We start from the raw sequence: 72,089 nt of genomic DNA on the forward strand, positions 1-72,089 counted from the left end.
CTTGCTCACTTTAAGAGCTAAATGCTGACAGATCTACCCTGAAACCTCAGCCAAGGGACTTATCATCACAGCAACACTAACAATTATTATCAGATGTATGAAAACATTTTCTAAACTTTCACTTTTCCTAATGTAAACCAAATGTTATTCTCCTTACTAGTGGGATAAATAATGTGCTGTTTTTCCTTTGGATCAGGACTGTTAGGTCTATAGTTTATGATATTCATAATGCAGAAAAACTTTTTTTGAAAAATCTTTTCCTTCATGAAATCAATGAAAAATATAACTGCAGAAATTGCACAAAATGGTGTTTTGTGAATAGCTCAGAGATGTGAGCCGAGTAAACAGGAAAACACAACCTCTCACAAAATTTTTCCAAGCCAAAACCATTTTGGAAGCAGGTTTTCAAACATGGCTCTTGTAGCAGCCTATAAATTAGTCAACATTTCTCATGCATTGATATGTCTAATTTCTCTTTTTCTCTCCAAACTTTGGCCAGCTCTCTAAGTGCCATTCCTCTTTACTGCTACCACCCCAATATGTTTGACTTCTATGATGGTTCTTTTTTTTAAAAATCACTAGTTCCAGGTATTAACTGAAAGTTTTTGTAAGAGAGGTTTTAAAAAGCATTGGGAGAGAGGGGACAATCAATCACAACTTCAAGAGGACATTAATTTCTTTGTCTATATTTATTTCTTCCACAGTTCTGAGGCTATGGGTACTCTGTTTATTTTAATTTCGTTAACTGGAGGGTGTCCCTGACCCTGGCAGGGCGGTTGGAACTAGATGATCTTTAAGGTCACTTCCAACACAAACCATTCTATGATTCTGTGAATTATGTGCTTACCAAAGATTTATATGTCTCTTGAATGATCTTGATGTCACATTGACTTTCCAGTGATGCCCCAGAGAATGCTACTGAGATGGCTTCCTGTCCTGGTTTCAGCTGAGATGATAGAGTTAGTTTTCTCCATAGCAGCTGGTATGGGGCTGTGGTTTGGATTTATGCTGAAAACAGTGTTGATAACACAGAGATGTTCTTGTTACTGCTGAGCAGTGCTTACACAGAGCCAAGGCCTTCTCTGCTCCTCACACCACCCCACCAGCGAGGAGGCTGGGGGTGCACAAGGAGTTGGGAGGGGACACAGCTGGGACAGCTGACCCCAACTGACCACGAGGATTCCATACCAAATGATGTCATGCTCAGTATATAAGGGGCTTGGGGAAGAAAGAAGAGGGGGCAGCAGTGTTCGGAGTGATGGCGTTTGTCTTCCTAAGTCACCGCTACATGTGTGGGACCCCTGCTTTCCTGGAGATGGCTGAACACCTGCCTGCCCATGGGAAGTGGGGAATGAATTCCTTGTCTTGCTTTGCTTGTGCATGTGGCTTTTGCTTTACCTATTAAATTGTCTTTACCTCAACCCAGGAGTTTTCTCACTTTCACTCTTCTGATTCTCTCCCCCATCCCACTGGGGTGGAGTGAACGAGCAGCTGTGTGGGGTTGAGCTGCTGGCTGGGGTAAAACCATGACACTTCCTAAACCTCCAGCTTCCTTCTGCTCTTTGAAGTGCTCTCTTTTTCCACATGGGAAAACCTATACCCAGAAAAAACGTGCACATGTAGAAAACCCAAGATACCTGGAAGCATAAAAAGTGGAAACTACAGAGGTCTCAATGCTGCTTCCAGAGCTGAGATAGTCTGAGTCAAACTCTAAAATCTTTTGTCAGCTCTGCTGACTTTCTGTTAGTCTGATCTTTAAGGGATGCTTAAAACTCAGCAGCAGCTGAGTTTCTGAATTGCTTGGATTAAAATATGTCAGTATTGACTGTTTCTTTACTTGCCTACTTTCTTTGTGAAATTTAATTATCTGGTAATTTAATATCAGTATGAATCCAGCCATGTAGTGACTCAGTTCTAATCATCACCAGAATTTGAAAAATGTGGTGTGTCATTCCCATTTTAGTAGAAGGTCACAGCAGCCAGTGTTAGCACTAAGTCTGACTAAGTCCAGACTTGTTTGTTTTTTCAATTTGCAGTGAAACATGAAATGACAACAGCATGGCTTTTTCTCTCAGCTTCTTATCTCAGGTTAGTTCTGAGATTTCAAAAGTGAAAGTCTTTTGGCAAATATACACGCACTCAACATGTTGTCTCTGGTCCCAGTTTTAAACTTGGTTTCTCGGTTCTTTAGCATAGACACTTTGTTTATACTACCCAATTTGCCTTGTTGTCTTAATATTTATAAAAAGGGCAATGAACCATTGAATAGGAAAAAGAATTTTATGATCTTGTTAAGAGAATTGCATAATGAGGTGATTTCCTCAGAATATACCTATGACACATTCATATTTATTTTCAGTGAATCATGTTGTAGAGCAAAAATCATTGTCCACAGAACTGGGTAGAAGTGCTCTAGTATACATAGCAATTAAAAAAAAAAAAAAAAGGTCAATGTGCTGGTGCTATGATAACACACCTTTGTGGGGGAGGTCCAGGCAGACAGCTTGCTGGAATAGCAGCTGGCCACCTGAACACACATCTGGACACTGTAAGCCATCAGTTAACACAAAATAGTTTTCACCAGCTAAGAAAAGGGTACTGATAGGGTTAAAAAGATACTTGAATATTGGATATGAGCAGGTCAGGATCTGAGGTATGGGGCCTATGTTCACAATAATCTACTGCAGAAACTGTAAGTGAAAAATAAATCAACCAATCACAACATACTCAAATTAACTCATACAGTGAATGAAGGAAATGCTTACTTGCCTCGGAGAGACTATTTCTCAGCACCAAAGCATGACATCTCTGATCTCTCAGTCCTCATTCTGAAGGGAAACCTATAAGATACATTCAGACGAGGAGCCTGCAAGCTTGAACTGTGTTTACGTGGCAAGGTTTTGGTAGTGGGGGGCTGCAGGGGTGGCCTCTGTTAAGAAGACACCAGAAACTTCCCCATGTCCTATAGAACCAATGATGGCACCTCTGTGATAACTTATTTAAGAAAGGCCAAAAAAAAGCTGTGCAACAGCAGCTGTGAGAGAGCAGTGAGAATATGTGGGAGGAACAACTCTGCAGACATGAAGGTCAGTGAAGAATGAGTGAGAAGAGGTGCTCCCGGCACCGGAGCAGAGATTCCCCTGCAGCCTGTGGAGAAGACCATGGTGAGGCAGGCTGACCCCCTGCAGCCCATGGAGGACCAAGGTACAACAGATATTTCTCCTCCTGATGCTGTTAAGGAGTGGAAGTGAAAAAGCAGCTTGGTGAGCACCTGGTGGACAGCCAAGGTCAACCCACCACAAAACTAAAATTAGTAACTCTACCGGATGGTAACAGTCATTGACTAAGATGGGATTTTTTTGCCACATCGCAATTTTTTTTTTTAATTTGCTGGTGTAAACATCTGATGTGCAGGTGTCCACTTACCCTAATTCTTATTTTACTCCCATTTGCTGGATCCCACCCACAGATTTGTGTTAGTGTTGAATAATTCCAAGTCCTAATGTATTTACTCAGAGTGGCTGGCTGCCAGCCCCTCAAGAACTACAGCTTGATCATGCATTAAACTCCCACTCAACTGGTCTACAGGGTTACTGACTTTATTTCGTGGTTGGTTACGAAAGGTCTTATCAGAATTACCATAAGTGCACTAAGACCTCCTCTAGCTTCAGAAAAGTGCTGCTTTGATATCATCTGCCAGAACAGATCCCGAGCACAGCAGACCTGCAGGTCCTGCAGCAGCAGCCACAAAATACCTAGTGCCAGTCATGTACCTATCTTGTCGGTCCCATTTCTCATGTGTGTGCAATTGTAATGATTTCCAGAAGGTTGCAGGCCAGACAATGAGTACAAAGCTGGTCTTGTAATGTATTTTTATGCGGAGTCCTTAGGAGTGAGCTCTAACAGGTACACTCCTGTGGCTTTGCCTCTTCCTGTTTGGCACAGTACAGGCAGGGAAAGCCTCACTCTTAGAAATTACAAAATGTTTAGACTTGTGGGCAAGGTTAGATGACAAAATGCTAACATTTAAACAGACAAAAGAGTTTCTCTATGCTAACAGTCCTGCCTGTCAAACGCTCAAAATTGAAGTTTTGTCCTTTATTCTTTCCCTTGAAGAATGTATCATCCTAAACTCACCAGATACTAAACCCTGTCAGTCTCCAAATATATATTTATACATTTTTCTATTAATTATTAATTATTTTTGTATTTTATATTTTTTTATATATTGTGTATAATTTTATAGTATGTAGGTTTTTCATTAGAAAAACTTCCAAGCTGATACTGTAATAAAATCAGGAAAATTTAAAAAAAAAATTTTTAGTGAAAAAGAGACATTTTAATCTAAAAAAATATACCCAAAGTACAATTTTTTATCAGCTTTTACAGCAATTATTTTGAAATGGTCTCAAGTAGCTTTGCTGATTCATTAGCAAAAACAGACTTTAGCAAAACAGTCAGATCCCTTACATAGAAGAAAAATTATTTCTGTCTTAAATGTCTATTTCTATTTGGTGACAACTTATAGATCTGAACATACGTAGATCATTTGAATCTAGCATGGGTTGTAAAATGTGAGCCAGATGATGAGAACATCACCTGTACATAGAAGAGTCCATTAAAAGTAATTTTGATTGATTAATTTAATTCATCTAGAATTAGCATCAACTTTTTCATAATTAAAATTCTGAATAATCACCAAGAACAGAGTGGAATTTCAGATTGCTTTCCGAACAGTTTCACGAATTGCCTGAAATAATCTTTTCTCAAAGACATCAGAAGTTGGAGAGGTAGATGTGTCTGTTAATATTTGCTCTGTCTCAGGAAAATTTGTGTCTTTGTTTCATTTGGAAAATTCCTGGTTTTAACCTTGACTTTGGAGAACTCCAGCAAACACTTTGCAAGGTTTCTTCCAGCATTTCTTACCTTTGAACAGAGCTCTCCTCTGCAGTATTTATTAGAATGACTGCTTTTGTCAGATTTCATTTTTTCAGAAATGGAACAAAGATAAATCTATTTCTGGTTTAGTACCACTAAATATATAAACTAGAAATAAAATTCCCCATAGATGTCACCATCTCAAGTGTTCCACTTCTTTTTCTGAGTGGCTTAATTCAAATCCTAGCCCTAATGGGTCTTAATTATAATTGTGTTCTTTAAAGACCCATGATGTTGCCAGTGGCCTGAGTCTAAAGAAGAAACAAGTCTTTAGGAAATAATTAAGAAGCAAAATGTTCTTAGTTCTTACCTCTTTTTACACTGAGAGTTTTTCCAGAAGGATTATCTATCCACTTGAAAAGGCACACAGGAACATATTTTATGTAATAAAGGATTTGTCATAGCTACATAGTTTGGGGTGGGGTTTTTAGTAACTTTTTTTCCTTTCAGTTCTTCCAAATCACAGGAAGTGATGTGAGCAAATAGAGCAAATTAAGAATGGTTGAAATGTTAGAGTAAAATAAAAAAGGGCTTCTGAAGTTCTGGCTCAATATCTATGATGTTGCAATTCAAAACAATTACAAAAGCTTTCCCAAAATAACCAAACAGCTATGTTATGAATGCCAAAACAAAACTTCACATTGCCTGTGTGACACACCATGAGATTGGGAAGTGTTTGTTGTCAGCTATTCAATAATAAATCTAAAGATTGTTTATGGGCAAAACCTGATGATTAACATTAGCAGATGGCAAGGCTATCAGCCAAGAGAGTAGAATTTTGAATTTATTTCTTACCAACTGTGCCTTATTTACTCTGTGTAAACTCATATTATGCTTGTTTATTGCATAACATATGCCATTTGCAATTACACTTAAAATTGTTCCAAATTCTTAAGAAAAAAATCTAGGAGTCAACCGGAGAGGAATAACAAAATTTATCAGATGTCTAGGTAAGAAATGTCTCACCTTGCAGAGAGGAAAGTGAGACACGAGAACTGCACTCTGTGAAAGGCAACTGAAATAGAACGAGCTCTGCCTGCACATCGTCTGCAGGCAGCGGGGCAAGTGCTGGGCTGCAGTCCCAGGAGGGAGCTCGGGGTCAGACCTCAGGAACCCCTTGCAGAAACTGCAAGGCATGGGAGGTGAAAGGGGGCTGCCCGGGGAGGATGGTAGCACCTCTGCCACTGCCGAGGTCATAAGAAACACACTTTGATAGCTCTGCATGATCCTGTCCTGGGGCAAAGGGGGATCTCGTGACAATGCTGCTTCTGTAGGTCAGTGCCATATTGATGTTTACCAGTAGTCTGAGAAGAGAATCACACAGTATACAATTTGTCTCAAAAGCATTGCAGTGGCAGGCAGGGGATTTTTGCAGTTACAGAGGGGCAACTCTCAGAAAAGTTGCAGCTACAAAAGCACAATCTATTCTTCACAGGGTGAGGCTCAAGTAGTGCTAACACTTCTGTAGCAATATAATCGCATGCTCTAAATATTAGATGGAGGTTGTAGTGCTTTAACTGTACCAGGACCTTAAAACCAAACTCACCTCTGTGAATTACATTATAGACCCTATAGATAAATATCCCTGATTTGTTTCCCACACCCAACTATGCACTTAATGTTTACAACTGGTTGTCATCCACATTTAAATATCTAAGTGTCCCTCAATATCTAAGGCACATTTTTTTGCTTGTAAGTCTTTTGCTAAGCCTGACATGTTGCACTTCTAACTCATGGCTTAACTCCCCCTTGCTAACAGCTCCCACGTCTTACCTGCTACCCAGTGGTCGTACTTAGTCATGCCCCAACCATGATCCAGCCATCACAAGAAGGTGGAACCAACACTTATGAACATGCAGTGAAGTTCAGGGGCCTCAGTAACAGCTGGGTCTCTACACTTCTCCATCTTGTGCCTTGGCTAGCAAAAAGCAGAGTGAAGAGCAGCATGAAGTAGTGGAAAAGGAAGACACCCCATGGTACCACCTGTAAATGCAGTTAACGGGCAACTGGCACAGCAGATAAGCTTTGGGGTTGTGAAGCCAGCATGGGTTTAGGAGGTTACGGCTGCTGTGGGCAGCTGGAGAATGGCTGAGTGTCTCTCTGTGTGAGGGTAAGGACTGCATTTGAGAGTGGAAGAGCGCTGGCAAGATGGGAAAAGGTCTGGGACAGGACTTGTTTGCACACCAAAGTGTTTGCCCTGACAAGATCACTTTACCATGTTGTTTAGGGAAGAGCACTCAGAGGACACTACCCATAGACCAGCCTCTCAAGCCTCACAGGCAGGGCTTGCTTCCTACAGTTCAGATGCTGCTCAGGAACTCAACAGTCTTGCCTGGGACAGGTTTGCTCCTGCTCATGTAACTGGCATCATGACCTGCCAGCACATATCACTGTAAGCAGATGGCCACTGGTTTCTTTGAGAGCATGGCTAGCCATCAGCTGGTATCAGCTAGGACATTGGCTCCAGGAGCCTTTGGAAGGTTATTGCTGCCCTATGTGAATATGCCAGAATATGCCAGAATATGCCATATGCGTGGGTTGATCGGTATTGTATCCTGTTTTAACCAGAAATAAGACTAGATAGGTGGGCTGAGGAAAGCTAATGTGTCTTCCTCAACAAGACAACTCTTGTTGCTCGAAGGCAAGATTCTTAGTGTATTGTTGGGGAAATGCAGAGGCAGCAGCACCACAGCATTGATTTGAATAACCCCCATGGATGGAACTGGCTGGCAAGAGCTAATAGACTAAGACAAATTTTCCCTTTGTTGATTCACATAGTCTTTGCAAATTATCTGGAGTTTTGCTTCTCTGCCCCATGAAGATACCCAGTCAGGCTGCTTGCTGTGTGATTCTCTTCCACTTCTTTAGCTCAACTTTTCTTTGGTATCCTGTAACACTCAAGAAGCTTCTCTCTGCTCAAAGTGCAAGAATACCAAGGTTTATACATCCATTATTTATCTGTGTCTCTCTCTCTTCCACCATATACATAGTTTGTTTTACAGTGATTTCCTTCTGTCATACCACTAGTTTTATCTGCGATATCACTCACAGTAATTTTCAGAGGTTCAGCACATTAGAAGACAAAAAATCCCCAAGACCCACCCCCCAAGCCTATTCAGTGAAATGAAACCCAAGTAGTACTGATACTTGATGGAAAGAGAAGAAACTGAAAATGAGTAGAATATTGCAGCTGTGAGTTATATCACTCTTCTGATTTTATATTGATCTCACAGTTTACACAGAAAACAGATCAGGCTCAGCTAGACACCACAAGCACAAACATGTAACGCTGACAAAAAGTGACTTCTAAAGGACACATAATGACTTCATGAGAAGTTTTAATTAAGGAGAAGGGATCAAAATATCCCTAAAGAAGCCCCAAATTGTTACCTCTTACACTTCAAAGAAAGCTGAAAGGTTTATTTAGAAGGTTTTCAAAACAGATTGGTGAACAAATAGGTGCAGACATCTCAGATAAATCCTACATAAGATTAATTTGCTAGATGACGCATTATTTTAAAAATAATCTCTTGTGTTGTTGAAACAATGTTGTGCAAGTTAGCAAAATAGAACTTTAAACACTGAATTGCCTTCTATCATTTGAACTATTTACATTTTATTGTTTTCACATGGAAGATGCATCAGTTTTAAGTGTTGTTCACAACAGTGGGAGCACAGAGCATTCACTTTTTGAAAGGAAGTGGCATAGCTTACACTTGGTGTTTGATCCAAAACCCCATTCACACCATAAACAAACTTCATCATCTCTTTCCTGAGTAACTAGTAAGTTTAATAAGGTATGTAACTTTAAGAAAACAAACTTTCTCACTAGATATCTTGGAGAGAAGAGATGTATCAAACCTGAAACAAAACATGCTTAGCAGCTACTGCAATTGCTTTATGTAAATGCAATATGGGAGGAGGGAAGGAGGGGAAAAGAAAGAGACAGAAATAGCTGCACCCTGGCTCACATAAACCTTTGGAAGTCTGCAGAGGTTTGTAAGAAAAATGTAAATATTTTCTGTATTTTCTTAACCTTTTAGTTCTTTCATCTTTCCCTAACACATACTCTTTGTACAGCCTGATCCAAAAGTTCATCTGACATCAGTAGGAAAAAAATTACAATTTGTGTAAGTTTGGCTCAGACTCTGTGAACAGAACACAAGGGAGGATGATTAATATAACCTGTGTACAAAGCTGTCAGAAGAACAGATTTATAAACCTAGTTTTACCTCTCAATTTATTTATCAATGACCTGGATGCAGGAGTTGCATGCACCATTAGCAAATTTGCTGATGATACCAAACTGGGAGGTGCTCTTGACTCTCTGAAGCAACAAGAGGCCTTGCAGATGGATCTAGATAGATTGGAGCATTGGGCAATGATTAATGGGATGAAATTTAACAACTCCAAGTGCCAAACTCTGCACCTAGGATAGAGTAACACTGGGCACAATTATAAATGGGGAGAGGAATGGCTGGAGAGCAGCCCTGCAGAAAGGGATCTGGGGGTGCAGGTCGACAGCAGCTCACTATCAGCCAGCAGTGTGCCCTGGCAGACAAAAGGGCAAACCCCATCCTGGGGGGCATCAAACATGGCATAGCCAGCCGGTCAAAGGAGGGGATTGTCCCGCTGATTCAGCATTGGTGCAGCCTCACCTCAAGTGCTGTGTGCAGTTCTGGGCCCCACCATTTAAGAACGATGTGAAGGTCCTTCAATGCGTCCAGATGACAACACAGATGGTGGAAGGGCTGGACGGCATGTCCTGTGAGGAGCAGCTGAGGACTTTGGGTTTGTCTAGTTTGGAGGAGACAAGGCTGAGGGGTGACCTCATTGCTCTCTACAGCTTCCTGAGGAGGGAAGTGGAGAGGGAGGTGCTGAGCTCTTCTCCCTGGGATCCAGTGACAGGATGCATGGGAATGGTTCCAAGCTGTGCCAGGGGAGGTTCAGACTTGACATTAGGAAACATTTCTTTACCGAGAAGGTGGTCAAATGCTGGAACTGGCTTCCTAGTGAGGTGGTCAATGCCCCAAGCCTGTCAGTGTTTAAGAGGCATTTGGACAATGCTCTTAATAACATGCTTTAACTTTTGATCAGCCCTGAAGTGGTCAAGCAGTTGGACTAGATGGTCATTATCAGTCTCTTCCAAGTGAAATCTAATCAATTCTGTTCTATTCCACTCATATGCTATACTCTATATTCCATTCCATTCTCATAACATGGCCAGCAGAAGCACTCTTGATATATCATACTTCTGGCCCTTAAATTTCAGAGACAGTACATCTTTGTGAAAGGTAACTGGCCTTCAGTTAAAGACTTCATATAGTATAAAATTCACATCTACATCACAGAACACTAATTAATTACCCTGATTCTTGGAAGAAAATTTGTCCAGCTGCAGCCCATAGACCCTGGGTCATGTGATGAACATATCTGGCCGGTTAAAGAACCATCATCTCTTAGAAAGCTCTCCTTTTTTTCCTATTTGAGATTTCTGGGTGATGACTGTCATATCTAAACCTCTGAGCAGACCCATTCAACACAACAAAGTCTCATAAGTCTCTCACCAACAAGTGGGCAAAGCTCATCGCGAAGCCATGATGTGCAAAATCTACTCAACCTCCCAGCTTTGTGCTTCTTGCTAACCCACTGATGGGTTCCCTGTATTTGCCCTGATGCTGTAGTTGGGCTTACAGTCTCTTAGTTACTTATTCTTACCCCCAAGGTCTATATGGCATGGCACTGTTCTTGTCTTGCAAATGGCATGGATATTTACCCTTAGGCAACTTTTTTTTCCTACTATATTCAAGCAGAAATTGTTGAAAGGAGACCATCTTCCCACACAAAGTAGTCATATGCAGATTTCTGAGTGCTTAACAGTCCTTTAACATCCTAAAAATGTTGCTGGTATGATTTAACACATTTACCCAGGATTTTGCTAAAAATGTGGAACAGCTTTGGCCAGTTTTAAATTTTTTTTCTTTTTACTTTTTTAAACATTTTTTACTTTTTTTCACTTTTTCACACTTTTTTTTTTAACATTTTTTATGGTGAGTTTCAGGGTGATTACAGCCTCTAATTTTTTTTTTTAATATAATCTGCATCAGTCAATATGGTGCTAACTCAATAAGTCTTTTAGAATAGTGGGGGAAGGGAGTAGTGGGGAATACATCAACTGTCTTTCTTAGAAATTCAACGTCATACTGATGATTTCTGTAGCATCTACATTTGAAATTTTGCCTTAGGAATCATATGAATTTCACGAAGAAACTCACAAAATCACATTGCCTTAACATCAATCAATCCGCTATTAACTGTTTGCCATACTAATTTTTTCATCAGCTTATTTAGGAACATTAAAATAGTTTGACTATAGTTTAACACACTACTGAGTTATTAGCTTTTCCAAGGTAGAAAAAAGTTATCTCACAGAAATTTTTTCCTGGAAATCTTGGACTATGTTGTCCAAGACAGAGAACACAGTCAAATAGAACTAGATAGAACCACTTTGATAAATTAGAAAGATTTTTTTTTTTTTAAATGTACAGTTGAAAAATGAATCAAACTTGTAGAATTTCTAGTAGGTATTGGTGGATTTTCTTTTAAAAACTCCTCTTGCAAGTCATTTCTACGTGTTTTGACTGAGAAGTTCTTGCAAGCAGTATGCTTTGCCAGTGTATGGGCCAGGAAAAAAAATATGCTACAAAGTAAGAAAAACTTGATAAAAGTAAAAAAGAAGACAATGTGATCAAATGGCACAGTAAAGGTAAAAGGTAAAGGAAATCGTTAAATTTCCTTTTGAAACCTTTTGAAAACCTTTTGAAAGCCTTTTGAAAAACTCTAGTACCATTGAAAGAGGAATAGATAGCATCATAAACAGAGACAGGAAAATGTGAAACACACAGTAAGACTAGGGAGATACAGAAATATCTCACAGGGGTGTAAGAAACCAATAATCAGCCATTACCCCAATACACCAGGAATAGGAAGCCTGTCAGAGAATATATAGCACCAACAGGTCATCAGGATGTAAAAATGGTAGCAGAAAACATGGCCTTATCAGAACAGAGGTAAGTTTTCTGTGTGTATGTTCACTGTGGAAAGGCTTGCAGCATTTTCAGAAAGAAACTCTTCTCTGTGGGGGGATATATCAGAAGTGCTATCTCAAACTGAGGTAGCAGCAAAAGAGCTTACAGAACAAGCAAACAAAACAAGCAGCAGCAACTGCCACACTGTTAAGCCTGAGAGCTTTAAAAAAACCTCACGCAATGAAAAAATTGAATTAAGTGGCTTCAGTACAACACCATGCAAAAAAATTCTTTGGTACGGAAGATTAGAAAGTGGCAAAAGTGACACTAACACACTTTTCAAGAGTCCTTTAGGAGAGATCCAGGAAACTACAGATCAGTAAGGATGACATCTATTCTAGACAAAATAATAAAAACCCAGTAAAGAATAGAGGTAGTGGTCTTGACTTTTGCAAATTTTATTAACCATTTAAATGACAAAGCCTAGTCCATCGCAATCTCTGGAGCATTGACAGGTGTGTGTATATATATATATATATATATATATATATAGCTTTCTCAGAGATTGCTAGTTGGTGGGTTGCAATGTCACCACACAGAAAGCTAGAAGACAGGCTCCCTCTGTAGCAGTGATTAAATGATGCCCTTGCATAGAGAAAAGGCAGTGGCTATACAATATCAGTATAATAGACAATCACGTTGCCTATTCCTCTGCAAAGAAGGGAGAAGCACATAGTTGTGCTAAGCACAGTGTTAGAGCTGTTTTTCAGGAAACGTAGGAAGAACCCGCCTGACTGATGCTCTTCCCTTACATATTTGGGAAATGACATGCAAGGAAAGTTTAATGCTTGTACTGGTCTGGAAGGACAGAGGGGTCAGAAGACTGCAGGAGTTACTAGTTTGATTTGTTTCACAATGCCTTCTCCAGACATATAGAATAGTATTTTCCATACCTACAAGAGTGGAAAGATAAAATATTGAACCATTAATCTGGTCTGGGCACTTTGAGGAGCAGATCATGGAAGTATTTATCCTGATCTCAGAGAGGAAACTTATTGCAAAAGTAGAGAGGCAGGATGCAAAGCCACCTCTGGGTTAGTCTGCTACTACTCTCAGATAAAAGCAAATGACACTGCTATTCTATTGCATCTGAAACTGCACTTCCCTCACTTCCACCCAGACTATCATACTGGTATTTCATGCAGGACATTGCACAACCTGCCTCTCCCCCTGCACCAAAAAGAAAGAAAAAAAAAAATCAGAGCCACTTTTTCTTCTACTGAAACAGCAAATTATGAATGCTACGCATTACCTACCAAGTGGTGAGTATTCCTCTTGGCAGCAGACAATCACCTGTTGTGGAAAAACTCTGTGAATTGCAGATCATTGATCAGCTGCTGCTCCTTATCATGGTAAAGAAGGACCTACACAAATGTTTCTTTCCTGTTACTTGTGTCAGTGTCTCCCTCCTACCAAAGTGCTGGCAGCTCTGCTCTCCAGCTAGCTATTGACTCCGACCATGTTTCCAGAGCAACAAAATAGTCCTTTCCCCAGGGCTGCTGTTGCAGCAGTTCTCATTCATTCTACAGCAAGCCATGGCTATAAATACTTGACTGCCCATCCCTGCTTTAGTATGATTACTGTACCTACCACCAGCATGTTACCTATTTAGTGTACTGCCCACAGATTTGGTCAAGGTGCTAGGTATAAAAAAGGAACAAAAAGATGAAGCTTCCATGCTGCCTCCACTCATTACAAACTTTTGAGTTGGCATGTAACTAGCTAGTATTTCATTTATGGCCATGCTTAGTGGGGAAAAGGCAAAGCCCAGTGAACATATGTTTAAAGGTGTGTTGATAGGTCACAAATTATTTTATGCTGCAAAATGTATCTGTTTTTGACAGAGATGAGAATGCATTGATTTCCTTGGGGAACTTTGGCACCTGGTTCAAGTGGCAGCCTTTGCAGGGCCTTATGCAGGATTGTGCATGGACACATCAGTTGACTCTAAAATTGATCATCAAACACAGTTTGCATCTGCAATAAAATTTTGGGCATAACCCAGGATACACCTATTAGCAGTTACAGGTAAGAATGAATATGAGAACACTGCCTCCTAGACATTGTAGTGAAGACCATGGTGACACAGGTAGTCCCTCTGGAGCCCATAGAGGACAACAGTGGAGCAGATATCCACAACGCAGCCTGTGGAGGACCACACACTGGAGAAGATGGAAATAACCTGAAGGAAGCCATGATGCTGTGGAGAGCCCACACTGGAGCAGGCTCCTGGCAGGACCTGCAGCCTGTAGAGAGAGGAGCCCAGGCAGGAGCAGGTTTGCTGGCAGGACTTGTGACCCCATGGGGGACCCACGCTGGAGCAGTCTGCTCCTGAAGGTCTGCACCCTGTGGGAGGGACCCATGCTGGAGCAGTTGGTGAAGAACTGCAGCCCGTGGGAAGGACTCACGTTGGAGCAGTTGGTGGAGGACTGTCTCCTGTGGGAGGGACCCCAGGCTGGAGCCAGGGCAGAGTGTGAGGAGTCCTCCCCCTGAGGAGGAAGGAGCAGCAGAGACACCGTGTGAGGAACTGACCACAACCCCCATTCCCCATCCCCCTGTGCCGCTGAGGGGGAGGAGGGAGAGAAATGGGAAGTGAAGTTGGGCCTGGGAAGAAGGGAGGGGTAGGGGGAGGGATTTTAAGGTTTGGATTTATTTCTCATTACTTGACTCTGATTTGATTACTAATAAATTAAATTAATTTTCCTGAGTCGAGTCTGGTTTGCCTGTGGCAGTAATTGGTGAGTGATGTCTCCCTGTCCTCATCTTGACCGAGGAGCTTTTCATTGTATTTTTTCCGCCAGCCCGCTGAGCAGGGGCAGTGACAGAGCAGCCTGGTGGGCACCTGGCAGCCAGCCAAGGTCCACTCACCACAGAATGCTACCCTACTGATACACAGTCATCAGTTTTTCAAGCATTTCTATTAAACCTGAAGTCTACACAAGTCTTGCCAGATTTTGATATAATGGTTTAGTTATAAAACACAGAGGCTCAGAAGATTAACAAATAATACTATTTCCAAATCTTCACAATATGCGTGTACCTACCATTCTTCAGTGGAGATTTTTTTTTCTTTTTCAGTGTTACCATTATAGTTCTGGAGATCTTACTTTAACCTTTATCATCTTTGAGCATGCATCTTAGAGCTCAGGAAACATAAAAGGTTGGTGTGTGTTTGTGCAAGTAAAAACCTATTTCCAGTCATGTATCCTCTCCAGTCTTATTTACACGCAGAATTCCAGCAAGGGCTTGTTTTTTGATTTTTTGGGGGTTTTTTTTGGGTTTTTTTGGTTTTTTTTGGTTGTTAAAAATCTGAATGGAAACCAGACATTCTACTGTTCTTTTCATATCTCAAAGAATTACTGGATTTTAGGAACATCTTGAAAAATCAGTGATGTTTTGAACCACTTCAGCAGATTTGTAAAAGAAATTAACAGCTGTGCTTTTGTCTTACTTGTTTCAAGGCTCCCATTCCATATAATCCACAGGAACAGAATAAATGAAAGAGCAGAACAGAAGAGGACTTAGGAAGGTGTATGCACATCTGGAGAAGTGAGCAAGCAGTACCATGGAAGTACTGGATGCAAAGAAAACAACCTGACGTTAACGTCACAAGGCAGAGCAGGAGGAACCTGAAGAGCACAGCATTCTTTTTCCCACAATGCAAAATCACCCTTTGGTATAGTTGTTACATAAATATGGCTCTCTTTTTTGGCTCTTTTTTGTTCTTGAAATGTATTCCATATTACTCAATTTTAGCATTGATAATTTGTTATGTAATCAGTCACCAAGGCTGCATGACTTTTAAACCTAATCACTACCAGCCATTTCATACTTAATCAGAAACAGAGTTGCCCAAACATTATCAGTGTAGCAGCATTATGACCTTGCTCTGCTTGGCCCGGTTAGCTCATTTGATTATACTATTATAGCCCTTCTGGTAATTCTCCAGCAGTGATTTAGCCTGGACAAAGTGCTCTGTTCATGGTGAGATACTGCTTCTGGTGCTTGAAGAGTAGGCAGTTGCAAGGTGCTAAGCCACAACTCCAGTGGGAAAAAATGAAATGGACATGGAGGTGTCATCGTTTAACCCCATCTGGCAACTAAGCTCCATGCAGCTGCCCGCTCACTCCTCCCCTGGTGGGATGCGGGAGAGAATCAGAAGGGTAAGTGAGAAAACTCCTGGGTTGAGATAAAGACAATTTAATAGGTAAAGCAAAAGCCACATGCACAAGCAAAGCAAGACAAGGAATTCATTCCCCACTTCCCATGGGCAGACAGGTGTTCAGCCATCTCCAGGAAAGCAGGGCTCCCACACATGTAGCGGTGACTTGGGAAGACAAACACCATCAATCCGAATGTCCCTCTCTTCCTTGTTCTTCCCCCAGCTTTATATGCTGAGCATGACATCATATGGTGTGGGATACCCCTGTGGTCAGTTGGGGTCAGCTGTCCCAGCTGTGTCCCCTCCCAACTCCTTGTGCACCCCCAGCCTCCTCGCTGGTGGGGTGGTGTGAGGAGCAGCAAAGGCCTTGGCTCTGTGTAAGCACTGCTCAGCAGTAATGAAAACATCTCTGTGTTATCAACACTGTTTTCAGTACAAATCCAAAACACAGCCCCATACCAGCTGCTATGAAGAAAATTAAGCCTATCCCAGCCAAAATCGGCAAAGACAGAAAATTGTGCTTCAGCAAAACCAAGAACACAAGCCACCAGTGACCAGACTGCAAGCAGCAGTAAGCCAAGAGACTCTGTGCTAAATATAGTCATTACAACAATGCCCCCACAAAAAAAGTCACACATACCTCAAAAAGCAACTGGGGACCAAAAAAATACTTAGCATCTGAGCTCCTCTCAATGACATGCTTGTTTTTCACAGATGTAGTCACACGAAAAGTAACTCTCTTCCTTCTATTGATCTTAGGAGTAAAATCTAAGTGCAACAAATTCTGTGAAATGAGAACTTTCACCTCCATCACTGAGGGCACAGTAAATATTTCTTTGCCACAGCCAGATTTTTATAATCCCAGGCATGAATCATAGAATCATAGAATCATAGAGTGGTTTGGGTTGGAAGGGACCTCAAAGATCATCTAGTTCCAATCCCCCTGCTGTGGGCAGGGACACCCCCCACTAGACCACGCTGCCCAAAGCCCCATCCAACCTGGCCTTGAACACTTCCAGGGATGGGGCCTCCACAGCCTCTCTGGGCAACCTGTGCCAGTGCCTCACCACCGTCACAGTAAAGAATTTCTTTCTAACATATAATTTAAATCGACTCTCCTTCAGCTTAAACCCATTACCCCTCGTCCTGTCACTACACTCCCTGATGAACAGTCCCTCACCATCTTTCCTGTAGGCCTCTTCAGGTACTGGTAAGCCACAGTATCTGAATAGGATAGTATCACTATCCTGTGATAGTTATATACCTGTGCTTGGAATGCTAATTCCCTTCCTAATGAGCAGTTCTTTTGCTTCAGCTATTAAAGCAAAAATCATTGCAGACAAACAGTGTAAATACAGAAAGTTAGCTAGCTTTTATAAAATTGCCTCAAGAACTACAAAGAATGAGAAACAAACTTTTTACTTTTCAACATCCGCACACCTATCCCTACACAGTTACTATATTTCTACATATTTTCTGTTATAGTTCTAATGTATGCATATATATATGTAAAAATATAACAATAAGTGCCAACAGAACAACATTTCAATCTGAGCTACATGACTTTTAATCTCATCCATCCGAAGTATTAAGGGAAGATGCATCACCCTGTGAATTCACCAATGCAGAGTGTAGATTACAGTCTCAATGTAAAATTTCATGTGTATTTTCTGGTGATAAATTTTGGCAAATACTCTATGGCATACAATGGGCAGTGCTGAGTACCCAAAGTGACCTTCAGCCAAGGGAACACAGAAGAGAACAGGGTCTGGGGATTTCACTGGAGAGACATAAAGGACAAATAGAAAGTGTGAATATAAAAACCAAGGAGAAAAAAAGACAGATGAGAAGAAGGTGGAACAACTAAACAGAGGGTAGACAAGTTATTAATTCAAGAGGCACAGAAATGATATATAAAGCCAGGCAGAACATAAAAGAGGAACCCCAGAAAAAAGAGGAGGAACTCTACTTTGTGGAAAGTGTCTCCTGTCAAGTAGAAAATACTCCCTCTAAAAGAAGAAAGGCTTGAAGTCAGGAGTGGTTTGATAAATCTGAGGCTTACTATACAGACATTTTCATGGGATCTTTATTATAAGGATCAAAATTTAAACTTCATCATTTTCCCTAAAAATTCCAGCTGTTCCCAAAATCCTATACCAAGCCATGGTACACATAAGCCCCACACCAAGCCATTCTGTACACTTGCATGGAGAAAGGAAACAAAGGTGACTCTTGTGGAAAAGAACAGGTATCCCATCACTAATGAGAATGACTGTGTCTGTGCCATATGGAGGCCCAAAATACCTGGCTACAGAGAGTGTGCAGGAGGGACAAGGGAGAAAATGTAGGTATTGTACAAACTCTAGAAAAGGTACATTCTCATTCCTTTGGTAGTTTTGCCTCACTGGGAGAGCAGTGTTAGCACAACCCACCTCATCCTCCACATCACACAGCTCTACAACATCATCATGAAACCCCCCACACACCCTGAGCATCATTCTCCTGATGATTATTAAACCTGGAATAATCCTGACCTGATAACTCTCTGCACAATCTGCACAGAGTTTGAAGATTTGAGAAATAACTATTGACATTTTATTTGATAGAGGGGAGGAGAAACCTGATAGGTGACCAAAAACTTGCAGAGACAGAGAAGACAGAGGAAGGCACGCATCACAGCAGAACCATCGTGCTTTGTATCCCCTTCTGCCTCCAGCTGGAGAGGAACTGCAACACTTAACGGTTGTCCTGCTGTGGAAGCAGTAGCATAAGTTTCCCAAGCAGTGTCAGCTACAGAGCTCCCCAGTCAGCCCAAAAGTATGATTCAAACTTTTTATATTGCACTCTCTAAGGTTTTCCTAAGACTGTATTTATTAATAGAGCAAGCTCACCCAGATAATTTTAGTAACTTCAAAAAATTTTAACTTGTTACAAGTCAGCCGTATGTTTCCTGGTAACCTAAAACGTCTATTTAGCATTTCTATTGAGAAAAATGTTGAGACTGTATTTAAATACACAATTATTTTCTCTTTTATGGAGTAATCAGAACCATTTTCCAACGGCAGTCTATTCATGAAGATTGAAGGGTGTTATGCTGGGGAAACTCTATTATGAAAGAGTTTTTATTTATTTTATCAGACACAAAAGTATTAGGGGGAAAAACACACAAGTAAGGTTCTGCAGGATACATTATGTTGGCAAATCAATGACACTGAATAGCGTAAGAGGACATGGCACATCAAGTTTCTTGGTCAAAGCAGGCTTTAGAAAGGTGATGAGTAGCTGCTTTTCACAGAAAAAAAAAATTGAATAGCCAAACTGAATGCAGTTTAGCACATTTCAAAGCGTGTCAGAATGGTTACACAACAGTTACCTACATCACAGCAGCCTTTTTGCCAGTTTTTTTTTTTTTTTCTCTTATAATGGAGAGAAAAAAAAAAACCCTACCCTTGCAAGAAAACACTGCAGGCATTCTTAAGCTCCTGAAACACATGTAGCTACATGAGAAGTTGTCTCCTTCCCTTCACTGTGCTCAAATAGCTGTTAAAGTGACATGTACCTCCTTGGTAACCACATACTTATTTTCAAGAATCCTCTTTCCCATTGCCTGCCTTTGTTTTTTTTCTTCTGTCTCATTTTGCATACATAAAGTTAGGCCATGGATAAGAGTAAATCCTGCCTGTGCTTGTGTTTTTCAACAGGTTTAGGCTGATACGTGTAAGGACCATAAAACACATCAGGGGTCTGTATGAATATCAAGGGTGTCACACCCATTTCGAATGGCACTGAATAGAGCTGACACCAGCTAGGAGCTGGGAATCAAGGCCAATGTGCATATCGGTGCTTTTTCCTACACAATGTGCTTGAAAGCTCAAGTATTACATTCATAAATTCAGGATTCCATTTCAGGGATCAAAAACTTCAGTGAGTTACGCTCACTGTTGCAGCAAAAGCAAATACACTGATTTTCTTTTCTGAAACCTATGAACCCTAAAACCAAGAATCAGGAACACCAATTTAGAAGTCTGTTGCCTCTAGATATTCAGTTTGGGCGAAGACATGAATCTCCTATGGAGAACAGAGTCAAGTCCTGCCCAACACATCCTTTTGTTCTGGACTTGCCTTAGTGCCGAGCTTAAGGCTGTGAGATTAGAGCAAGGCTCAGAATTTCAGCTAACAGCTAAATCATCCCTTCTGATTGTATTACTTTGGTGCACGCAAGTCACATTCTGTCCCTACACTTTGAAAACAAGACTGATAAGATATCTTAGCCAGATCAAGCTGCCATAGGCAATGCATACTGCAGCCAACTCATTAGCAATTTGAATAATAATAATAATAATAATAATAATAATAAACCCTGTAACTGCAGTATCAGACTGCTGTATGATGATATTTGCATCCATTGAAAGGGTGCCTTGATTTGAAGGGAAGATGCAGGTGGCTTTTTCCCCCCCCCCCCCCCCATTGAGGAAGCTGAAAGAATAACTGGCTTCTTAGTTGAGTTACTTTCCAAGTATCAGGGGAAAAAAAAGGGTATGTTGGGCTTAAAATGTTTTGTGATTTTAACTTATGTTTAAAAATACCTTTTGAAAGATAAAGACAGAAACAGACTTCCAAATGAAGCCCTCCACAAATACTAACATTCAGACATTTCTACTTCTTAATTTTATTAATTTGTTGCAATTGAGAACATTAATCATCAACTTTTATCTGCATTTTTTTGCAATTTCTACATTCCATTTTCAACATAGCTTCTTTCCCACCTCAAATTTTTTTCACAATTTGCCAAATCGTCTGTGGAAAAGTTGAAATGCTGAAGGTAAGAACAAATGATCTTTATTCCATTAAAAAAAATAAAAATCTGAAAACACAGTTTTATCTAACTCCTTAAAATCAGATTTGCTCTGATTGTGACTCTGATCGGTGGCAACACAGATGCCACCAGTTCTGGATTAAACAAAGATTTTACTTTCTTCTCCCCCTGCTGGAGATATGTATTACATCTTCTAAACCAAAACTAGACAAATGGTTTGTTCACATTTTGCTACCACCTCTCTTCCCATACAGGTGAGGGAACACTGCCGTTACATGCTGCTCTTGAATCTCTTAGCAACAATCATTTAGTTGAAAAATTTAGTGTGACCTCTTCTCCTGAGATACCATAGAAAGGGTAAATAGCTTCGAAGTGACCACTGCTAACCCTGAATTATGCCAACAAAAACCTTAGAGCACAAGAATCACAGAATCATAGAAAGGTTTGGGTTGGAAGGGACCTCAAAGATCATCTAGTTCCAATCCCCCTGCTGTGGGCAGGGACACCCTCCACTAGACCACGTTGCCCAAAGCCCCATCCAACCTGGCCTTGAACACTTCCAGGGATGAGGCCTCCACAACCTCCTCTGGGCAACCTGTGCCAGTGCCTCACCACCCTCACAGTGAAGAATTTCTTCCTAATATCTAATTTAAATCGACTCTCCTTCAGCTTAAACCCATTACCCCTTGTCCTGTCACTACACTCCCTGATGAACAGTCCCTCACCATCTTTCCTGTAGGCCCCCTTCAGGTACTGGAAGGCCGCAACTAGATCTCCCCAGAGCCTTCTCTTCTCCAGGCTGAACAACCCCAACTCTCTCAGCCTGTCTTCATAGGAGGGGTGCTCCAGCCCTCCAATCAGCTTTGGGGCCCTCCTCTGGACTCGCTCCAACAGCTCCATGTCTCTCCTGTACTGGGGGCCCCCAGAGCTGGACGCAGTACTCCAGGTGGGGTCTCACAAGAGCGGAGTAGAGGGGCAGGATCACCTCCCTCGACCTGCTGGTCACACCTCTTTTAATGCAGCCCAGGACACGGTTGGCTTTCTGGGCTGCAGGCGCACACTGCTGGCTCATGTTGAGCTTCTCATAAATCAATACCCCCAAGTCCTCCTCAGGGCTCCTTTCAACCCATTCCTCGCCCAGCCTGTAGTCGTGCTTGGGATTGTGCCGACCCATGTGCAGGACCTTGCACTTGGCCTTGTTGAACTTCATGCGGTTCGCACGGGCCCACCTCTCCAGCCTGTCAAGGTCCCTCTGGATGGCATCCCTTCCCTCCAGCATGTCAACCACACCACACGGCTTGGTGTTGTCGGCAAACTTGCTGAGGGTGCACTCGATACCACCATCCGTGTCACCGACAAAGATGTTGAATAGTGCCGGTCCCAGTACCAACCCCTGAGGAACACCACTCGTCACTGTTCTCCACTTGGACATTGAGCCGTTGACCACAACTCTTTGAGTGCAACCATCCAGCCAATTCCTTATCCACCGACTGGTCCATCCATCGAATCCATGTCTCTCCAATTTAGAGACAAAGATGTCGTGCAGGACAGTATCGAATGCCTTGCACAAGTCCAGGTAGATGACGTCAGCTGCCTGTCCCTTATCCACAGACACTGTAACCCCATCACAGAAGGCCACCAAATTTATCAGGCACAATTTGCCCCTAGTGAAGCCATGTTGGCTGTCACCAGTCACCTCCTTGTTTTCCATGTGCCTGAGCATAGTCTCCAGGAGAGTCTGCTCCATGATCTTGCCAGGCACGAAGGTGAGACTGACTGGCCTGTAGTTCCCTGGGGTCTTCCTTTTTACCCTTCTTAAAAATGGGGGTAATGTTCCCCCTCTTCCAGTCAGCGGGAACTTCGCCGGACTGCCAGGACTTCTCAAATATGATGGCGAGTGGCCTGGCCCCTTCATCCGCCAGTTCCCTCAAGACCCGCAGATGCAACTCATCAGGTCCCATGGACTTGTGCACCTTCAGGTTCCTTAGATATTCTTGAACCTGATCTTCTCCTACAGCGGGTGGTTCTGCATTCTCCCAGTCCCTGCCTTCTGTGACCTGGGCAGTGTGGCTCAGGGATTTGCCAGTGAAGACTGAGGCAAAGAAGTCGTTGAGTACTTCAGCCTTCTCCATATCCTGGGTAACCAGGTCACCCATTTCATTCTGGAGGGGACCCACATTTTCCCTCGCCCTCCTCTTATCACTGACATACCTATAGAAGCTTTTCTTGTTGTCCTTGACATCCCTGGCCAGATTTAATTCTGTCAGGGCTTTGGCTTTCCTAACCTGCTCCCTGGCTGCCTGGACAGTTTCTCTGTGTTCTTCCCAGGCTACCTGCCCTTGCTTTCACCCTCTGTAGGCTTCCTTTTTTTGTTTGACTTTGCCCAGGAGCTCCTTGTTCATCCACAGGGCCTCTTGGTGGATTTGCTTGACTTCCTCTTTGTTGGGATGCGTTGCTCCTGAGCTTGGAGGAGGTGACCCTTGAATATTAGCCAGCTGTCTTGGGCCCCTCTTCCTTCCAGGCCTTTGTCCCATGGTGTTCTACCAAGCAGATCCCTGAAGAGGCTAAAGTCTGCTCTGCTGAAGTCCACGGTAGTGAGCTTGCCCTCCTCGCTGCCCTGAGGATCCTGAATTCCACCATTTCGTGGTCACTGCAGCCAAGGCTGCCCTTGAGCTTCATGTCCCCTACCAGGCCCTCCTTATTGGTGAGAAGAAGGTCCAGCATGGCACTTCTCCTCGTGGGCTCCTCTATCACTTAGAGGAGAAAGTTGTCATCGACACGTTCCAGAAACTTCCTGGATTGCTTACGTTCAGCTGCGTTGTCCCTCCAGCAGATGTCAGGGTGGTTGAAGTCCCCCACAAGGACCGGGGCTCGTGAGCATGAGGCTGCTCCTATCAAGAACTTGTATATTAATGCAGAGACAGGCCTCATTTACATGCGTGTTGCTCACGTTTGTAACTGAAGGCGTGCATCCAGCTGAATGACCATCTCAGATGGGACAAGCAGCAAGAAGGACATTAGTTTACATACTTTCTTTGAACTTACTGCTAAATTTAGAACTAAGAAAAGCATGTAATTTGATATTGAGTCATATGAATTCTGCCTAAATCTGTAAAATGGACTCCACAACTCATGTATTACAGACAGGACTCAGAGCTAGATCAACTCAGACGTGTGGCAAAGTAATCTAAAAGACATGAATGTAGCTGAAACTTGCTGAAGAATGCAGTACTCGCACCAACACTAGATCTAAAAGCTCTGTTCTAACAGAACCAAAAAGAGTCAGGCCTGATTTCTAAGGCAGTCCATGAAAGAACACAGGCAAGTAACTGCAATGGTTTCCAGCAGACCTTGTGTCTCCAAGTTTCCTGCCTGGTCTATCGTCACTTATCTCACATCAAGGCTTGCCTTTTAAGAGGCATGGGTAAGCAGCCAAGTAATTCTTCGCTGGGTGGGGACATTACACTGCATCTGTCTGTCTTCACTAAAGTTTATCTGCTGAAAATCAGCTCTGTTCTTTAAAAATAAAGGAAAAAAAGTCAGAACAACAATGCATGAAAAAGTAATTAAGATTTTATCAGGAAGAATAGAGTGCATAAGAATTTTTCATATTCCAGAAAATAAACCCCCTACTTTCTACAGCAATTCAGTATTATGTAGGTTTCAGTGGTACATCCTGTTAAGGCCACTTATTGATCACTGGTGAGCTAAAAATGGAATACCTAGATTTAAGATCCAAATGAAAATAGAAATACATTAACACTTCGGATTAAAAATGTAAAAAAAAAGATTATACACACACATTCCCCCCCCCCCCATTCATTTACGTTTTTCATGAGCTAAAATGGTCACTCTGGACAAGGCAGAATATTACTTATTTGGAAGGTAAAGCAAGTATACAAAAAGACCAGAAAAGAGTAGCCCAAAGCAAATGGCTTTTCCACTGCAGAACAGTGGCTGTAAGGCATTCCTTCTCATCCAGCTTAAGGATCTGAGACTCTGGCATAGACTGGAAATGTAAAACTCTTGGCAATAAAAGCAAGAGTCTTTGACACAAGTTAATATTCTAGCACAGTATCTAGTGCTGTTGCGACAACTCACCATCTTCTGTCCTGCAGAATATGTAAAGGCTTGTCCTTCATTTCATATGACAAAATGCCTTCCCTAAAATTTCATTCCTAGAAAAACATTATTGCTCAATTTCACTGATGCATCTGCAAGCGTTGGTGTCCAACATGCACTTAAGTTACTGCTTCAAGGCAACTATGATGGAATAGTTGGCTTCAGTTGAATTTAATACCTCTGAAAAGGCTGGTTTTATGTATCAAAAGTTGGAATTAAAAATGTGACTGGAAAAGGACTTCAACAATCTGGTCTGAAGTAAATGCTGTCCTTGCTTAGAGCAGGAATTTGGACTAGACAACATACCAAGACCCTTTCCAATCTGGATAATTCTCTGATACGGCTCCCTCTTCACACTCATAGAAATTTTAAAAATATAAAACCAGGAATTAAATATTTTACCCACATCCTTGCACGTAGTTTTAATTCAACCTGTTCTTGCACTTCGGAAAATTGAGGAACTTTAAAAAGCCACTCTGAAGTCTATACAATAAAATATAACACAAAAATCAGGATTCCTTTATGTGCCTCTTCAGTGAATTACTTCAAAATATTTACAGTGAATTCACATTTTATTTGATTGCTTCCATTCTATACACTAAATTTGCAATTAACAATATTTCAAAATAAAACCAATTCCCAAGTTCACTATACTTTCCATTTCAACACGTACTCATTTAAAATACATGAAAGTTAGATAAATAATAGCAAAGCAGACTTGCAAATGAATTAAAGTCAGAACTTATGAACAGCAACACTTTTTCATTATTTTGCCATCACTACTTTCCATAAGCGATAACTACTATACAATGATTAATGATCAAAATGCACATCAATTTGCAGTATTCACAAAGATAAACTTGCCACATGAAGGTGTGAAAAAGGCAGCAGCCTCTCATATAATTTAAAAGCAACTCTCCATGTGCTTGGTTTTTTTTGTTAAAAATCCCTCCCCCAACTTTCATTATATTTACTGATGAAACCAAGGAGGACTATGTTATTTAGAATTATTAGAACTCATTTTCAGACTGAAAGCTTTGATATACTAGGGAAAGGGCAAAATTGGTACATTTCAGTAGTTTGCTTGCACATGAACAGACTTAATTCTGCTCCACAAAGTATCTAATCCAGCAGAGGCTTAAAAACAAGGACATCAGTGCTAAATAGTAAGTAGATAATTGTGTGTATACCTCTCCAATCTAATGGAAGAGAAACTCTAGAAACAGCCAATTAAATTTTTATGATTTCTACACACTTTAAACAGTAATACTAGATACGCTTGTAAGATTATTCTACTCTTACACAAAGCAGCAGAGTAAAACTAAATCCTGAAGTTGAGTGGAAAGTTGACTGAAAATGGCACAAACATGCACACATCAGTTTCTAATTTGCTTTATTCACACACTTTAGTTACTGTAGACCTTGCAAACAAACTGTAAGACAGTCAAATTTGCATTCTGTGCAACTTTGCTCAATCCCAAATTTTTCTTATTTTGTACAAAGCAAAAGATTCCTCTTCATTGTCCTCTGCCACACTGCAGCAAAGAAATCTTCTATGTACCTGTAAATTACAACATTTATGTCTACTTAAGTTACTTTTACAGTTTCTGTTTTGCTCACAGCTCCATTAAGAGTGAAGTTGAAAATGTTTTTAAAAGACCAGTAAACCCATCAGTCTCCTATTTGCAAGTTGTTACAGTTTATGAAAACAAATTCCCTTGAACTGGCTAGCAGTCCAAACTAAATATCAGATATGATGTTTATGAAGCAGATTAATAATTCATATCCATACCTTAGGTCAGTTAACAGGTAAGAGGAAAGGTAAATCCTCACTTCTACCATATTTGAATCCAATTCCTTTCTGTTTGACTGTGTGTCTGTAATTTGTGTCTATGATTTTAAATTTATACAGTACTTTTTAATTACACTTCAGAACATATATCCCCATTTTTGAAAGAAGTTCTTTTACAGTTTAAGAGTAATCCACAGAGTGGATTGTTCAAACTTTATTTTCTAAGCCATTTTTAACAATAATTAGGTTAGTAAGTCAATCATGTCCATGTGCTAAATCCACACCTGAACAGATTAAGAAACATTTTGAAGCAGTGTTGAGTAAATAATTTTGGTGAGCTGTAAAACTGCCACATGCAAGGTGTACTGTACTATAACAGCTCCAAATCCTTTATAAAAACCTAGCATTCCTTCTTCTCGTTTTATAGTATTTATGCAGTCTCTCATTCCCTCATACTGAGTATTGATCGGAAGCACTTCATAGCCAAGGTCCGTGTTGTCAATTATTGTGCGTGTCCCTTGAATATGAAGGCGGTGTAAAACTGTCTCCAGTGGGTAAAGCATGACATCAGCACAAAGGCTAGCAGCAAAGCTAGCAATAAGTTCTGGAAAATAAGCATCGAGCATGCTCTGCACAGAAGTGGAGCTCTCAGTTGGAAGGTTGTGGGAATTATCCCTTTTCAGAAAGAACAAAACAAGCTTCTGGATGATGGAACTGATGACATAGTGAAGAACTCCATGCAGAGCAGTAGGAAAAGTCAAGACCATCAGAGGTAGGAGACGCTTGCTGTGGGGTACTCCCATGCCTACAACTCTGCCGATTCCTTCTTTCACGCAGTCCAGAATGCCAGGATTATCTCGAATGATTTCGCTCTGCAAGCACAATGGAATAGTTACAACTTGTGCTGCCCATTTCATACACATGCTGACATCCACTTTGACACTTTAACATTGCTGAACTTCGTAAGAGCGCTAAACATTTGCATGTACCATATAGCTACATAGATACATTGATATAAATTTGCTGCTCTAACAGAGAGCAGAGAATGTTGATAGCATTCAAGTAAACTTGCTTTTATAAAATGAAGCCATCTTAAAGAGTCTTTACTGAATTTATGTTCCAGTTATTTGTGTTACTACCAAAGAAATTCAACTTTCCAAGTATCAGTCTGCACAACAATCATGCACAGAAAACAACCACTTCTGAATCAAGGAAGTATTTATCTAAAAGTCCTGTTCTTTAAGGTCTATAACTCTGGTCTTTGAACTTGACTGTGCATAATAAAGACTTCTATAACTGAAGTTGAGTTGAAATATAATTTTTAAGTTGAATTGAATAGGTTCAGCTCTGGATACTTCCATTCCATTACTGGCATCTAAAATAGCACTATTTACTCATGCTGCCTCTTGTAGAAGTAATGATTTTGTTTATGTAGTAAAAATAAAGAATTCCCTTAGTAATATAACTCTCTTATAACTCTGTTATACTCCACCTATGACTGTAGGATTAAGCTAAAGACATTGTTTCCCCTTGTAATGCTTATACAATCTCTGTGTTTTATCACTCGTTACATTCAAAATTCAGGATTTGGGAGTTCTCCTTAATGCCGAAGTTTGAGTATATGCTGGCTGTGTCCTGACCTCATGCCAGGATAAAACAGTACTCTAGGGAAGGACTAACAGCTTTCAAAGCCTTCACAATCAGCTTGCCCAGAAGAGTAACCAGTTCAAATACTTGAGAACATAATGTTCCAGACTTTAAGCACAAGTTACGCATTATAACCCCTCATGAATGCTCTTCTCCCTCATATTGTTATAGCTACTGCACTTCAAAACTGTGCTTTTGTCAAACACACCACCATGTGGTTTGAAATATTAAAAGCAGTAAACAGCTACAAATTTCTACCATTTACAGTTATTCTGATGAAATATATTTTCCTGGAGAAGTTTGTCAAACTAATACTGTTGAACAGTATGGTTTATCAGAATTAAGACAATCAAAGTTAATATAAAACTGTTAGTAACAAATCCCACAATCTTTAACTTCTATAGTTTCTTATTGGTCATTGTCCTCTTGCAGCACAGGAATATAACATAAACCTGTTAAGCCAAGTTGCCTCCCTGCACTGATTAACACAGCATAAATAAAATCGCCACAAACGTTATCATTACCTCTGTTGTGTTTCTAGTAAGAAAGCTCATGATGACGTTTCTAGGAACTAGAGAATGCATTTCATACAGCATATATACATGTACTCAGTAAAACACTTGCACATGGCTGAACCCACTAAGCCTAAAACCCTCAGATCTCAGTGGAATTGTTTTCATAAGCAATGCTTTACAGAGATGAACACCTGTCTGAAAGGCTGGGCGAGATGCTGTTCTGGCTTTTTGATTGTTTTCCTATTAAGCTGCTTTATAGCAAAGAAACTTTATTACTTATTTTGCAATCAGAAGACATGCTCTTAATAATGTTCTCTTTTATCATTTATTGATAAATATGTTCCCACCTCCAACAACACATGTAACATACTTTCAGATAAAAATACAAGCAGTAAGATACCTGAACAAAACACCCCGCTCTGTGGCCAGCTATGAACTCAACACTGTTTCTAGTTCCAGGATGCTCAGGGTCTAGCTGTTCCCCAGGGTGTGAGAGAGCTTCCTAAATCAGCTTCCCAGTGTGAGACTAGTTAAATCTTCCCATGGCTTCCACTGACTTCGAGATCCACTCAGGCTGCATTATTTTCAAAATAACTCACCAGGAGAGAGCAATAGGGTTTCTTAAATAGAAAGCAACTTCACAAAATGCGAGTTTGTTGTTGGGAGTCTATCTACGTGCCCCCATGAACAGACCTTTAATCTCACCTATCCTGTTAGTCCAAAATGTGGCTAGTTCAGACAGGAAAGTCTTCCTAGTACCTTCTGGCTCCTTTAAGTTTGGATCCTCTGCACAGAGCAGATTCCTGCTCCTTCATAATACCTGCCACTAAAGTACATGCTGAAACTAAGAAACTGTAGAAGTCAGCCTTGCTTGCCTCTTTGCCACAGAAAAAGCACCATTTTGTAGACATACATCAGCAGTTGAACTGTAGGTTTAAACAGCTGGATCTAAATCAGGCTTGACAGTACTTACAATTTGTCTAGTCTATGAATGAAAAGTATTGTCCTGATGACTGAATGATATGAGTGACTATGCTGCACCACACTCAACATGACAGTGCACTTTTTACAGTAAGAGTTCCATTAGTTGCACAAAGACATTTTTGTTAATTAAGAGCAACTCATTATATAGACATAGCTGGAAGAACTACCCTGGACCACTTCTGCTTAGCTAACAAGATGCAACAACTCACTGAAAGACAATCTGCAATACAGTGCTACGGCTTACTCTGTACAAGTACTTTACAGAACAAGTTAAGCTGTATTCTCAGTGGCAGGTCCAGATTTTCCTGAAATTTATTTTCATGGCCATGGAAGAACTCGATGAAAAGTCATAACCAAAAAGTAGATTGAATGAAAGCAGTCCTGCAATAGTAGAGTTCAGTGTTTTAGCAAAACAAAGCTGAATTACTGGAAAAGCTTTGTAATTGTTACAGGATAAGTGGTCACTGCAACTGCCTGCCTAGCAAGCCTTTTAAAGCCTTTGCACAAGGAAAACTTCTTTATAGTTTATCTGCTAGACCATAATTGATGTAACTTGTTCTTAATTTGCAGACAATATATTCCAACCATCTGTATTAAATGTCCTTTCTAATTCTAGATTTAGACTTCAGATAGTACAATGAATATACCCATCATAGTAAATACTTTTTATCTGAGCTAATAACTCACACAGCCTCAAACAAAACAAATGCAACTACTGCAACATAAATCTGAATCCAAAGCAAAAGACTCACTTCTCCGCATAATCTAATCTATAAAGACAGTGTCTTTTTAAATATTGTAAATATATGTAATTTACCTGCACAGTTTCAATCAGGCTTGCAGAATAAAAAGGCATTGCTATCACATGTGTTAAGCTGTAGAAATTAACAAGATAAGAATTAAGGTCATGACAATACTATAATTTTAGCCCCATATAGCCTGAAAGATGAAGTTATTTACCAAGTCATGCCTGAGAGAAAATTATCAAACCATAACTCAATTATTAAAATGCACATTAACAAGTTGAGATAAACTTCAGACTGAAGTTCTGTTAAATTCTACTTCCATCTGACCAGACTGATTCAGGGGTCTCATATATCATAATTTAATTACTAAAAGAACCTGACCTTTTAAATTAGTCAGGTTCCATACAGACATAGGGAAATAATTTGTGAAACTGGTGTATGCAATCAAGACTGTTAACAAAAAAAATAAATTTGAAGATTACTACTAGCACCCTGTCAATAACCTTAGCTGCAGATTAAACTAATGTACATGTAGTAGTTTTATAAATGTTTGATAGTAAGACATAACGTAATAACATAACGTAATAACACGTACTATACTTACCCTTTGAGTAGAAGGTGTCCACCTATCTGCTTGAGGTTCCATTTATGTGAAAGTTCTCTAAAAAGAAAAATATTTACCTTAATATGGATAAGAACAGTTATTCTGAAGCCTTTCTTCCATGAGTGTCAACATCCAGTTTTCATATTGGCATTCTGCTATTGGTCTGCATTGCAGGATTTCTCATAGTGGAAAGACACATCAGCTACACACTTAATAAATCATGCTTAACTTTTATAAGTTATTTGGGCCTTTTTTTCTATCAAAAAAGCTTTTGATTATTTATAAGGTGTCTGTAGCTCTCACAGCTACTAGCTTCAGTGTTTTGCATGTATTTTGTATCCTTATGTAGTAACTCTTCAAGCTATTTTCAGGGAATGCTTGGTATTTTAATATCTCAATAGTTTTCCTTTATCGACATACTTTTTTTTTAACATTTGTTTTGGTTCTTTTTCTGTTCTTTTTGATTCTTTTTCTGTTCTTTGAGGTTATGATTACCCAGTTGTTTCAACTAAATCACATTCGGACACAGTTAGACAAGACCAAATAAAGTACAATAGGTCAGACTAGAAGCTGCATAATACTGACTTAAGTGCATTTTGGCTTATGATCAGACTTTAGCATATCCTGGTAAAACAAAAGAAAACCTATGGGTTTAACACAAAAGTGACTTTAAAAATCCCCTTAAAGAACTATTTTCTAGTTACACACTTTAAATATGAACAGTAAATGTTAACTACACTCCACTCAACAGAAAATGTATTCCCACCTAGCTCAAGATGACATTCAACAGCCATACATTTGGTAAATACTCCTGCTATGAGGTAAAGATACTATTGCCTGAAATGTTGGAACACTAGACTATACATTTTTAATAAACAAAGATATAAAGTCTTCTGTTTCAACTCTCATCCAGGAATCACACTCACCCACTGCCTTCAGTTACTGTAATTCTAATCCAGAAAAGGAAACTCTTTACCCTTTTTTCTGAAGAATTGTGTGTTACTAGGAGCTATCACTTTCCTAAATACATAGGTCAATCACTAAAGAGGAAGGGACGATCATTTACCATTATGTATTTTGGATACTTGGATCACATCCACTGAGCCATAATACTGGAAAATGAAACCAGTCAAACTAGTATGTGAAAGCCTAACCTGTCAATTCACTATGCATAACTATTTATGCAGTGGAAGAACAAATATGGAATGAGTTTATCTACTACAGAACCACATTCAACTTGCCACAGAAACGTTAATATCCATTTCTGGGCTCCTCTCCTGAAACAGGGGGACTCTTTTATGATATTACAACACAGAATTGGAATTGATATCTCACTTCTTTGTGTCCTTTGGGGCTCGATAACGTTGTTAAATAACCTTTTAAATCAGCTATGCTGGCACTGCTACTATAAGCAATAATCATCACCTCCCTGTGACGGCCCAAAGACGCATGCTACCATAAAAAAAGGGAGAGCATCCAGTATAAAACTGCCTGAGATGGTGCATGTACAAGACAACCGTTTTCACCAGATCACTTCCCCAACCAAGTTCATTTCATGACTGTTCAAATATTATGTTGGCACTAGAGTGGGGGTAGCACTTTGGAAGGAATAAGCAACTAATAGCAGAAAGGATTGCTTCTTTCGACAGTGGCACCAGCTTACTTTTTAAACTACTGAGCACCTGGCATGCAAAAAGAAAGTCCTTGCTCACACTGGACAGAAATCAGAACTATGAAAATATGAACACTATATCACATCTCATGAACTAAAACATCTCTTAGAGTACTATTTAAAAACAAGAATAACAGTCATGCTCACAGGAAAGTATATGCTTGGAAATTTCAGTTATGTATGGGACAGAGCTGACCAAAAAAGCTTAAACACACACTCCACACAATTTAAGTATGAAATGTTTTTGCTAATGCTTTAGACAATTGTCAGAACCTGCAAAGATTTACTTTTATTAGAATCCATGCATGCATGATAAGAGTAGTTTCATTCAGCCTGCCCACATTTCATTTCTTTAAAGAAAAGTTCCGTTTCCAAGTACCTACCCTTAAGTACTTGGTCTCTGCCCACACATAAAATTGGCAATCATTTCTTCTGAAAGCTAACATGACTCTCAAGCCACCTGGTCCATTCAAACTTAACCAGCCTTAAACCCAACCACTTGCTTTCCTCTCTAATATTTAATTTTCCAAAACAGGTCTTTACTATTTTACTGGCTTCAGCATGTGCCCTGCAATTGTTAAGTATCTTTCCCTAACTTTTGATTATCTTAGTCCCCTTGCATTTCACTAAAAGTTTTAGTGACTTCTATATAATAAACTCTGTCACACAAGCTGCTTACTCTTAAAATTTCTGTCACAGAACTGATAATATATATTATTACAGTTGTCAGCCCTTACTGTTAGCTCTGGACCATTATAAAAGAAAACATTGATAAAAAAATCTTCGGATAAAAATTCTTTATCAGATTTGTATCTCAAAGCAGAAAGACATCACAATGTTTTACCATAATCCTGGAATTATAGTCCAGCATAAAACCTAGACAGAATCACAAATCAAAATAAAAAATTATTGCTAAACTACTATAGTTGAAGATGGACACAGTGAACTAGAATGGTGAAAAACTCTTTAAAGGAAGTCACTCATTTTTAGTTGTAACCCCTTTATCATGAGAATATTGAAAAATGTACATATAGTTTTTGGTAAAGAGGACAGAAGACAAAGCTGACAGCCACATAGACTCTTATTTACCATGTCTTCTCATTTATTAATGCAGGCCATTCTGTTCTCTCACCTACCAAAGACAGTAAAAATGTTCAGCAAGATGTCAGGCTGGCTCATTACCGATTTAAGTTTTTTGTATTTAGATTAATGAAACCAGGACTTTTTACTTTAGACATGGTATTTGCTAGTACCACACAATACAAACCGAAGTACAGAAAGAATCTCATGAATCCTTTTATGACAGTAGAATTATACTGAAGATCAATTTGCAACATTGTTTCTACAGTCAGACCAGTACACAGACATATGAAACCTACAAAGCTCAGAAAGAGCCTTGCTATTTATTAATCACAAGGTTGTCTTTGCCAAGACAACCACACTGTGCTGAAAACATCTATTCATTGTCTGACCGTTCTAATCAAGTAAGATTTTCAAACAGCCTTACATTTCTAACACTTTGAATATAAGTCAACAACTGATCATCAATTTGTTAGAAGCAGTAAAAACCCCATTCAATACCTTGGCAAAGGTGTAAATTCACTGATGATGCCTTCTGTTCCCAGGGTTATGCCCTGAACAATGAAAGTGCTGCCCATTCCCTTCCAGAGAGCTCTTGGACCCTATGTTTTGAAATATGCAGTTAGATTCATGCAACATAGAACTCAAAAATATTTTCATCTTACTCATTTTTATGAAATTTCAGCAAATCCAGACCACACAAGGCTACAATTCTACCATTAAATTTCACTATACCCAAATTTAGGGGACAACTAACTTTTCAACTCTGATGAAACGTTGCTCTTCGATAGTTTCAAACAGTTGTCAATGATTTTGGAGGCATCTATCTCACTGTTAATACTCTGTACAATAAACTTAACACCATTTTCAATGGACAAAATGAGCCTGAGATGTTAAAGCACATCCATAAGAAATCTAGAATGTCTTTTTTTACTGTCTTCTGATCCAAGCTTTAGGATTTCCATTCCTGTCTCTCCACAAGACTATGTAGCATTGGAAATTCTGTCTTTGGAAGGAGTCATTTAACTCTGGATAATCTCCTTATCTACATAAAGATTAATTTTTTTTTAGAAACTAATGAAAAAATTAGTTTCAGGGACCTTTTATTTGCTAACACCTGCAAAGCTTCCCCACAGAATACTACACTTCATAAAAAAAATTTGCAATGGTCATCCTGAAACATTTCTGCAATCATTAAAAATAACAATCCTTTACAATGGCCATGTTTTTAACCACCAGTTACATAAAGAGTTTAAGATGTCACTATACATATGTACTATAGCAACATTCACTGCTCAGATACAGCCTGACACCAAATACTGACCTGTGTCTTATTGATGCTGTACATAATATTGACAATAGTAAACGGAGTGAGATGATAATTCCGAGCATGATAATTAACCTGTTAAAAATACAGATAATGGCCATTTTATAAACACACTTACAGATATTACAACTCCGAAGGAAAAAGCACTTCCAAAATAAGGACTTATCTCTCTAAATATCAGCTGAAGTGACCAAAATATGAATAAATTCTCACTGAAATTTAGGGAAATAGGCAGAACTTCTAAGTATTTGTATGCTGAAAATGTAAACAATAAAGCAAGCATAAACCAGAAAATACTGGAAACAAAGCATACTGCTTGTAAATGGAGATCTGCTCCACAGACTCTGAAACACTTACTTGCTGTAATTTATTTTCCACTGCCAAAAGAACGAGCAAGAATGTTCAAGATAAGTTAAATTTCAGAATGGAAAATGTCTATGCTAGAAATAAAAATGCATTAATGTAGCAGCATCTCCCTAGGAACGGTAAAGCTGCCTTATACTCTACAGAATAGGAAAACACAGAAATATCACAGTAGACAGGAGCCCTGACTGGAAGAGGTAATATACAATACATACCTGGCACTGACGACGTAGAACAATGCAAGGATGTGCCAACACATTTTCTGTAAATAGGCTTTAAAAGGAAAGTGTATTTAAAACATCGGAAGCTATTGCAAATTTATTAGAAAAGGCTTGTTGTTTTTCTCTAACAACATTAGATCGGTATTTAGAAAAACTATGCATCATCTGTGAATTAATAAGGCATTTTGAAGGGCTATCTGACAGCCTACCAATACTTCAAAGGAACAAATATCAAAAAACTGATGCATACATTCAGTATAAGAAACCCCCCACACACTTTTACGGATAGTATGAATGCATTTTTATATGCAAAACAACATACCAAAAATCTTAAACCTTCCCTCCGAAAACACAAGGGAAGAAAACAGCAGAGACAGGATTATGGAAGGGTTAGTTTTCAGTTTTATGTTAATTCCATGTACCATGTTATTAATCAAGACCCTCCTTAGCAGGGCCAGAGGATGGTACTAACAGTTAATTCTGAATTTTTTGGTGACAGATTTTTCATCAGAAAATGCTACTGCCCAAAACCAACTCCCCCTTGACCCCCAGAAATGGTATTTCAGTCAGACTTTCATACGAAAGTTCTCTCAGTTCTAAAATAGGATTCCTGTTCACAGCCATGCAGAGGAACTTTATTTCATCTCAAGGTACCTGAGTGATCAGAGGATCTACCAGTATATGGCTCAAACCTGGGATACGGATTAGAAAAGCAAAACCTCCAGGCGTTGCCTAAGCATCCCAAGTAACAGCTCTGACCACCAACACACAGGACCATCTGGGGTAGGTCTCTCATGGGGATTCTACTCTGGATAAACAAATACTAACTGGCACAGAAAAACACTGAACTTGCAGTTGCATAACTATTAAGCTAATTAGTTTGCTACTACCAAAAGAGGGAGCACTTTTCCATACTCCAGCTGCTGTCTCCTAAGCCCTCCCAGTAGCCAACTCAAATAACCTCACAAAAGCTAACCTCTTCTTCTGGGTGTTTTCTACAAGATTTCTGATTTGAACCATGTGTGTCTGACAGAGTGATCCAGTACAAATGCAAAAGCAGAATCGGGGAGAATTGCTATCAGCAATGATACAATGTTCATCAGCTCTCTTTCCCAAAACCACATGGTCATTTTAGTCCTGGTGGCCATGGTGCTCAGGATGTGGAAAAACTGTAATGCTTGATTACATCAAAGTTTAAAAAGACAACTGAGCCACACTCATCTCTCTGCTCCTGAACAAGATCAACATGTTCCTCCCCTATGGCTCCACTCCTTTGCTGGTGCTCTCCTGAGCTCATGCAGCTTGATAAGGTTGGAAAGAAATAAAACAACTGTTTGAGGGGCTAGTTCTTCCCCCTCCCCTCCATCAGCTCTATTTTAACAAACTGAATAGGCTCATCAGGGTATCTGAATGAGCAAGCTGAGCGACTGCAAGAGAAGCAGTAAGAAAAGAGGGACAGGCAGTTTCATGAGATGGGATGATCTAATTTAAGCAACTCACGACTTGTCAAAAATGGTCATTCCTATTCCCTCTTCTTTATCCCTTCCCTCTCTGGTTCAGTTAGCTGGTGTCTGCTTGCTTTTGCAGCTAGTCAACTTCCAGATAAATCAACCTAACTGAAACATCAAAAAAATAATCCAGCTCTTCCACTGCCTTTGTCTTCTGTTTTATGAGTCAAATTGGTTAAGAGAGGTTCTGATGGGCATCCAGGATGATAACAATGGGGCAAGAAGCAAGACAGGCCGGTGCTAAAAGGTCCTCCTCTTTGAGCAGAAGTACACTGTAAGGACCTCAACTGACTTGACTTCCTATGTTGGGCTAATGGGGTAAGTGACACTCATGTTCTGAAGACAGAAGCATGTTCTTCTGAGATGTCTCACGTTCAGGTCAAAGAGTAAAAATTTTTTAGTCCTACCCTTTTCAAGACAAAAACCCCACCTTCTACGCTTTCACAAGTTGGGTCAGTACATCGACCAATAAAAATCTAATCAGGTGAGTGTGATTGAACAGGCAACCTGCAGAAAAATCCTACGTTTATCAGGAACCTTACACTTGACAATTTAAGCTCTGAAAACTTACACTAACCATGTTAGAGTCCACCACTTTCTCAAAAATACTATCAATAATTAGTGTCACCATAATAAAGAACAAAATGGATACTGGACCACTTGGCCAGACCAGTATTACTATTCCAGGATACTTCGATAATATCCTTAAATATTTTCACTTTCCTAAGAAACATTCATATAACGTGAAAATGTGGCGAATGTGAAAACAGCCTTCTGGTGTTATTTTCAGTTTGTTCTGACAGGACACATGTATCCTGGGCATACAATACTTACTTTCACTGCTGAAGAAGTAATTTTGAGAAACACCTCAGTTAAAGAGAATAGAAACCTGCATGGATTTCAGGTAGTAGGTTTCTAAAGGCATTTCAACTGTGTAAGTCTACTGGCATAAAACATACAGATCATAAGACAACTATAGATTTACTGTTTCATAATCACTGAAAATTATTACACAACTCTTACCTTGCAAGGCCAATACCAAAGCCTGCAAATCTGTTCAACTGCTCTGAAAAAAATGAAAATAGATTATACAGTGATAATCACAAGGGGGGAAGAAAAAGCCATGCAGACCATTTGAAAAAACAATTTTATACTGAACTTCCTTCAGAAAATTACAAGCACTAAACCACAACATTTATGGCAACTCAGCAAGAGAGGATATACAGAAACATCCCCCCAGGAATACCTGCACTTTGGACTGCATTTGAGTTTGTGCATACTTTTATAAATAAAATTATTCTTGTCTTAAAACAGCTACAGGAAAAAAAGAGACAAAGTGAACAGTAAAACAGAATACTTTAATATCTAAAAAATCTAACTCAACCCAACCACTGAAACAATTACCATGCATGACAGTTTACAATAATTCTAAAACATAGATATATGAGGTGAAAATAACTTAAAAACCAAAGACAGTAAAAATAGAGAATCTTTGGAAAAGTAACAAAACACCATTGATGACATAACAAATACCAACATGATGAGAATTTTCAGGTCAGTTATCTTCACTCCTTTGGAAAAGTCTAGTTACTAGAGATTAAAATTGCAACAAGAGTAATGGGTTGAATTCTCTGTTGTCTGCTACCAGACAGATACGTAAACATTGGGAATTTATCTGAAGAGTATCACAACTGTAAAGGCAACCAAAAATTGCCTCAGTCCTACAATCTACAGGGCGCAAGCAGGCTGCAAACATGGGCAATCCCCATAACTTCACTGGAGCTCTGCAGACACACGGCAGCCCTCCTAGGAGGAATGATAAGACTCTCCACTTGCAGAAGCTGGCCTCAGTGATACAGCAACTCCTTATCAGTTCTCTAAAAAGCAGAATCAACATACCCTCTATAAGCATATAGGATAAAAAAAGGCAGAGTCCAAGTATCTAAAAATATTTAAGTAGTGCTTTAAGTAGCGCTTGCATGGATGAAAGCACAACTAAGAGTTGTACCCACTGTAAGTGCTGAACAAAGACGCTTCACTACAAGTTGAAAAGACTCATATATTCAATATTAAATACATTAATCTTTCATACAGTGTTGATACTCAAGTGTATATAAACTGCTCCAGAACATTCTTCTAATTAAAGCAATGTTCAGTAGCCTAGATTTGGTAAATTTCTCTTAATTCATCTCAATGTCACAAAGATGTAAAATGGTACTGTACTTCTGAGCATTTCTGCTCAGTTTCCCAGAAATTACTGGAAAAGAACTGGAACACAGTTGCTTCATCAAATTCTACCAGTCCCACAGTTCCTTCACTATTGTGCATTGGACAGGTGGGGTGGGAGGTGTTTACTTCATCTGCTTGTGCCACACCCCTTGTACATTGTCAACAATAAAGCAGGCAGAAGACACAAGGTCTGAAACATCGATATTGCCTAAATAACAAAATATACTCTAAGATCCAAAGGTACTTCCCTGCTCTTACAGAAGACGGAGTATTTCTGCAGGATATTGTTTACATGGGCAAAGGGGAGCCGACCACACGCTGCTTAACCAGAAGCCGCAAGGTGCGTTCTGGCACTTTCAACCATATTTGCACATAACTACACGGTGCTACACTGCGAAGCTGTAGTGCAACAGGCGATGGAGCAGGTTCTTTTTCTTCCGAAGTTTTTTTTCTCTCCTGGCGTTTCAGTATCGCCAGCCCGCGGCCGCAACGCGTCCCCGGGCCCGGCGCGGTAGAGGTCAGCGCCAGCAAACCCGGGCGGCGCTCGAATGGGCACGGCCAGGCCGCGGCACAGCCCATGGCCGACGCCTGCTCGCCCTTGTCCGCCTCGGCGGGTCACCCGCTAACGGGCGGCCGCGGCGCCGCCCGGGGACAAGCGAGGAACAGGCGGAACGGCAAGAAGCAGACTGCCCCGCCGGGCCGGGCTCCCCCTTACCGGCGCCGGGGCCGCCCGCCCCAAGGTTGGGCTCCTCGTTGAGGCCGGTGCCCCCCAGGGGGGTCCCCGCCCCGTACGGCGGCGTCTTCTCCCCCCAGTGCAGGTTGCGGCTGCCGGGGATGTCAGGGGGGGTGGTCACCCAGTGGCCCAGTTCCGAGGCGCTGCCGAAGGGCCTGGCACCGGGGCCCTGCTCCTCCCGGCCACTCCCGCGGTAGCCCAGGCCGTCGAAGCCCTCGGGGCGCCGCGGGTGCATGGCGAGAGGCGGGCGGGCGGGCCGGCCGGGGAGGGAAGTGGCGAGGGAGGCAGGGTACCGCGCACAGGCCGGCAGCAACACAGCCCGCACCCAACCACCCCGATCACCACTTCCGCCCGCGAAGCGAGAGGCCGCGCCCTACTGAAGCAGAGCACGAGGCCACGTGATCGGGAAGAAGGCGGGGCTGGCGGCCGGTCGGGCCAATAGCCTCCCTGCTCTTGCCCGATTCGGGGAGGAGGGACGCGGCCCTGGGCCGGCGGCGGAGGCCGGGCGAGGGCGTCCCCTGCCGCTCCGGCGGGCCGGCGCGGGCGGATGGGTCGGGGTCGCGTCGGGGGCGCTCTGCGTGGGCGTGGTCCGGGCTTGACTGTTGCGGAGGGGCCTAAAGGGAGCCCCGGTGCCCTCCTGGTGTGCAGAGAAGTACTCTGCCAGCACAGCTCCCGGCCCTTTTCCCTGGTGAACTCTCACCCCAGTCGAAATCAGTGAGAGCCAAGTACAGGGGCCATCTGGCTCCCTGCGTGCAAAGCGGGTGGCAGAACCTGGTGCTGTTAGTTGTGCTAACCATGCTCACAGGCCTGAACAAACCCCACAGGGGAGACAGGGCAGGAGGGGTCAGAGAGCCCATGTCTGCCTGATGTAGCCCCACCATTCTGTTCCCTGTGCTTCCCCTCCACTCCTAATTTCCTTCCCTCTGAAACAGTTTGCTGTGCAGCCTCCTGGCTGAGGAGAAATGGCACGATCACCCATGGGACCGTAAGTATTTCCCCTTCGCCAGCCAGAGAGGTTCCTGACATGAGGCAATCTGTGTCTGACACTGGCAGAACACCTTCCCTGTGGGCTTGGTGCTCTCTCAGCTCCTCCTGCCCCGAGAAGCCCATCAACGTCTCCCACAACTAGGTCTCAGCCTGACCCACAGCTTTTCCCTTTTTTTATACACGAGGTTAAGCCAGCATTAATCTGTTCAAGTCTAAGTATAGCACAGGTGGCAGGAGTCATCCAGCGCTTCGTGCTTTCCCACTGTTACAGCCCCGTCTGGTAACACAGCCTGCGGTAGGAAGGTGATAGCATGGGTAATGAATATGTCTTACACACTGAAATAAAGGTACAACATAGCTGTACACTGGTTTGTTACATGTTTTTAGTCCCCTGTAAAGCTGTGGAAATCACAGAATCACAGCATAGTTTGGGTTGGAATGGACCTTTAAAGGTCATTAGACCACCCCCCTGCACTGAGCAGGGACATCTTCCACTAGATCAGATTGCTTAGAGCCCCATCCAGCCTGTCCTTGAATGTCTCCAGGGATGGGGCATCTATCACCTCTCTGGGCAACTTGTTCCAGTATTTCACCATCATCTCTGTAAAAAAACTTCCTTATATCTTGCCTCTTCCAGCTTGAAACCATTACCCCTTGTCCTATCGCAACAGGCCCTACTGAAAAACCTGTCCCCACCTTTCTTATAAGCGCCCTCTTTAGGTACTGGAGGGCTATAAGGTGTCCCTGGAGCCTTCTTTTCTCCAGCCTGAACAATCCTAAGTCTCTCAGCCTTTCCTCATAGTAGAGGTGCTCCAGCCCTCTGATCATCTTCATGCCCCTCCTCTGGGCTCGTTCCAACAGACCCATGTTGGAGCCCTTGTACTGAGGACACCAGACCTGGATGCAGTATGGTGGCAGACCAGGTGGCATCTCTATGTGGTGGAGTACAGGGGCAGAATCACCTCCCTCAACCTGCTGGTCACACTACTTTTGATGCAGCCCAGGATACAGCTGGGTTTCTGAGCTGCAAGCGCACATTGTGGCCTCATGTCCAGCTTTTCACCCATCAGCAGCCCCAAGTCCTTCTCCACAGCCCTCCTCAATCCCTTCACCCCCCAGCCTATATTGATGCTGGGGATTGCCCCCAGCCATATGCAGGACCTTGCACTTGGCTTTGTTGAACCTTATGCGGTTCACATGGGCCCACTCCTCAAGCCTGTCAAGGTCCCTCTGGATGGTATCCCATCCTTCAGGCATGTCAACTGCACCACTCAGCTTGGTGTTATCTGTAAACTTGCTGAGGGTGCACTTGATCCCCCTGTCTACGTCATTGATGAAGATATTAAACAGTACTATTAAACAGAAATGCAGGTGTGGGATCTATGTCTTCTACAGAGCATTCTCAGAGCAGTGCCTGGTGTTCATCTGACCATGCTCCCACAACACAGAATTTATTTCAAATAATTCATCAGAAGTTTGGGCTGATTTGTTTGAAAGAAAACACAAAGAAAAGAGAAAAATTCAGAGGTTTGCTTTGCAGTAAGAACAAATTGGCAGCAGGCTAAGTGCATTGAGCAATAATTACAGTAAAACACAGAGCTTCTGTGCTAATGATCCCTTAAATTAAATTCCCATGTGACCTACTATAGGGTTTGGCGTGCAGTTTCTGTGCTTGGTTGCTGCCCTCTCCTGGCAGCTTGACCAGCCTCCAGGAGAAAACAGAATGAAGGTTATTGAGAAAGGAGCAAGCCACACTCACTCAGAGAACATAGTAGAAACAGCATTGTTCTGAAGAAAAATGCTATCTTTTTCCACATTGGAAAAATAGCCAGGTCTGCTTTCTTTTCTAAAACAAGTCTCACTGACTCAGTACACGTGTGAGAGGGAGAATTGATTTGGGTGAGGAAACTATATGCCACAGATAAACATCACCGATTCTTATACAGCATTATACACACCTATCAACTACCATACCCCTGCAGGCCGTGCACACAAGGCATCTGTTCTTTAGGAAGCTGCAAACAAGCAGCCATCTGATTACTCAATGGGGAATGCTTTTTCATATGCAAGCCTTCAGTGACTGTCTTATTCAATAGCTCACCTACACCAATAGGAAAACACCAATTACCTTTTCTGTCTACACATACCTAACACCTTGCTTATACTGCTTGCTTGTACCAGCATGTGTCTTTGCCTTGGTACTCAGAGCTCATATTTTGGGTACTTCCTGCCCTTCTTTTTCCTGTATCTGTACACCCAAATGCACACTCACACATGGTGACAGGCAGGAGCAAGTTACACCAGTGGAGACAGCGGCTCTAATGCCATGTGCTCAATCAGCAGAGTGGGTGTTCTGAGCAGATTTTGCTTAGCTTTCTCTGATAAGTCCTGCAGAATTAAAGTATACATTTACCTTGGAAAGCAGAGTTGTTAGCTATTGCTCTGTTATCCAGTTAGCAAAGGACTAGACTGAAAAGCTGCTGACTCAGATTTGATTTGTACCATGTGTTTAAGATCTGCACAGTTGGTAGCTGCCCTCTGGTTCATATAATGCAAGAGGGCATCTGTGCTTCGAGGCAGCCTGAGTTTTCCAGCAGAGCTTGAAAGAGATTTGAGTTCAGTCCATATATTTGGTTTATGTGACTGCAGGAGTGGCTTCTGTGAGAAGACAACAGGAGCTGCCCTCATGTTCCAGTTGGTTCCCAGGCAGACCCACCACTGGCCAAAGCTGAGCCCATCAGCAAAGTTGGTAGCACCTCTTTGAGAATATATTTAAGAAAGGATAAAATACACTGCTTGGCAGTTGGGGGAGAGGAATGAGCATATGTAAGAAAAACAGCTCTGCAGACACCCAGGTCAGTGCAGAAGTAGGGGGAGGAGGTGCTCCAGGTGCTGGAGGAGAGATTCCTCTGTAGTCTGTGGAGGAGACCATGGTGACACAGGCTGTCCCCCTGCAGCCCATGGAGACCATGGTGGAGCAAGATATCCACACTGAAGCCTGTGAAGAACCCAACACCACAGCAGGTGAAGATACCCTCAAGGAAGCTGAAGCCCATTGAGAGCCTACGTCAGAGCAGGTTTTCTGTTAGGATAAACTTCAGATGACCTTTAGTGAAATATTCACAGAGCATCATGGAGGTCCTCCCATGGAGGAGCCATTCCTTTTCATTTTGCTGGACAGTGGAGGCTTCAGCCTTAAGAACCTCTTCTAGAAGTCCTGCTTTGTGTCAAGAGGAACATGTAGATGCCTGCCACTTTTAAATGAGGGGTATTTATTCCAGTGCCTAAGTGTAGATCTCTAGAAGCCTCACTTCAGTCACAGTTTTTTTAATCTCACTGTTTAGACCCTGCTGTCATCATGCAGATTCATTTGCAGGGAAAGTTGGGGTCAGTGGAGTGCTACCCAGTTGCTCCATCTTAACTGTCCTCTATTGGCAAACAGGATGACAGAGGTGGAAGCAGACTATTCCCAGCAACGCTGGGTGGAAAAGAGCTTGCTGGGCTGCCTGGAAGATGATAGCTCTTCAGCCGGTGTGTGCGCACTCTGCTTTAGACAGGTACCACTCAGCATCACTCCCTTCCTTTGGGCAGACTATTCCACAAACTTACCTGACATGCGAAGTGCTGCTCCATCATTATAAAGTCCACACTGTCCTGCTGTGAGATCTGGTTAAACCAGATGAAAAGTTATAGCAGAGGAAAAAAAAAGAAAGAGATCAGCAATAAAACTCACTGGAGGCAAAGGAAGTTGCCACATGAGCAGCAATTGGAGCAACCTGGACAAGTAAAGTAAATGAAAGAGAAGATGAAGGGATGCAGAATAAAAATTTATAAAGCAGAGGAAGCAGCTTCACCCTGGCTGAAGAAGGAAATTAACATTTCACCACCAGTGGCACCCACCAGGTTCTTCTTTTGGGCTAGGACAACTTTTCCCACCTTTAAAATTTTCTCCCTTGGTGGAATCAGACTGTGGGGAATGTTTTCTCCAGTGTAGTCTTTTATCCAGTACATTATTTCTGCTGGCTATAACTGTCCCCACTTCTAAATGCACTCTGGACTAGCTAGGAGACTGCCCATTTCCATTCCCGAGGATGTTAAAATAATACTGCAGACAACTCTATCAGAAATAGATACTTGCTTTAGCTTTTTTAAAAACTATTTTTTCAGCCACAACATGGCAGCCAAACTTTGTGAAAGAATATTGCTTAAAAAGCTGGATTTAGAGAACTGCACAACCACTTCAATATGGCATGCAGTGCTGTTTTGGGTCAACCTGCACACAGTACTGAGTACATCATTGTACCTGCTCTCCCTGCTGAGGTGCTGCACAAGCCTGCACCTTTTCAACCTGTGCTATGTGTCCATGTGTGGGTGCACTCATGAGTGTGTGTGTGTCTGTCCATGTGTGTGCCTTTTGTTTCTGTACGGCACACTTAGAGACATAGAATCATTCAGGTTGGAAAAGACCTTTAAGATCATCAAGTCCAACCATAAACCTAGCACTGCCAAACCAACTACTGAACCATAACCCTAAGCACCACATCTACATGCGTTTCAAATACCTCCAGGGACGGTGACTCAACCACTTCTTTGGGCAGCCTGTTCCAATGCTTGATAACCCTTTCCATGAAGAAATTTTTCCTAATATCCAATCTAAACCTCCCCTGGTGCAACGTCAGGCCATTTCCTTTTGTCCTATCACTTGTTACTTGGGAGAAGAGACCGACCTCCACCTAGCTACAGCCTCCTTTCAGGTAGTTGCAGAGAATGATATGGTCACTCAGCCTCAGCCTCCTTTTCTCCAGGCTAAACAACCCCAGTTCCCTCAGCTGCTCCTCATAAGACTTGTGCTCTAGACCCTTCACCAGCTTCATTGCCCTTCTCTGGACACGCTCCAGCACCTCAATGTCTTTCTTGTAGTGAGGGGCCCAAAACTGAACACTGTACTCAAGGTGAGGCCTCACCGGTGCTGAGTACAGGGGGACGATCACTTCCCTGGTCTTGCTGGCCACACTATTTCTGATACAAGCCAGGATGCTGTTAGCCTTCTTGGCCACCTGGGCACACTGCCGGCTCCTACTCAGCCAGTTGTTGATCAACAACCCCAGGTCCTTTTCTGCCAGGCAGCCCTCCAGGTGGTTACAATGTGCTCCTGGGCTTGCTGCAAAAGATGGGTTAATGACTTTTGAAGAAGTAACTTGGTAACTCATTTCTACTGAATCATAATATGCCTGAGCATAATATTGATACCAAAAATAACTTTAAAATAAATAGATTTATTGCTAAGCACAGTGGATAGACTGACTGAGATTCCAAAGATACGTCTCCATAGGACTAGATTGGTGCCATGGTCTGTTTGGATATCTCAAATTTACAGGACAAGGTACTCTGCAAATGAAACTTAATTTTATGAGGTCATTAAGAAAGAAAACAAACATGAAAAACAAGGGTTCAATCCCCTTTACACAGACTAGCCTATCATGTGAATTCACAAATTCATCACTTAAGTCATAAGGTTTCTCACTTGTAAGTTCTCTAATTCATAACCTGCAACTCACAACTTATAACTTGTGACGCATGCACCTATGAACAAAATATTTACCTAGCCGATGGTGAGAGTACTCATCCTTCCTCCTCCATCATGCTGTGGTATCCCCTGTATCACTCCAGGAAGCATAAAAGCCTCAGCAGTCCAGCTCTGTTGGATCTGCTTCAAAAGTGTTTTTGGTAAGCTGATGTTTTACACCCTCCAGCTTGGAAGTTTGAGCTATATAATTTCCATGAGTTCACAGATTCTGAAGAAACTGCCAGACAATCAATATGCAAAGATGATGGCTGCAGGTGATAATGGCTATATAATGGCCTTTTAGCTCTTTTTAGCCATCTGTCCTGCCACCTGTTGCTCTTGCTTTGACCTTTGACCGCACTGCTCCCAGCACACATTAGGCCTTAGCATGAGCTGGGTTAGCCAAAAATCTGAGCAGGAGTTGAGGCAACAGTTACAATCAGGAGCTGTTCTTCAGGAAGGGACATGATATGCTCCCATGGAGTCACAGATTGTCCTGAAAGAGAAACTCCAGGTGTCAACAATCCCATTCACAGCATAGCCAAGGTAGTCATGGCTGTAGGACTATTAAGGAGTGTTGTATCAAAGGCCAGTTTAAAAGAGAACAGTTGAGAGGCAGAGATAGTAGCAAAGATAGGACCAAAGAAGCAAGAGAAGGTCAAGAGCTCATGACACCAGCATCCTTCCAAAAAGCCAGACTCTAAGTCATGAGAGCACCACATCCACAGAAGTAAGCAGATCTTGATCACATAGCAAAGGCTGCAGCAAAAGGAGACCAAGAAGTACAGACAGTGATCATTATTATAGAGAAGATGATGTCCAAAGTAGGTACCTGCAAGTTTCTGCTCTTTATGCTTGAAAGATGGTCAGAAATGGCTATGAATCCTCAAAAAGGTGGAGGGCTCAGTCTAATGTTCATGATCCAAGGAAATCTACTAGTCCAGAATACAGGATATAAGCCTTTACTGAAAGGACAAGTCTGCAGAGCCAGAGGGACCCTGTGGTAGACACTATTGCTATTACAACAGATGCAGGTTAAGGAATTGATCTAAGGGTCAAGGACCTCTTTTGGAGGGACTGACAGAATGCAAAGAGAAAAGCCTAGTTGAAAAGGGAAGTACAAAACTCACCACATGGAGAGTACAGTTGAGGAGCACACAAATCTAGAGAGAGAGAGAAAATGCTGCTCTCAGAAGAAAAGGTTTGGTTTGCCTCAGTCTTTTACTAGGCACATAGGTAAACCCTGAAGCAGGAGTCAGCCCAAAAGGCCCAGCAAAAAGAAGCCTGAAGTTTTCAGCAGCTGCTGGCAGTCTGCACTTGGATCAGTGACATCTTCCTGCTGATATCACCTGGGGGGGTAACTCATCTGATACAAGCCACCTGAACTTTAGTCTTATTAAAAGCAGCTGTTTGGCACTGGCTATCTTAAAAGGAAAGCTGTAAAAGATGAGGGACCTGTATGCAAAAGGGTCTTACTCAGTCCACTTCCTAAAAGCTCTGTGTGTGTGTCAGCTCTTAGGCAAGCTGAGATCTGCTTGGGGAGTCCCTCTTCACAACTCCTTTAGTCACCAAAACGGGAAGCTGGAAGGTGCCCCAGGCTCCTGTGTCTCTCCCTCACACTTAGAGCTGGTATCCAACATGTCTGTGCTACAGCTGGCTGGTGCATGCTTACCAATGCTCATCAAGAGTGACCAGGGCCAGGAAGAAGAGGCTGCAAATCCCCTTCACAAGGGGATTTTCACTTTTGAGCTGAAAAGAAGCAAGTCTGGAAGCTAAAGGGATCTTTCTGGGTGTTGTTTCTCCACACAGCTGGGAAGAGTAGAAGCCTGTGACTCCTCTCCCACAATCTGCACAGACCTGTCCCAGCTCATCCCACCCACAGGTCTCCTGAAGCTGAGGAAAAGCTTTCCCCTGTGGAGGCTTGGCTCTGCTTCCTGAGCCGTTGCATCCTTTGGAGCAGTTGACCAGAGCTGCTGATCAAGCCTGCAGAGGGGCTTTGTTCTTGTGCCCTCCTGAGCAGCAGCCACTGCACTGGCAGTGCCCAAGCTGTTGTGGTGGGACTCAAGTGTCCCTGTGGGGGTAACCACCCCATCCTTCTCCCTGGCTCACCTTGGCACCAGGAGTGACATCCCACCTCCCCCCTGCTCCACACCACCAACACACGGTACTCACACAGCAGCGATGTGGGCACTGAACAGATGTCTCTGGAGGGACACCAGGGTCATTGCCAGGGACATCTTGTTCCTGAGGTCCCTCCTCTAGGATCCACATAGCAGCATGCCCCTAGTCTCTGTGGGGAGGTGGGTGCTGAGTCCTACCCCCTCTCTCCCCACAGCAGGGGCAGGTGGGTGCCATGGAGAGGGGCAGCTGGGCACATGCTGGGAGCAGGAGGCCATGGGCTGGGAAGGGGTCCTTCTCAGGCACGGCAGTGACAGCTCCTCTGGGGAAGGAGGTCAGCAGGAGGCTCAGACCATTCAATTATGGTTGGTGGGTTTTAGCATATCCCACATTAGCTGCAGCATTCCATAAATAGGTGAAAATTGTCATAGACCCCAGCATTACTGTTTTCTGTGCTGACCAAGAGGCTCTCTTCCGCTCCACTGAGTTTTGCTCTGAACCAAAGGTGAGTGGCTGTATTGTCCTTTGCTGCCCATGCAATAACAGCTCAGTTTTCTGTTGTCCACAATGTGTCTTTCAAGCAGTCACCAGGCACATGGATCCCCTCTTTTCTCTGGACAGCTGGGTACCTCTGACAGCATGGTACCAAGTGTGGGGTGACAGACACGGGCCTGGCCAGCAGTGTTAGAAAGACTTTCTAACCAGCAACATCTCTGTCTTCATTTGAGATACCACCACAGGCATGCAGAGAACATCCTGGAGCTGCAGGTGGGCAGATAATGGTCTCTGCAGAGTTTGGGTTGCTCTGTGCTGCTGCAAACCTTCAAGGTGCCGTTTTGCATTTGCCACAACCAAACTTGTCCATTCTGGTTTTGTTTCTTTCAGGTAGCTGAGCATTCATGAATACAGAGCTTTTTCCCCATGAACTGACATGAGAAGGCCAAACACTCACCAGCATTGCTCCCAAGCCTGCTAGCCAGCCCTGTACACTGGAGTTGTGGCTGCAGCAGAGGACAAACTGGGAGTATTGCCCTCTTCTCTGGGATTAGCTGTTCCTTGGCACGTTCAGGAGTACCTCTACAACAGCCTTCAGAGACTGAGCTGCTCCTTGTCTCTGGTCCTGGAAGTCCAAGGCAGAGCACCTGGAGTATTAGATATGCTTCCAAACCAGAAGAATGACCAAATTCCATCAAAATAAGAAAAAACGGCAAAGTCAATATATGATACAGTGTACAGTACAATGCACTAATGCTCTTTTAATGGATTTGGCAAAAACATACCAAATCCTGTAAAAGGCTGAATATATGATTAATAAATACAAAGCCATGGATAAACAGTTCAGAATCTGTTCCCCAGCTGAGTTGAAGAAAGGTGTAGGAAATGTGAATTAGACCCGAAGCAATGAAAAGATTCTTGTTGGTTTAAGTGGGGACTGGAGTAAGCCTGCCTGTTACTAAGTGATATTATCCATGTGGCTTGTGATGAGAAAAGTGCATTAAGGAACTCAAAGAACTTGTCTCTGATCAAGATTTGTATTTAATTAATCTACACATACAACAACAGAGATGTGCATATGTGCACAGTAAGAAAAATAAAATCAGGGAAAAGTTAAATTGTTTAGGGTAGCACACCTGCAGTAAAAATTTTGTCATCAAAACATCAGAATGCAAGCAGTGTTGGAAGACATGCTTACACACACGAATCAATACATTTGAACAGTGGCAGGTATCTGTTCTCGCCATTACTGGCACAGGTTTCACATTTGCTGAACAGCAGCACCACCATGTGTCACACATATGTAATACTTTATAGGGTTACACGCCTGTGTGTTACTGCTGCACCGCAGACCCGTTCAAATCATTCTGTTGGCAGTTATTTCAGCTTTACCTTGTTTCATTTGCGCTTAATTGAAACAGGGACAGTTGCTCCAGCAATCAGTCAGTTCCCAGAACACCAGCCCAGGGAGGTGCTGGGACCTGGGCTCCACAACTGGTCATTCTGGTTTGTTTGGAAGGACTGCTGCTGTCATTACTGGTACCCTGCTGGTGTGCTAACATTAGCATTGTTAAAAAATGCACCAGGAGTTAGACTAATCTGTCTTCCTTGCTGGGGCTGAGAATTACAGAAGAAAAGCAACCTGTATGTGTCATCAATGAGGCAATGCCATGGGGTTTCTGAAATTTAAGGAATGGTATCAGCGTAGGGTCCCAGCAACATATAGGAAAACTGTACATGGAAATACTGTTAGGCAGTCTTTAACACACTCCCTGTCTGCTAAGAAGACACACACTCTCCTGCTCCATCCCTCTTCTCAGTTTCATGGCCCTCCTCTGGACTCGCTCCAACAGCTCCATGTCTCTCCTGTACTGGGGCCCCCAGAGCTGGAGACAGTACTCCAGGTGGGGTCTCACAAGAGCGGAGTAGAGGGGCAGGATCACCTCCCTCGACCTGCTGGTCACAACCAGGACATGGTTGGCTTTCTGGGCTGCAAGCGCACACTGCCGGCTCATGTTGAGCTTTTCGTCAATCAATACCCCCAAGTCCTTCTCCTCAGGGCTTCTTTCAATCCATTCCTCACCCAGCCTATGGTCATGCTTGGGATTGTGCCGACCCACGTGCAGGACCTTGTTGAACTTCATGTAGTTCACACGGGCCCGCCTCTCCAGCCTGTCAAGGTCCCTCTGGATGGCATCCCTTCCCTCCAGCGTGTCGACCACACCACACGGCTTGGTGTCGTCGGCAAACTTGCTGAGGGTGCACTCGATCCCACTATCCCTGTCACCGACAAAGATGTTGAACAGTGCCGGTCCCAGTACCAACCCCTGAGGAACACCACTCGTCAACGTTCTCCACTTGGACATTGAGCCGTTGACCACAACTCTTTGAGTGCAACCATCCAGCCAATTCCTTATCCACTGTGTGGTCCGTCCATTGAATCCATGTCTCTCCAATTTAGAGACAAAGATGTCGTGCAGGACAGTATCGAATGCCTTGCACAAGTCCAGGTAGATGACGTCAGCTGCCCTTCCCTTATCCACAGACACTGTAACCCCATCATAGAAGGCCACCAAATTTATCAGGCACAATTTGCCCCTAGTGAAGCCATGTTGGCTGTCACCAATCACCTCCTTATCTTCCATGTGCCTGAGCATAGTCTCCAGGAGAGTCTGCTCCATGATCTTGCCAGGCACGGAGGTGAGACTGACCGGCCTGTAGTTCCCTGGGTCTTCCTTTTTACCCTTCTTAAAAATGGGGGTAAAGTTCCCCCTCTTCCAGTCAGCGGGAACTTCGCCGGACTGCCAGGACTTCTCAAATATGATGGCAAGTGGCCTGGCCCCTTCATCCGCCAGTTCCCTCAAGACCCGCAGATGCAACTCATCAGGTCCCACGGACTTGTGCACCTTCAGGTTCCTTAGATATTCTTGAACCTGATCTTCTCCTACAGTGGGTGGTTCTGCATTCTCCCAGTCCCTGCCTTCTGTGACCTGGGCAGTGTGGCTCAGGGATTTGCCAGTGAAGACTGAGGCAAAGAAGTCGTTGAGTACTTCAGCCTTCTCCATATCCTGGGTAACCAGGTCACCCATTTCATTCTGGAGGGGACCCACATTTTCCCTCGCCCTCCTCTTATCACTGACATACCTATAGAAGCTTTTCTTGTTGTCCTTGACATCCCTGGCCAGATTTAATTCTGTCAGGGCTTTGGCTTTCCTAACCTGCTCCCTGGCTGCCTGGACAGTTTCTCTGTGTTCTTCCCAGGCTACCTGCCCTTGCTTCCACCCTCTGTAGGCTTCCTTTTTTTGTTTGACTTTGCCCAGGAGCTCCTTGTTCATCCACAGGGCCTCTTGGTGGATTTGCTTGACTTCCTCTTTGTTGGGATGCGTTGCTCCTGAGCTTGGAGGAGGTGACCCTTGAATATTAGCCAGCTGTCTTGGGCCCCTCTTCCTTCCAGGCCTTTGTCCCATGGTGTTCTACCAAGCAGATCCCTGAAGAGGCTAAAGTCTGCTCTGCTGAAGTCCACGGTAGTGAGCTTGCCCTCCTCGCTGCCCTGAGGATCCTGAATTCCACCATTTCGTGGTCACTGCAGCCAAGGCTGCCCTTGAGCTTCATGTCCCCTACCAGGCCCTCCTTATTGGTGAGAAGAAGGTCCAGCATGGCACTTCTCCTCGTGGGCTCCTCTATCACTTAGAGGAGAAAGTTGTCATCGACATGTTCCAGGAACTTCCTGGATTGCTTGCACTCAGCTGCGTTGTCCCTCCAGCAGATGTAAGGGTGGTTGAAGTCCCCCATGAGGACCAGGGCTTGTGAGCGTGAGGCTGCTCCTATCTGCCTATAGAGGGCTTCATCTGCTTGGTCTCCTGGTCAGGCCTGTAGCAGACCCCCACTATGATGTCCCGTGCCCCAGCACTCCCTTTAATCCTGACCTGTAGGCTCTTGGTGGGCTCCTCCTCCATCCCCAGGTGGAGCTCCATGCACTCCAGCTGGTCATTGACATAGAGGGCGATGCCCCCTCCTCGCCTGCCCTGTCTGTCCTTCCTAAAGAGCCTGTACCCTTCCATCCCAACACTCCAGTCACAGGAGCTATCCCACCACATCTCTGTAATGCCAATAAGGTCATAACCTTACAGGCACACACATGTCTCCAGCTCCTCTTGTTTGTTCCCCATGCTCCATATGTTCACGTAGAGGCATTTCAGTTGTGCCCCCGATGAGGCTGACTTATTCGCTGGGGTGGCTGGGACTCTTTTGATGTATCTTCCCAGTGTTACCCTGTTGGTTCCTGTTGCATCCGGGGCCCCCGGCTCATCTCCTCTAGGCTTCGAGCGTGCTGTAGTGTATCCATCAAGTCTGAGCAGTAGGCTGAGGGCCCTCGCCATCACCCCTTCCCTCCAACCTGGGCACATCCCACAACATGTCGCTGGCAAGCCCAATGTTATCCCCCTCCCCCTTCAAGCCTAGTTTAAAGCTCTGTTGGTGAGCCCTGCTCGTTCCTGGGCAAAGATCCTCTTCCCCCTTTGAGAGAGATGAATCCCATCAGGGTTCATCAGACCTGGTGCCGTGTAGGCCACCCCATTGTCAAAGAACCCAAAGTTGTGGTGCTGACACCAGCCACGGAGCCGTGCATTTATGGACTGTGTCCGCCTATTCCTTCCAACATTGCTGCCCTTAACTGGAAGGAGGGAGGAGAATATTACCTGCGCTCCCAAATCCTTCAGTGACTGTCCTAAGAGCCTGAAGTCCCTTTTGATCGCTTTTGTGGTACGTGTCTCTGTTTCATCCCCACTCACATGGAGGAGCAGCAGTGGGTAATAGTCAGAGGGGCGTACCAGGCTGGGGAGTTTCCTAGCGATGTCCTTAACACGGGCAGCAGACTTCTGTGAGAGGAGGGTCTGCCCTGCATATTTGGCCCTCTGTACCCTTCAGATGGCAGTCCCCTACATCTATAACTCTCCTCTTCTTCTTTGTTGGGGTAGTCACAACCCGAGGCATGGGCCTTTTGGGCTTGGTGCTGCCTCTGGAGTAGCTTGACTGTCATCCATATCCTCGCTCGAGTGGCTTTCCACAGCCAGAGCCTTGTACCTATTGCACAGGGGTACGTGGGATGGTGAGGTGGGTGAGGAGGAGAGGGTTTGCCTACCACATCACGCATGGACTTGTTTCCATTCACTCCCCTCTTTGAGGCTGCTGCCTTCTGCTTGGCGAGGGGAGGATACAGGGTCCCCTTCACTTTGGCTTTGGTCTGTTAGGTGTCCCTGTTTCTGCTTCAGGGAGGGCAGAGCTTGGCTCCACCAGTCTATCTCTTTCTCAGCTTCTCTGATGCTCCTTAACCTCTCCACTTCCTCACAGAGTTCTGCCACCAGGCTGAGCAGGTCATCTACCTGGTCACATCTCAGGCAGCCAGTCTCACTACTGCCTTCCCCTGCCAGTGCCAAGCTCAGACACTTCCGGCAGCCTGAAATCTGGGTGGCTGTACGCTTCTGTGGCAGCTCTGTCTGTGTTGCCACATGCTTCCTGGAGAGCACAGAGCTTAGGGCTTTCTGCCTGGTGGGCGCCATCAGTTCAGAAGGGCACAGGTCATGCTGCAGGTCATGTGTCACATCTGCTGGCCTCCTATGGAAGGCTTTTCTGTGCAAAGATGTCTGTGGTGTGCCACCTGGGTGCAGTCCTGGGCCCTGGGGTTTCTGCGGTTTCCTTGCTTTGCCACAGTTCCTGGTTTTTCATCCCCTTGTGTCCTTGTGTGGGATAAACAGAGGAGTGCTTCCTTACCTCATGGAGGTCCTGGGAGTGGGAGCACACATAGATGCTCACAAAGACACTCAGGTCTGAAAGTTGATAAACTTTTGATAGCCCTGACAGAGATATTTCATGACATTATTTCCACTTGGTAGCATGATCTTGTGGCAGTGCTGGGGACAGACACAGCTCTTCTCCCATGGAGCTCGCAATCTATGAAAATAAATGACAGACTGATGAAAAGCATCCCAATACAGTTGCCAAGATGAGTGAAGTACCTTATGGAATCATCTTTTCTATGTTACTTACTCAAGTAATTTATTTAGATGTTTGTTCTATTAATTCATTCAGCTTTCATACACTGCTTAGTGTTTTATAGCTGTTAACTAGCTATCCTTCCAATATCTGAGACTTAAGTGCAATCATCCCCATGTTAGGAACTGGAAAGCTGGAGAAGAGGTTAAATCTTCTCAAAGTCTCGCAATGAGACAACAAAAGACTTCCTGTAAGGTTAAAAGACAAGACTTCATTCCTTTCTGCCTTTCTTTCAGGCTCCAAATATGCACAGCTTTTTGCAGTAGCTGTCTGTGGGAATTGCACCTAAGAGGTTAAAAACACAGGTGTCTGTTTATCTCTTACACAAACATCATGGATGGAGATCCACAAGGATGATATCAGAAGCAGCCAAAGGAGGGAGTTTTATGGCAGCAAGATGGCCCTGTTTTGGCTGGAGAATGTGGAATCAACAGATGTGGAATCTACACAGAATTTTGAAGGCCATGGTGCCTGGTTTTGCTTCATTATCCACAAAATGAATGTTAAAGTTGACACCCCTAAATATGCTAATGAGCTAAAAGGTGTACATGCTAAACATATATGACTATAGTACTTGACTCTCCACCCAAATCATGTTAAACATCACCCCTGGGAGGGAACAGCTAAGGCTGGTGTATAAAGGACCCTGAGGAAGTTACCCCTGGGGCAGGGAGAGAAGATATTGAAGACCCCAAAGCAGCAGTTGATGGGCTGTGCTCCTTGTCCTCCACCAAAGACAGGGATGCCTTCTTGGTAAGCAGTTGTGATTTCACCCTTTCGGTGATAATATTTTGCTAGCATTATTATTGTGATCACAGTCGTATATTAGCACTGTTGCAGTGAGTGCATTTATCAACGGCAATTCTGAACTCTTTGTATCTGTCACTTTAATAAACTTTCTATTAGTTTCAACTTTGTGAAACTGAGTCAGTGTAAGTTCTTTGGGGGCCCTGACAGGCAAACGTTGACTCTGGTATGTGGCTATATATATAATCCTTTAGACATGAACCATTGACCAAGTCTGGGACTAAGACTGGAGCTAGCCACCCCTAGGCTCCTCTCTGAGAAGGAGTTTAGAAAGCAGGGGGGTCCTTTCTGAACCTCATGACTCAACGGGAGGGCCTCCCTCAGCCACGCATCAGACTCTCACCCTTTTATGTGACACTGTCTCTATTTGTTATGTGCTTTCACTTTCTTAAAATGTATAGAATTGAAGCACTTATTCCATGTTAACTTACATAGGTGTTTCCTTTCCAGACCAGAGTTACCAAATCAGATTCTGATCTTGCCCAGCCACAGGCTCACAGGATGTTGCTGTGAGCTTTGGTGCTCATTCCCTCAAATTATAGCTGCTTGTTGTCTCCAGTGTCCCATGCCAGCAGCTGCTCCAGAGCTGCGACACTGGCTGTTCCTCAAAATAAGCTCTTCCCCGCAGGGACACATGCCGTTACCTTGACCTGGGGTAATTTTGTACGCAGCTCTAACCTCTGCCCCTCCTGCACTCTGCCTGTCCCTGGTGTGAAGTCCACACAGGCTGCAGTGCAGCCTATAGCCTGCCTGCAAGAGCACATGGTCAGGGGAAAGATCAACAGGCAACACTGTTCCTGTGCAAGATACTTCACATACCTACCACATACCACAACACCCTGCTCCCGATAGCCATTCCCTACCCTTGCCATGGACAGGGAAATCCCTGGTCCTACCTGCCATTGTGCCTTGTCACTGTACAGCCAACATCTAATGTAAAAAACCCAAAGAATCCAATTTAAAGCAATCTGGGTCATACCTTGTTAACAAGGTTGCTTTTTTCGGGTTGTGCAGAAGGGATGCTGATGGCTTATAGCCATCCCTTACAAAATTTCCTGTCCTCCACCTGCAATTCCTAAAGACAGCCCTGTACCACCTGTGTAACCCTCCTGCTCTGGTCACTTTGTTCAGGCAGCCTTATCCTATTTAGAGACACCTTGAAAGAAGGATACCTATAAGAAGGACATCGAACTATGGGACTGTGTCCAGAGGAGGGTGACCAAGGTGGTGAAAAGTCTCAAGGGCAAGGCTTAGGAGGAGCTGAGGTCACTTGGTTTGTTCAGTGTGGAGAAGACTGAGGGGTCATCTCATGGCAATCTATACCTTCCTCAAGGGGGGAAGCAAAGGGGGAGGTGCTGACCTCCTCTCTCTGTTGACCAGTGACAGGACACGGGGAAATGGGATGAAGCTACATAAAGGGAAGTTCAGGTTGGACATTAGGACGGGGTTCCTCACTGAGAGGGTGGTCAGTCACTGGGACAGGCTCCCTAGGGAAGTAGTCATGACACCAAATCTGTCAGAGTTCAAAGGATGTCTGGATGACACTTTTAGTCATATGGTTTAGTCTTAGGTGGTCCTAAAGTCCGAGGAGTGGCTAGTTGGACTTGATGATCCTTATGGGTCCCTTCCCACTTGAGATATTCTATGATTCTATGACTAATTAAAGTACAAAGCAATTATTTATTAACTAATATGCAGAAAAGATAGCTTGTTTAACAAGCTATTAACAAACTTTCATAACAAGCTGCTAGGTGAAGCATTAATATGCTCACCACCTTGAGCAGGTCTGAAATGCTCCGTGAAAACCAGACTTCCAGGGTGTAGGAGTTTAGCCTGTCAGTGGGAGGAAGTTTTCACAGAGGAAAGAGAGGTTAATGGGGATGGTTGTATGTTTCACTGAAACTTGCCTAGCTCCATCCTCTGATTTTTTCCCCCTCTTGTCTTCTTCAAGAGTATGTGAGGCTGCCTCACAGGGCTAATGTGACCAACATGAAATCCATTCTCCTCTTTCTGAGAGCTATGCAGTTTATTGCATCCCATGCTTTCCTACTGCTCAATCTGCATACATGCTAGACTATTTGAAGCATCTCTGTAAAAGGAATAGCCCTGGTAGAGAAGACCTAATGAAGACTGGAAATTTGACCTTGGCTGGTAGAAGAACATGGAGACAGTTGCCTTTACAACCAATCACTCAGAAGTTCTCTCTTCTATGAAATTTTCTGTTTCTTTTAGCTGTTTTCCAAAGCTCCCTCTGGCAGGTAGCAGGACACAGTTATGCAAGTCCTCAGTACTAGAAACATCAGCCATACAGAAAAGTGGTCCAGAGAAGTCAGAAAGCTTTGAGTAATGTTTGGGTGTGCTAATACAGTCTCTTTTAGGGTTTAAGTGAGGAGGTTAAGGATTGCTTTGTTCTGAACTACAATGGAAGTTGTTGCATAAGATGAGAAGTCTGTTGATGCGGTGTCTTGGGAAGATTTCATAGCTGTCCCCTGTTTTTCTTCCCACATCCAAAGTCAGAAATAGTGGCTACCACCACAACTTGTTCTCACAACGGACAGAAGCAATCCAGGCACAACCTGGTTAATTTATACCAAGGTTAATGGTTGACATTGTTTGATAAGTCATTGGTTGATAAGTCACTGCTAAGGGCACACTGTGGATAAGAAGGATTTGATGAGTGTAGATGTTATGGATGAAGCAAGTATTTGCTGGGTATGTAACATCCTGAAAGTTCTTCACACTTGGTACCACATTGAAAGAATTGGCAATAACAATGTTACCTGTTAGGGCTTTTGTGCAGTTTGTATCATTATTGCTGTGTTATGAACATTCAGGAAGTAAGTAACCATTGCCAAGCAGAGTCTGCAGACAATTTAGATGGATTACTGGATGAAGGGCGGGGGGGGGGGGGGGAGTCATCTTAAGGGAACTGCATGCGATTAAAGGTTTGCTTTTAACAAGCATATAGTAGGATCACTGTCTTAGATGAGTTGACTGTGGTAGTTAGCAAGAAACACATTAACTAGTTTAAAGTATTCATGGTTTGTACATTATTTAGGCTTACGATATTAAGAAAATGCGTCTCAGCGTGTGGATTCATATTGCAAAGTGTTCAGGGGCAGCACTGACATAAGATCTGGCCTGCTTCCACCATCCCTAGCCACTTGTTCCTGTCTCCAGGCTAAGGCAGGATTTATGCTGCTTCTCAGCTGTATCAGTGCAATTGTTTGTGTGATTGTCGTATGAACTAGAGCAGTGAACTTCATCTGAAGTAGAATAGCCATTAATTTTGGCAGTAACACCTGAGGCACAAATACAGCTTTTTAGCATGGCTGAATATGAACATGCTCTGTAGATCAGTAACAGAAGTGCCACTAAGGGACACAGGCACCATCTCTGACCCCTTGTGAACTCCAGTTTCCAAACTATCATTTAGAAAGCTTCAAGCATAGTGAGGGAAACACTGGCTTCTTTATATTCAAAGCAAAAAGAGAAGAAAGCTGGGTAACTTATGTGATAAAGATGTGCACACTGTTATTTCTCCAGCTTGCGGTGTTGTTGTGGTAAGAAGCTTTCTGAAGCTGCACAATACTTCATGTTTATTTACAGTGAGGCTGGTACTGATTAGTATAGGCTTTTGAATTCAATCAACTGAAGTGCTAAAATTGCTGACGTGGTTTAGGCCCAGCCGGCAGCTGAGCGCCACGCAGCTGCTCACTCACTCCTTCCCCAGTGGGACGGGGAGGAGAATGGGAAAACAACGGCAAAGCCTCGAGGGTTGGGATAAGGGCAGTTTACTGGGACAAGAAGGGAGAGGGAAAACAATCAACAACAGTGCTGATAACAGATATTAACAATGGGTGATAACAGAGAACAATTTATCGAACCAACAACCGACCAACCGACCGACCAGACACTCAGCCCGTCCTGGAACTGCGCCGAAACACCACCGCCCCTCCCCTACCCGACTAGCCCCCCTTTTATGGTGAGCATGATGTCACATGGTATGGAATAGCCCCCGGCCAACTTGGGTCACCTGTCCTGGCTCCTTGTAAAATTAACTCTACCCTTTCCAGAATCAGGACATTATCCACCCCTTATTCTATACCATCTACATCATGCCCAGATTATTTCACTGACACCATTCTCTGACTCCATGGGCCATCGCTCTAAAGTGTCCGTCGAGTTCATTTAGGCCATGGCTTTGGGTTCCACCTGCCATTACAGTGTCTCAGAGCAGGAACATGGTGCATGCTGCTGGATTGTTGCACGCTGCATCCGGAGTATTTTTCATGGCTGGTGTATCTGGTATGGTCCATGCTCACAGTCTGGACATCAAAGATGTGATTTTCGATGAAGCTCCTGGGCACCAGTTGAAGTCAGTTCCAAAGTCCATCCTTCATTAGTTTTGGGTGATTCTTATGGTCATTCCATTGACACAGTATATCGCTATTAATATCATGCAATTTAATTTATTGGCTATTTTCACCCAAAATCAGATCCCCTTGGGGTACACACCGGACTTCCCCATCTTTTCTCATCACCCACCAAGTGCACCCTGGTTCCTGAGCAAAAGCAATCCCGCAGATGGGCTTGCCTTTGCCTAAAGCAGGGATAACCCAAACTGTTTTACCCAACGTATCTTTCATGCGCACTACAGGAACTTTGTCCCCTTCTACCGGGCGTGGAAATTTTGATGGGGCCGGGCCAGCTCGATTGGCAGATCCTCTAGTGTTAACTAACCAGGTGGCCTTCGCTAAATGTGTGTCCCAGTGTTTGAGGGTCCCACCACCCATTGCTCTCAGGGTAGTTTTTAGCAGTCCATTGTACCTTTCAATTTTCCCAGAGGCTGGTGCATGGTAGGGGATGCGATACACCCACTCAATACCATGCTCTTTGGCCCAGGTGTCTATGAGGTTGTTCCAAAAATGAGTCCCATTGTCTGACTCAATTCTCTCTGGGGTGCCATGTCGCCACAGGACTTGCTTTTCAAGAACCAGAAGTGTGTTTCAGGCAGCAGCATGGGGCACAGGGTATGTTTCCAGCCATCCAGTGGTTGCTTCCACCATTGTAAGAACATAACGCTTGCCTTGGCGGCTTTGTGAGATCGTGATGTAGTCAATTTGCCGTGCTTCCCCATATTTATATTTCAACCATCGTCCTCCATACCACAGAGGCTTTACCCGCTTGGCTTGCTTGATTGTGGTGCACGTTTCACATTGATGGATGACCTGTGAGATGGCGTCCATGCTCAAGTCCACCCCTCGATCACGGGCCCATCTATATGTCACATCTCTTCCTTGATGGCCTGAGGTGTCATTCATGGGCCCACCGAGCTATAAAGAATTCACCCTTACGCTGCCAGTCCAAATCCACCTAAGCCACTTCAATCTTGGCAGCCTGATCCACCTGCTGGTTGTTCTGATGTTCCTCAGGCCCGACTCTTGGGTACGTGGGCATCTACATGACGTACCTTTACAACCAGCTTCTCTAGCCGGGCAGCAATATGTTGCCACAATGGGGAAGCCCAGATGGGTTTGCCTCTGCATTGCCAGTTGCTCCGCTTCCACTGCTGTAACCACCCCCACAGGGCATTGGCCACCATCCATGAGTCAATATAGAGGTACAGCGTTGGCCACTTTTCTCTTTCAGCAATATCTAAAGCCAGCTGGATGGCTTTCATCTCTCCAAACTGGCTCGATTCACCTTCTCCTTCAGCAGCTTCTGCAACTCGCCATGTAGGACTTCATACAGCAGCCTTCCACCTTCGATGCTTTCCCACGATGCAACAGGACCCATCAGTGAAGAGGGCATATGGTTTCTCATCTTCTGTTAGTTTATTATATGGTGGGGCTTCTTCAGCACGTGTCACCTCCTCCTCTGGCGACGTTCCAAAACCTTTCCCTTCTGGCCAGTCTGTGATCACTTCCAGAATCCCTGAATGATTGGGGCTTCCTATTCGAGCCCGTTGTGTGATCAGTGCAACCCAGTTACTCCATGTAGCATCGGTTGCGTGATGTGTAGAAGGAGCCCTCTCTTTGAACATCCAGCCCAGCACTGGGAGTCGGGGTGCCAAAAGGAGCTGTGCTTCAGTGCCAATCACCTCTGAAGCAGCTTGAACCCCTTCATAGAGGCTGCCAATATCTCCTTTTCCGTTGGAGTCTAGCGGGCCTCGGATCCTCTGTATCCCCGACTCCAAAACCCCAGGGGTCGACCTCGAGTCTCCCCTGGTGCTTTCTGCCAGAGACTCCAGGTGGGGCCATTCTCCCCAGCTGTGGTGTACAGCACATTTTTTACATCTGGTCCTGCCCGGACTGGCCCAAGAGCCACGGCATGAACTCTTTCTTGTTTAATTTGTTCAAAAGCTTGTTGTTGCTCAGGGCCCCATTTGAAACCATTCTTCTCCCGGGTTACGTGGTAGAGAGGGCTTACTATCAAACTGTAATTCAGAATGTGCATTCACCAGAAACCCACAACACCTAAGAAGGCCTGTGTCTCCTTTTTGTTGGTTGGTGGAGACATGGCTGCTATTTTGTTGATAATATCCATAGGGATCTGACACCGCCCATCATGCCACCTTATTCCTAAAAACTGGATTTCCTGCACAGGCCCCTTCACCTTACTTCGTTTTATGGCAAAGCCAGCCTGCAGCAGCATTTGGATTGTTTTCTTCCCTTTCTCAGAAACTTCCTCTGCTGAGTTGCCCCATGCAATGATGTCATCAATGTATTCCAGGTGCTCTGGGGCTTCACCCTTTCCCAGTGCAGTCTGGATCAGTCCATGGCAAATGGTGGGGCTGTGTTTCCACCCCTGGGGCAGTCCATTCCAGGTGTACTGGACGCCCCTCCAAGTGAAGGCAAACTGTGGCCTGCACTCTGCTGCCAAAGGGATCGAGAAAAATGCATTAGCTATATCAATCGTGGCATACCATTTGGCTGCCTTTGACTCCAGTTCATATTGAAGTTCCAGCATGTCTGGCACGGCAGCACTCATTGGTGGCGTGACTTCATTCAGGCCACGATAGTCTACCGTCAGCCTCCACTCTCCATTGGACTTCCGCACTGGCCATATGGGACTGTTAAAGGGTGAGTGGGTTCTGCTGATCACTCCCTGACCCTCCAGTTGACGAATTAGCTTGTGGATGGGAACCAGGGAGTTTCTGTTGGTGCGGTATTGCTGCCGGTGCACAGCTGTAGTAGCAATTGCCACCTGTTGCTCTTCAACCCTCAGCAACCCTACAACAGAAGGGTCCTCCGAGAGACCGGCCAAACTAGACAATGGTTCAATTTCCTCCGCTTCTAAGGCAGCTATTCCAAAAGCCCACTGGTAGCCTTTTGGGTCTTTGACATACCCTTTCCGGAGGTAGTCTATGCCCAGGATGCACGGAGCCTCCGGGCCAGTCACAATGGGGTGCTTTTGCCACTCATTCCCAGTTAGACTTACTTCAGCCTCCAACAGAGTCAACTGTTGGGATCCCCCGGTCACACCAGAAATAGAGGTTAGTTCCACCCCTTCACAGTTCGATGGCATTAGGGTACACTGTGCCCCAGTGTCCACTAGGGCCTTGTACTCTTGTGGGTCTGATGTGCCAGGCCATCGGATCCACACAGTCCAATAAACCCTATTGTCCCTTTCCTCCACCTGACTGGAGGCAGGGCCCCTCTAGTCCTGCTCGTCATAGTCACTACTCACCTCTTGCAAAAAGGACTTAGAAGTCCCTTCAAGAGGATCATAAGTGCGATCTGGCCTTTCACTTGATCTGGGGGGCTGCCCGCTGGAAACTGGAGCAGCATCCTTTCTGGAAGAGTCCCTTTTTACAGCTGTCTTGCCTTGTAGCTCATGTACGCGTGCCCGCAGGGTTGAGGTGGGCTTCCCATCCCATCTCCTCATGTCTTCTCTGTGGTCACGCAGGTAAAACCACAGGATACCTCGTGGTGTGTATGCTCTATCCCCTCTCTGGAGCAGAAAAACGCTTACTTCTAACAGCTGAAATAGGGGTCTGTGCAGGTGGGGAGTACGATATATCCTCTTTGAGTTGCTGGACGTCCTGGGACAGTTTCTCCACAGCCGAGACTAGGGAGGAAGAAAGGCTCTCTTCATATTGCTGGAGTCGGCCAGCCACTTCGTCCACCGTGGGTGCCTCTTCACTCTTCCAGTCAATTACCGCCAGTGAGTTGGCGTACGATGATGGTATACGCCAAATTTTCGCCACATGGGTCGGGTACAGTGGACTTCATTGGGGTCTGTGGGCAACTGTGCATTGTCTGGATCGTAATAAACCATTTCCCGCACAGCTAATTCCCTCAGATATTGGATACCTCTCTCCATAGTGGTCCACTTGCCTGGCTGACATACGACATCTTCGCTGAAAGGATACCTTTCCCTCACACTTGACAGGAGTCACCTCCAGAGGCTGAGGGCCTGCGCCTTCTTCCCAATTTCCTTGTCAATGCCCCCTTCCCTACACAAGGATCCTAGCTGCTTGGCCTCCCTGCCCTCCAGCTCCAGGCTACTGGCCCAGTTATCCCAGCAGCGGAGCAGCCAGGTAATAATATGCTCCCCTGGAAGGCGGCTGAAATCTTTCCGCGTATCTTGCAGCTCACTCAGGGACAGAGATCGGGTGATCACTTCTGGTTCTGGCTCTTCTTGTTCTTGTGATGGCCCTGGTTCATCATCATCTCTCACTAAGCGAACCGATTTCTTTGTGTGTATAGGGCCGACTGATACTGGTATGGGTTGATCTTTTGGCTCGGCTACAGTGCCTATTGCACTGGTTTGGGTAGTTGCAGTGCCTGTTGCAGGGGCTTGGGTAGCTGCAGCGCCTGTGGGTCTGCTCTCTCCCTCTGGATGGTGCTGTCTACTATCAAGCAGTGTTTGATAGATTGTGGCCAGGGCCCAGCACAGCGCAGTAAGTTGTGTCTCCTTAGAATCCCCACAGCATTTTCCTTTTGTAACCGTGGGGTAGGGGCCATGAAACAGAAACTATAGAATCAAGTTGAGATAATTAGTTTGTAGCCAATGTAATAGGTAATGAAGCTAATTGACCATGGCAATGTACAATGCTGCTATGTTCCATGTACAGTCCCTACCAAACTGAACAATAGGTTTGGAGATATTAATCTTATGAAGTAAGTTGTTATGGACAGGTGCATCCACAGCAAGGATACTGCGCATGCCCACAAGAAGAGGGTCACCCAGTGAACACGGGTGTGTAGACCACTGACGACCACCAGAGACCCTTGAGGACCACCAACTCAAATCACTGAGCATGCGTGACGGGGAGGAGAATATGGAAATGGATTCTAAGAAATGATTATCATAGGACTGCCTTTTCTGAGAAAAATGATGAATATGTATGTTTTGATCCTACATAACCTGTGTGGTGGTGATCACCTGGCATGCACGTTGAGTGGAGCTATCCCCCGTGCATCCAGCGCTGCAATAAAGAATGCCTGCCTTTTAACACTACATTAGTGTTACAAGGTTTATTCCTGGGTTTTGGTGACAGTTTCAAATATTCTACCATTTTATGAGGGTCTTGCAATTGTTCGGGAGCGAAGCTCCAAACCATTGGGGGGGAAAGGTCTCTGGATACCCGCCCATACTCTCCCACATACCATGCCAGCCCTGACCATTCAGCCTTGGGGAAGATCCCTGGGTAGTATTCTTGAAACAATTTTTGCTAACCCTGAACAGGACTTGGAAAACATTCAGGAGACCTAGCAATAGGAATATACTGGCCTGAACATTCCAAGGGTATTCAAAATTCTCAAAAATTGTTGTAACCAACCAAAAGGGAAAAGAGGAGGTGAAAGAGTGGGAGAAGGTATCCTCCCCTGTCTTCCCCATAGATTGGGTCCAATTATTAATCAATTCTGAAAGATATTGATCGAGGTACGGGCATGACAGAAATGCTACATACACATACCAGCTCAGACCCATGACTGTCAATGATATCTTATCATAAGTCATTATCACACAATACAACAATATGAGAACAGGAACCCCTCTCCCAGAGGTGATAAACAGCACCGCAGGGATTACATGGAGTAAACACGGGTTTACAAACCAGAGCCATGTGACCAAACAGAACATCATTATAACCAGTGACTGTTTCAAAAACATTGTAAATCCTTATAACAATTTTGCTTTAACACACTTGGGTCAGACTTGTTGTTATCAAAACCCCTCGAGCCCCACGTTGGACACCGAAAAGGACTGACGTGGTTTAGGCCCAGCCGGCAGCTGAGCACCACGAGGCCGCTCGCTCACCCCTCCCCCAGCGGGATGGGGAGGAAAACGGGAAAAACAACGGCAAAGCCTCAAGGGTTGGGATAAGGGCAGATTACTGAGACAGCAAGGGTGAGGGAAAAACAATCAACAACAGTGCTGATAACAGATAGTAATAATGGGTGATAACAGAGAACAATTTACCGAACCAACAACCCGACCGACCAGACACTCAGCCCATCCCGCAACCGCGCCAAAACCACGCCGCCCCTCCCCTGCCCAACTAGCCCCCCTTTTATGGTGAGCATGATGTCACGTGGTATGGAATAGCACCCCAACTCCCCCCTCCCCCGCCAGCTTGGGTCACCTGTCCTGGCTCCTTGTAAAATTAACTCTATCCTTGCCAGAACCAGGACAACTGCGCTCAAGAAAAATGTCTTCTGCTTAAGTTCAATAGCATTTATGGTAGGGAAAAATCAACGCCAAACAAAGAAACTATCTGTGTCAGCCTTAGCTAAATTTGTTTGATCTTGCCATAACATATATTTTAAAAGCACTTTCAAGTTCTAGAAGGAGAGTAAAGGTTAAGTATCAGCAACAATGGGCAAATGCAGCTGGTTATGTCATACATAGTTAATGATATTATATGGGTGTCATGCTCTTCCAAAGTTATTACTGCAGTTTTGTCTTCAAAACACTGTGGTGAATTTGTGATAGGCTTGGCAGAAAATGTCACTGAAAATGAAAAAGAGAAATTGCAGTCCTGAGTGTGATGATGGAAGTGCTTGCAGATTAGTATTGTCTATCCAAATCAATAGAAGAGAGCAAATGAAACATTTTTGCAGGCTTTTTTTTCTGACTGAATTAGTCACAGGCAAGCTTGCAGCTTGAAAAAACCCCAACACACTGAAATGAAAGCAAATGAGCAGACAGCAGTTTCAGAGGGACCACTGGGAATTTCAAAATATCAGCTTTCTTCCATAGTGGTTAGGCTTCTCAAATGGCAGATATGAGCTAGCTTTTACTGGCCCCGATGAGGACACTGAAGGCAAAGTGAAGTTAGTTGCTTAATATGACTAATACCTTTGTCATTGCCTCTTGTCATAACTTGAATGAGATTGCTGTATGAATCTTTGATTCATACATGAATTTGGATTCATTTTTACTATATGTGCCTTCCACATTTCCATAATCTACAACAAATGAGGGGTGAAAGCAGGTCTCTATGCAGTAAGGGGCATATTTCATCCCCTTGGACAGGAAGGATGGCTTCCCATGTGGAAAGGTGAAGTAATGCTGCAGAAATCCTTTCCAGCTGCTGGCCATGTGTCTCCTTGGGCTTTGTGTCATCCTCTGGGTCTCTGAAGAGGTTCCTGCTCCTATGGATGCATTGTGGAATGGGGTCACACCCGGTGCTTTTCAATGGGAAAACCCACAGGAGACAGAATATGCACAAACAGGAAGGGATGCCATGCAAATCTCCCTGCTGTCTAAGCCTTTCCAGCCCTTTCCCCAGTGTTTAAATGCTTCCCACCCCAGCCGAGTCTTACTTTCTAACCGTGCTTATGATTGCCCACTTTGTCCTGTCTCCATACCTTGCCCACCTGGCCTCCAGCCTGGCAGCATCCCAGGCCACCACCTCATCACAGTGAGCTTTGCTTCCATCAGAACCTTGGCCATGGCGACAAACCCAATAGCTCATGTGCAGGGGAGAAATGGTCCACCATGGCTGGGTGTTTCCTGTAGGCACTTGCTTCCTCACCTTGGAGAGGTTTAGTGGAATATATTGTAGTGTAGTGTAATGTAGCATAGCACAACATGACACCTGTGCCACCAACTTCAGTGCTACTAGCTGCTTCTGTGATCATCCGTGTCCCACAAGGATGCATGATGGGAAATCCAGATCGTGACCATCCTGCCCCTCTTTTTATACAAGGGGTGGGGGAGGACTAACTGCTTCAGCCCACCTGGATTTGGTATTCAGGTTCTCTCCCCTTACTCCTCCTGAATTCGCTCCCCAACCGGTAATTCTTGAGCGAGCCTTTGGCTAGCTCCCTTTCCATTTTTCCTTCACAGAAGTAGGGCAGCCTCAGTCCTCGTGCTTTGTCATGCTGTCTCCTTTTGGTGACTGCAACTCTGCAGCAGAAGCTCATTCATATGCTTTCTTCCATCTCTGGCATTGTGCTAAGCCCACCTGAAATCTTAGCTCCACATTATGCCTCTGATCCTTTGGTGGCATTTAAGTATCATTGCCTCTACTTTTCCTATCACTAATAATCTGATTTTTCTAATCAGTTTAGGATGGAACATTATTTACTTTATGTGTTAAATAGGTTTAAAATGCTATTATCAGAGTACGAAGCATAAGTCTAGCTATTAGGTAAATAAATTCCTTTGGTATTTGCTTTTAATCTCACCAAGTCAAACTGCAACGCAACTGTCATGGGAAGATATTTACTAGTTAATGTCAAATTACTTCAGAAAGAAACTCCAGACTTCACTAATACTCCATCTGACAACTTCTTGGTCTTCTCACATCACTTGCAATGCTCTATGAATGCAACTTGTTGTCACTCTCTGCCTCTCCTTAACCATTGGACACCTGAACTCTTGCAAAAGTTGTTCCTCCAATGACAGTGTGGAACAAACTTGTGCTCTGCGTCCTTCCTAAACTTCTGATTCTGTAAATATGTACTTGCATAACTTCACATGGGCCTGTAGTCTTGCTGGAGCAAAGGCATTTGCCTATTCATGAATATAAAGCTATATATGTGAGTAAATGTTCACAGACTGAGGAAATTCAAATTTGATCTGTAAAATGTTCATGTAGTGAGTTGTCCCATTCACTTCAACTTCATGAAGTCCTTCAGGATAACAGCTTGATCGGTCTATAGATCAAGCCTCCTGTAAAGACCTAGACACATAATTATTTTGATTATTGTGAGAGAACATTTGGAATTAGTGGAATTGTTCAGAGTAGTAAAATAAATACCTACATAAAGCCCTATAAGTAAATTTAAAATGGTTTTCTGAGATTTTTCTGTGTCTGCTCTCTGGTACTGTAGGGTTTTTTTTGTTTTGTTTTGTTTTGTGGTTTGGGGTTTTTTTTTACTACTAATAGGTCTTTCAACAGTACTGTGTTTCTATGGGTTGTTCTAGTTCATTGAACCTAGACTTTCATGGGAGCTGCTCTCCCAGGACTAAAAGCAGCAATCAAAGATTGAATTTGTATATCAGGTCTGGTTTTAGAGAACTAAAAGCATTGATGGCATTTAGGAAACTTGGAGTGATTTTGAGAGAACAACACCTCTTGGGGAGCTGAGTTGATCTTTGTTCTGCAGTGTGACAATCTTGTATTTTTTTTCTTTCCTTCCAGAAGAGAAAGATAGAGGCAAGTTTGGTGAGCTCTCTCTCACTTTTCCCCTAATGCTGTTGGTTGGTGTTTTTTAAAAACTGCAAACATTTGATCATGAGGCATGTTAATAATTAAGTGCAGAGTAGTATCCCAAGGAAAGTTCAAAAGGTACTTACAACACTGGAAGATGTACAGTTTTCATTTGCCCATTTTAGGTTGATAGATCTCTATGTTGCCTGAGGTAAAACAAAAGTATATTTAGCAATATAGTACAATCTTTTATGAAAAAAAAATATCTTTAAATTAATTTACTTTTAGCATAGGTTATATATACTTTAAAAAAAAAAAAGTTTTTTTTTCCTTTTGGTGTAGACCGAGTTTGATTCCTCATCAGGACAGTGAGAAAATCAGAAAATGTAGGTTAACTGTCCTTTTCTGTGGTAATATTATTCCTCCTGCTTTTCTTCTAGCTGCAGCTAGGTCAGTTAGTAGTTTCTATCTCAGAGATTTCTGCATTTTGGTATATGTATATTAAATTTCTTAGCAATAACCCCTGCTAACTGATACACAGTGCACTCTTGTGCACACTGCACAGTATTTATGCAGTGCATCAGTCAGCACTCTCTATTTGATCGAATTATTTATATTTTTATTTACTTTCTGGTGTAAAATCAAGAAGGAAGTGAAAAGTCACTATAAAATACAAGTATTTGGCCAAAGATCCTTACATTGGAAAATACATAACTTTCATCTCCCCTGGCACTTCAGGTTTTTATTGTGAATTTGGTCACCTCCCTTATTCCTTTGTACCTTTCTTGTCACTCTCTTTTACCTTTTGATGATAGTTATCTGTTTCCCAAGTTGCATAATTTAAAAAAAAATCCTCATTTCTGCTTTTACGCTCACTTGTAATTTCATTGGTCTTTTACTATTTTCCTCTTTTGCATTTTTGGAGGAATAGAGGCAGTTAATTCTCTTTCCTTTGATGAACCTCAGATTCATTGGTGGTTTTCTGTCTAAATTTTTTCTCTCAGTCAATTCCACTGACTATATTCCTCAGTGATCAAGATATTTTTTCTAAGGAACAAGACTTGTCTCTGCTTCCCAAACAGATTTACTGCCAATCATGAGGCTGGTCTGTTGCCCTCTCCCCCGTGCATGAAGTCCTGCAGATACCATATCAAGAGATAATTCAGGTAAGGTCCTTGCCTGTTTGGTAGCAAGTGCTGAAGGCAGTGATCAGCACCTAACTGAGCATGGCTGCAGAAATTTAGCTTTATATGCAGAAAGATTAGGAGTTTCCCATTTTGTGATAAGGAAATCTAATACTCTTGTTGCAATTAATCCCTAAATCCCCAAGTCTCCATTAGTCTGGAAGGATGTTTCTTAAAGTATGATACAGTATTCATTATAATTTTATAAACCACTAAGCATTTGTTTTAGCCTTTGCATTCTGTTTTAATGCAGTATATTGTTGTTCAAAAGGCTATTTTATCAAAGATTTTATTATGTCAAAGCCTAAATAGGTTTCTGTTTTTTACTAGTACACAAAGCTCTAAGTTTGACAGAATATAATAGTTTCTTTATACTGATCCTTAAGATCACATTTAAAAATAATTGTTTCTTATAAAATTGTTCAGGATACCAGGTTATCTTACGCTCTCAAATAAAGCAACCTCAGCATTACAGCAAAGAATTTTCTGATTTTTAAATATGAATGTCGATATTTTTATTTGATTAATCAGAAACAATCATCTCTTATGATATATTTTCAGTGATGCAAGGCCATCTATGTAGTATGTGGTATCCAAGACATTATATACTCCATCTGCTATTTTAGTTGCTGATCAGTTGTGAGTAACATATTCTGAAAATTGCTCTTCCTTCAGATTACTTCCAGCTTTGCTGTTTGTAATCTGAATTTCTTCAAATT

General features: G+C 43.2%; 1 protein-coding gene across 2 annotated transcripts; it reads right to left on the bottom strand.

Moving 5' to 3' along the window:
* Positions 1 to 25,645: 25,645 nt before the first annotated feature.
* On the bottom strand, positions 25,646 to 40,916 carry SLC25A46 (solute carrier family 25 member 46). Of its 2 annotated transcripts, XM_075739882.1 has the most exons (8): positions 40,530 to 40,916; positions 38,609 to 38,651; positions 36,072 to 36,129; positions 35,491 to 35,568; positions 34,668 to 34,768; positions 31,415 to 31,471; positions 30,882 to 30,939; positions 25,646 to 27,790 (listed from the first exon to the last, which is right to left on the bottom strand). In XM_075739882.1, exons 1-8 carry the CDS (start codon positions 40,780 to 40,782, stop codon positions 27,212 to 27,214), a joined length of 1,227 nt encoding a protein of 408 aa, XP_075595997.1. In that variant the 5' UTR covers positions 40,783 to 40,916; the 3' UTR covers positions 25,646 to 27,211. The 2 variants fall into 2 exon arrangements, with proteins under 2 accessions (XP_075595997.1, XP_075595998.1); XM_075739883.1 differs by lacking the exon at positions 35,491 to 35,568 and having other exon boundaries at positions 40,530 to 40,850.
* Between the last annotated feature and the right edge of the window lie 31,173 nt (positions 40,917 to 72,089).

Source organism: Balearica regulorum, chromosome Z (assembly GCF_011004875.1).
Source record: "Balearica regulorum gibbericeps isolate bBalReg1 chromosome Z, bBalReg1.pri, whole genome shotgun sequence".
Classification (NCBI taxonomy): Eukaryota; Metazoa; Chordata; class Aves; order Gruiformes; family Gruidae; genus Balearica; species Balearica regulorum.

Bases quoted from the DNA above. Each gene is read 5' to 3' on its own strand.
- SLC25A46 (XM_075739882.1), bottom strand. From the start codon at position 40,782: ATGCACCCGCGGCGCCCCGAGGGCTTCGACGGCCTGGGCTACCGCGGG. The intron at 38,652-40,529 runs GTAAGGGGGAGC...CATTTTTTTCAG, and splicing joins GGCGGGCGGCCCCGGCGCCG to AGCAGTTGAACAGATTTGCA. The intron at 36,130-38,608 runs GTAAGAGTTGTG...TTCCTTTTAAAG, and splicing joins TTTGGTATTGGCCTTGCAAG to CCTATTTACAGAAAATGTGT.